The sequence below is a fragment of the Zea mays genome, chromosome 8 (assembly GCF_902167145.1).
Source record: "Zea mays cultivar B73 chromosome 8, Zm-B73-REFERENCE-NAM-5.0, whole genome shotgun sequence".
In the NCBI taxonomy this organism is placed as follows: Eukaryota; Viridiplantae; Streptophyta; class Magnoliopsida; order Poales; family Poaceae; genus Zea; species Zea mays.
The window spans coordinates 82123427-82195515 of record NC_050103.1 but is presented as its reverse complement, the minus strand read 5'-3'; the positions used below and the strand labels follow the sequence as shown (position 1 = coordinate 82195515).

General features: G+C 49.3%; 1 protein-coding gene and 1 pseudogene across 2 annotated transcripts; both read right to left on the bottom strand.

Moving 5' to 3' along the window:
- Positions 1–23689: 23689 nt before the first annotated feature.
- LOC103635459 (protein NSP-INTERACTING KINASE 3) lies at positions 23690–34280 on the bottom strand. Of its 2 annotated transcripts, none has more exons than XM_023300921.1 (11): positions 33972–34280; positions 33712–33844; positions 33540–33611; positions 33172–33315; positions 32946–33020; positions 32740–32799; positions 32534–32613; positions 32268–32408; positions 25453–25794; positions 24686–25077; positions 23690–24265 (listed from the first exon to the last, which is right to left on the bottom strand). In XM_023300921.1, the coding sequence occupies exons 1-11, from the start codon at positions 34093–34095 to the stop codon at positions 23939–23941; spliced, it is 1890 nt and encodes a 629-aa protein (XP_023156689.1). In that variant the 5' UTR covers positions 34096–34280; the 3' UTR covers positions 23690–23938. The 2 variants fall into 2 exon arrangements, with proteins under 2 accessions (XP_023156689.1, XP_008656130.1); XM_008657908.4 differs by having other exon boundaries at positions 25453–25800; positions 33972–34279.
- A 3036-nt stretch (positions 34281–37316) lies between these two features.
- Positions 37317–37484, bottom strand: LOC111590068 (uncharacterized; annotated as a pseudogene).
- Positions 37485–72089: the final 34605 nt, after the last annotated feature.

Genomic DNA, 72089 nt, shown 5'->3' with positions numbered 1-72089 from the left:
AAAGTACCTGCGGGTGATCTGCCGGACCCGGTCCCCTGTCGACGGGGTCCGAGGGCTCGATGCCTCCCTCTGATGGGATTCCGTTACAAGATCGCTCCCGCTGGTCTCGGAAATGTCCTAGGGTACCTCGGGAGCGCAGCCCGAGCCTTGGTTATGTATCGAACGTACCCATGGTCATCCCTCGCTCTATGTCTGAGGCGGCTGTGAACCCTTCGAGGGCCAGCCTTCGAACCCCTGATCAGTAGAGGGCGCGGAGCCCGAGTAGCCTGAGGCGGTCGTTGAACCCTTCCGAGGGGCCGGCCTTCGAACCTCTGACCAGTAGTGGGTGTGGAGCCCACGCGCTCTGAGGCGGCTGTTGAACCCTTCGTGGGGCCAGCCTTCGAACCTCTGATCAGTAGGAAGGCTCGGAGCCTGGTTCCTTCACAAAGAAGGATCCTTTTCGGGGTAGCCCCCTTTCCCGGTCCCTGTTGTAAGAGAGAGAAAGAGGAAAAGGAAAAGGATACGAAATTGAACGACGCGGCGTACCTTTTTTGACGTGGTCATTATGGCGAAGGCGAAACGTCGCTTGCTTCCCCCGCCAGAGGCGCCGCCTTTCCCGCCGCGGAGTTAATGCGACGGGGCGTGCGGTTCGCTGGGCGGCCGTTGCGCGTGCGTGAGCCGTTCGAGGAATGGAACACGGGCGCGTCGTCTTCACACCGTGAGAGAGGGTTCTCTCGCTGCCCCCGGATGGGACGTAAGCTTGGCTGACGACGTGACCGCTGCTCCTGCCCGCCTGCCACCGCCATTACTGCCGGCCCATTTTTGGCCGCATTGACCGTCACGCCAGGCTGGCGCTACTGGGTCGTGCGTAGGGTTGCCTCGAGTCGCGGTACTGGTTCCGCAGTCGAGGAGGCGTGGCAGTGGCGCGAGTGGCGGTGCAGTTGCTCGCACGTAGCATCCGGCGCGCCAGTTGCATGACGCGTGGGCCTGGGCCTCCATGCTGGGCGCGCTGGAAGTCGGAGAGGTGCGCCCACTTGGCGCGGTTGCATGCCGCCTGCATGGCTGCCCGCCCTCTCACTCGCTGGTCTGGGCAAAAGTGGAGGGCCGCTTGTAACCGCTGGGCGGTTGCATGCACCTCGCGCGACGGTTTGGCTTCTTCTGCTCTGGGCCGGCTTGCATGACGTGTGGGACCCAGCCCCCATGCCGTAGGGGGAGGACCTTGGAGCGTGTTGAAGAAGACTCAGCCCACGACGGTTGGGGACGCGAGTAGGGAGAGTCGCCTTTAAAAGGAGGACGACCCCCTTGAAAGGCGACCATGTCTTCGTGCTCCCTTATGCATCGTGTCTTTCCACCTTCCGAGCCCCGGATGGGGGATGTCCGCGGTCCTTCCGCCTTGCCGTTGGAGGAACGCAACTCCGTAGGAGTTGGTACCTTTCAGCCATCGTTTGGCTTCAAGGATTTTCATCATGCAGCCCGGCTGCACCCCTCCGCCGGTGGTCACCCAAGACGGTGACCTCCAGTTTGATGGCGGGGGAAAGCAAACCGGGCTGCGGCCTCTGCCCCTCCCTCAGCCTCAAGGATTTTCATCACCAGTGCTGGGGAGGGGAGTGTGCCGAGTTGGGGTCGGCCCCCGCGTGGGCGGTGGCCCGCTCCTTCCCTCAGTGATCGGGGGAAGGGCGGTTGTTGTCCGTGGCGCTGGCAGTTGCCGCGTGCCTGGCTCTCGGACCCGAGTGGCTTCGGAGCCGCTCTCGGCGCCGGCTTCCGCCACGGTAGCTGGAAGAGGTTCTTCTGCCGACGAGATAGCCGGGGCTGCCTACGGACCGACCTCCAACTCTATGGCCTTCTGCCCGTCTTTGCCTCACGAGTTTGGGCATGGGCGGGGGCCTCGTGGCAGCAGCATCCGCCCTGAGGTCATTGCTGCCGCTGTTCAGCCCCCCGGAGCAGAAGTCGTCGTCGTCGCTGCTGGAGCGGGTGATGGTGTGCCGTTCGTCGGTCTTCTGTTGCTCCGCAGGCCCCCCCCCCCATCGAGTGGGGTTGTTCGTACCTGCGGAGGTGGAACCGGAGTTCCGTTTGTAATGGCACTTTGAATGCCAGTGTTTTTGTTCATTGTGGCTGTCGAGGCCTGAACATGTATGTATTTTTCCTCATTTTCGAGCACTAAGACTCGCCTGTTGGTTGTCTGAACCGCTTCACCAAGCGTGAGTTGCCCCGTGCAAAGGTGACGAGTGAGGTATCCATATCCCGGAGGCGTAGGAGTCCCTCGGCTCAGTCGGCCTTGCTGCCCGAGGCTTCTCTTGCTTAGTTAAAGGAAACCCCTTGGCCGCTCTTCGATGAGCCGAGGCCAGGGGTAGCGGTGTCAACATGGATAGAGGCGGAGTTGGCTCGAAAAGAAGACTTGGTCGGCCGGAGCCTGGCCGGGTCGTCTGTTAGCGGGACCGACGCCGGAATTGATCTGCCGAGGCCTCAGGCCGGGCTGATGTCCTCAGAGGACAGCTGGCCGAGGCCTCGGGGTGACCAGCCGAGCCGCCTGCTCGAGCCAGATTCTTGGAGGAGACCCGGGCGGCGATGGCCCGGGTGTGATGATGAAGTCGTCCTTCAGAGTGGAGATGCTCGGACCGCGTCGCCGTCCGAGGCTAGGTTGGACCTCGCCGAAGGTGTTGTTGACGCCGAGGGTGCTGCGGCTCCCTTCAACTGTCCAGATCCGAGCCTGCAGGATCGGATTATCTTGTAGCGTGTGTTTTCTGCGGCCGCCGAGGCCCAAACACACCCTCGCCGTGTTGTAAAGCTACGCTTCTTTTCCTCTTGTTTCGAGTATCTGGACTTTTTGTCGGTAACAGAATTGTCTGTGCGAGCGAGAGTTGCTTTTCACGGAAGGTGATGAGTGAGGTGTCCGTATCCCGGAGGCGTAGGAATCCCTCGGCTCGGTCGGCCTTGCCGCTTACGCGCGCTCTTGCCCATCCATGGGGTTCTGTCACCGACGCAGTCGAGAAGGCCCGAAGAACCGCTTCGGAAGAGGAGCTTTCGAACGTGAAGACTTGTTCGGTCCGCGGAATCACTTATCCGAGCGTGAGTTACTTATCGCAGAAGGTGATGAGTGAGGTATCCGTATCCCGGAGGCGTAGGAGTCCCTCGGCTCGGTCAGCCTTGGCTGCTTACATGTACTCCGTCGTTTTCAGGATCCACTTTCGAAGTAGTCGAAAAGCACGAAAGACATTCTGGCAGAAAGGATCTTTTTTCGAGGAAAAAATTCAGCGCAGAGGGGGTTCCCCCCTTTTAGCCCCCGAGGGAGGGTCGGGCTTTGCCGAGGCAAGGCTGACCCTTCCTTGATGACTAAACTTTGCATGGGAGCGAGGTATATGAACAACTTGAAAACATCTTAAGGGTGGAAGCGACGTAGCTGTTGGATGTTCCAAGCGTTGCTGTAGACCTCGCCTTGACTGTTGGCCAGCTTGTACGTTCCGGGCTTCAGAACTTTGGCGATGACGAACGACCCTTCCCAGGGAGGCGTGAGCTTGTGCCGCCCTCGGGCGTCTTGTCGCAGCCGAAGCACCAGGTCGCCCACCTGGAGGTCTCGGGACCGGACCCCTCGGGCGTGGTAGCGTCGCAGGGACTGCTGGTACAGTGCCGAGTGTAGTAAGGCCTTGTCCCGAGCGTCTTCCAACTGGTCCAGCGAGTCTTCTCGATTTGCTTGGTTGCTTTGGTCAGCATAGGCCCTCGTCCTCGGGGAACCGTATTCTAAGTCTGTGGGCAAGATGGCCTCGGCCCCATAGACTAGAAAGAACGGCGTGAAGCCCGTGGCTCGGCTCGGCGTTGTCCTCAGGTTCCAGACCACCGAGGGGAGTACCTTCATCCATCGCTTGCCGAACTTGTTGAGGTCGTTGTAGATCCGAGGCTTGAGTCCTTGTAGAATCATGCCGTTGGCACGCTCTACTTGCCCATTCGTCATGGGGTGAGCCACGGCGGCCCAGTCCACCCGGATATGGTGATCCTCGCAGAAGTCCAGGAACTTTCTGTCGGTGAACTGGGTGCCGTTGTCGGTGATGATGGAGTTCGGGACCCTGAAACGGTGGATGATGTTGGTGAAGAACGCCACCGCCTGCTCGGACCTGATGCTGTTTAGGGGTCGGACCTCGATCCACTTGGAGAATTTGTCGATGGCGACCAACAGGTGCGTGTAGCCCTCGGGTGCCTTCTGCAAGGGGCCGATGAGGTCCAGACCCCACATGACAAAAGGCCAAGTGATGGGTATGGTCTGCAGAGCCTGAGCGGGCAGGTGGGTCTGCTTTGCGTAGAACTGACACCCTTCGCAGGTGCGGACAATTCTAGTGGCGTCGGCCACCGCCGTCGGCCAGTAGAAACCTTGTCGGAAGGCGTTTCCAACAAGGGCTCGAGGTGCTGCGTGATGGCCGCAAGCCCCCGAGTGTATCTCTTGTAGGAGTTCCTGACCTTTAGCGATGGAAATGCATCGCTGGAGGATGCCCGAGGGGCTACGGTGGTAGAGCTCCTTCTCATCTCCCAGCAAGACGAACGACTTGGCACGTCGCGCCAACCGCCGAGCCTCGGCTCGGTCGAGGGGTAGCTCTCCTCGGTGGAGATATTTCAGGCACGGGGTCTGCCAGTCTTGATTAAGCGTGACCCCTCTTCGCTCCTCCTCGACGCGCAGTGCCTCACCCTCGGGTGCCGAGGGTGCCTCGGGCCGAGCTGAGGGTGCCTCGGGCCGTGCCGAGGATGCCTCAGACTGAGCCGAGGGTACCTCGGGCTGGGCCGAGGGTGCATGGGGCTCGGTCGTGTCGTCGATCTTGATGGAGGGTTGATGCAGGTCTCGGGAGAAGACGTCCGGGGGAACCGTTGTTCGCCCCGAGGCTATTTTAGCCAGCTCATCCGCAGTCTCGTTGTAGCGCCGGGCGATGTGGTTGAGCTCGAGCCCGTAGAACTTGTCTTCCAGGCGCCGAACCTCATCGCAGTAGGCCTCCATCTTCGGGTCGCAGCAGTGGGAGTTCTTCATGACTTGGTCGATGACGAGCTGCGAGTCACCGCGAGCGTCGAGGCGTCGGACCCCTAGCTCGATGGCGATCCGCAACCCGTTGACCAGAGCCTCGTCCTCAGCCACATTGTTGGACGCCGGGAAATGGAGGCGTAGCACGTAACGTAGGTGCTTCCCGAGGGGTGAGATGAAGAGTAGGCCTGTGCCGGCTCCTGGCTTCATCAGCGACCCGTCGAAGAACATGGTCCAGAGCTCCAGTTGGATCGGAGCTGTTGGGAGCTGGGTGTCGACCCATTCAGCCACGAAGTCCGCCAAGACCTGGGACTTGATGGCCTTCCGAGGGGCGAACGAGATTGTTTCGCCCATGATTTCCACCGCCCACTTTGTGATCCTACCCGAGGCCTCTCGGCACTGGATGATCTCCCCCAGGGGGAAGGATGACACCACAGTTACCGGATGAGACTCGAAGTAGTGTCGCAGCTTCCGCCGCGTCAGGATCACCGCATACAGCAGCTTCTGAACTTGTGGGTAGCGGATCTTGTTTTCGGACAGTACCTCGCTGATGAAGTAGATTGGCCTCTGAACGGGCAATGCATGCCCCTCTTCTTGCCTCTCGACCACAATCGCGGCGCTAACCACCTGAGTGGTCGTGGCGACGTAGATCAAGAGGGCTTCTCCGGCAGCTGGGGGCACCAAGATAGGCGCATTCGTGAGGAGCGCCTTCAGGTTCCCGAGGGCTTCCTCGGCCTCAGGGGTCCAAGTGAAGCACTCGGTGTTGGGGCGAAGGCAAAGACGCCACCCTTCGCTCGAGGCCTTCGCTGCAGTCGTTGGTCCGACAGAGATAAAACGGGCAGGGACACCCTTCGCTCGACACGACATCAGACGAAGGCCTGCGACGAGGTCATCCCACCGTGCGGCCTCGTCCAGCTCGGAGGCCCACGTGCGATCCGGCCCATTGTAACGGGCCCTGCGTGGCCGCTGCGTGTTACGAGCCTAATTTGTAAAGGCATTCCTGTAATTACAGTCTGTAACCCTGCTTTATGGGAATATTCATGGGATAACCTAGGTGTCTGAGGGCACATGCGTCCTTAACACAAGACGCTGGGTGCTCAGATACCTATAAATACCCCCGCACAGCGCCCGTGAGAGGCCAGATTAACAGAGCTATTGCCATCTCGCGCGAGAACCCTGTTAACGTCCCTGTTCACCCTTGTTGGATCCCCTTGCAACTGAGAGCAAGTACCAACATTTGGCGCCCATCGTTCGTGCTACGAGAAAACCACTCGCGATGGCACCCAAGAAAGCTAACTCGAAAGCTGACGAGGCTGCGAAGGCAGCACTGCTCGCCGCAAGAAAGGGCAAGGCCCTCGCCCTCACCCAATCCACCCACCAAGAGGCCACTGAAGACGACGTTCTCCGCACCTGCGAAGACGACACTCTCCGCACCTGCGGCCCTGAAGGACAATCACAGCCACCCCCAGGCTTCGCCCCACCGGAGGGCGCGGACCTCACCGAGGACGGTGAAGTCCTCGGCGTCTCAGCGGAAGAACAGCTACAGCTGCGCGCCCTATGCCTCAAGAACCGCAATCTCTAGAGGCAGAAAGAGATACTGGAGGCCAAGCGCCAGCGCGTGTCCGCACTAGCCAAAGTGCGGCAAATGATACGCGACGAAGAGCAGAAGGCCCAGGACCTCGAGCGGGAGATCGCGCTGATGCAGCGCGAAGGCCACCTCGGCCTGCAGCACGGGCCACCACAACTGGAAGACACGCGCGAAGGCCACCTCGGCCTGCAGCATGGGCCACCCCTCCAGCAGCGCGCACAACCGGAAGACCCGCGTTTCCCCTAGCGCGACCACACCTTCCCGCACGCCGCGCCATTCCAAGGGGTCAACTACCTCGACGAGCGAAGTCCCCTGGCGCCACACCTGCAAGTGATGCCTTGGCCCGCTAACTTCCGGGCAGGGACCTATCCCAAGTACAACGGCAGCACCGACCCAACACAATACATAATGAGTTATCAGGTCGCCGTTGCATCTTCCGGAGGGGACGACGCCACAATGGCCAAGTCTTTCATCATCGCCCTCGAAGGCCCAGCTCTCACCTGGTTCACCAGGTTGCCTCCGCTGTCCATTGATTCCTAGAGAAGCCTCCGGGACAAGTTCCTGCTCAACTTCCAAGGGTACCGCCCAGACACCGATGCCTTGGTCGAACTCTCGCTCTGCAAGCAGCTGGAAAAGGAGACCCTGCGGGAGTATTACCGCAAATTTTTAACACTCAAGTCACAGCTGCCCTCAGTCGATGACCAGATCGCTATCCACTACGCTATCAGTGGCCTTCGCGCCGGCGTCCTCTATAGCCATTGCATCAGAGATCCGCCAAAGAACCTCCAGGAATTATATCAGCTGTTTGAAAAATACGCCAAATCCGAAGAGCTCCACCAGCGCAAGGTCGAGTCCCAACGGAAGCCAAAAGATGCTCCACAGTCCAGCCGCACGTGGACGAGGACTCCGCAGCCAGACTCCGGTCGAGACGGCCGCAATCAACAGCAAGTGCACAACATCGCCAACCAGCACCCCGCTGCCGACGCCCCTCGTCGCCAGGAATATCCCCCCAGGGCCGCGGAAATGGAACTCGCGGTAGGGGTCGGGGGCATGCGCAGCCGCCGCGCCGATTCTACTGCCTCTTCCATGGCGAAGACTGCGCCCACCAAACCAAAGACTGCCCAGAAACGAAGGCCACCAGAGACAGGATGGCACGGGCGCAACCAGCCGACAACCCCAGAGTTGTCGCACACACTTACCAGCAACCCCCTCCACCATATATCCACGCCCCCGCCCCGCATCCACCGCACCACGCTTACCAACACCATCAGGAAGTACAAATCGTACCTCCCCCACCCCCACCACCACACCAGCAACATCAAAACATCCCCCACGCTCCAAAGCAGGAAGACTTCGCCGATCAGCCATATCGCGGAGTCATTCACATGATAACTGGGGGGTCCAGCACTGACTTCGACACAAAGCGGCAGAAGCGGGACCACTACCACAGCATCAACCACGTCGCCGTCACTGGCCCAGTCGTGCAGACAAAGTGGTCCCACATACCGCTAACCTTCGACGCACGAGACGTCGACCTGCGCAGCGCCCCCCACTGCGACGCCATGGTTATCAATTGCAGCGTGGCAGGCTGGGACCTGCACAAAGTCCTAGTCGACAATGGCAGTCAGGCGGACATCATCTTCCTCCATGCCTTCGATCACATGGGCATAAGCCATAGCCTGCTCAAGCCTTCGGACAACCCGTTGTATGGCTTCGGCGGCAAGGGCACCTTTCCTGTCGGCAAAATAGAGCTGCCTCTCTCCTTCGGTGTAGCACCAATGCCCGAAGTGAGCAAGTAACCTTTGATATTGTGGATATGGTATATCCATACAATGCCATCATGGGCCGGGGCTCCATCAATAAGTTCGAAGCAGCCATTCACGGACTGTACCTATGTATGAAGATACCAGGTCCGTTAGGCGTCATTACGGTCTACGGCAATCAACAGACTGCGCGCAACATAGAGCGGGACTTCGTACCCGGTCAGAGAAACGTGCACTGCCTCACGGCCCAGCGCGAGATCCCCACGCCCGCCAGCCCAACCGATAAACAGCACGACAAGGCACAACTGCAGAGCAACGACGAGACCAAGACTGTCCCCCTCGACCAGGCTACGCCCAAGCAGACAGTCACTATCAGCAAAGACCTCACTTCGCATGAAGAGGAGAAGCTCCTCTGCTGCCTGTCCAAGAACAAAGATGTCTTCGCCTGGTCAGCCCTCGACCTGGTCGGGGTCAGCCAATCCATAATCGAGCACAACTTGGGAATCGACCCTTCGGTGAGGCCGAAAAAACAGCGGCTTCGCAAGATGTCCGACGAGAAGACAGAAGCCGCCAAGGCAGAAGTGCACCGCCTCCTGGAAGCCAAATTCATCGAGCCGGTGGCTTACCCCACATGGCTCTCCAACGTTGTGATGGTGCAGAAAAAGAGCGAGAAGTGGCGAATGTGCATCGACTTCACCAGTCTCAATAAGGCCTGCCCAAAGGACAACTTCCCGCTGCCGCGGATCGACAAAATAGTCGATAGCGCGGCCGGATGCGAAGTCATGTCACTCCTCGACTGCTTCTCCGATTACCACCAGATATACATGAAGGAGGAAGACAAGGCTAGCACCAGCTTTATAACACCCTTCGGCACATATTGCTTCATCAGAATGCCGGAGGGACTCAAGAACGCTGGGTCCACCTTCTCCAGGCTTGCCAAGACAGTGCTCGACGGGCAAGTTGGCAGAAATATATTCACATATGTGGACGACATCGTCGTCGCCAGCAAGAGCAAGGCGGACCATCTCACTGACCTCGCCGAGACATTCGCGAACATGCGAGACGCACGACTCCGTCTAAACCCGGAAAAGTGCGTCTTCGGCGTTCGCCAAGGCAAAATATTGGGCTACCTGGTATCACACCGCAGCATCGAAGCCAACCCAACCAAAATTCAAGCCATCATAAACATGACGCCCCCACAGTCCGCCAGAGACGTCCAGCGCTTGACGGGGAGATTGGCCGCCCTCAACAGATTCATCTCCAGATCCGCTGAGCGAAGTCTCCCTTTCCTCAAAACTCTCCGTGGCGCAAAAGACTTCGCTTGGGGACCAGAGCAGGCAGCGGCCTTCGCCTCACTAAAACAGTACCTGTCGGAGTTGGCAGTCCTCACAAGCCCCGAATCTTCACTACCTCTGTTGCTCTATGTTGCGGCTTCGCCACATGCGGTCAGCGCGGCACTGGTGCAGGAGCAGACAGTTGAGGGCGTGATCAGGCAGTGCCCAATTTATTACGTCTCCGAAGTACTGACGCCGTCCAAATGTAACATGACAGAGCTGGAGAAGATTGCCTACACAGTCGTTATGTCTTCGCGCAAATTGCGCAATTATTTTGAAGCATTCAAGGTCCGGGTCACCTCAGATAGGGGACTCGGCGAATTATTCAGAAACCCGGAAGCATCGGTGAGGATTGCCAAGTGGGCGGCCGAACTCTCCGGCTACCACATCAATTTCAAGCCCAGGACAGCCATCAAGTCACAAGTCCTAGCAGACTTCGTCGTCGACTGGACTGGGCCAATAACACAGCCGGACCCGTCCGCAGAGAAGGTTTGGACGATCCACTGTGACGGCGCATGGTGCCATGCGGGGGCAGGCGCCGCGGCAGTCATCACCTCGCCAACCGGAGTCAAACACAAATATGCGGCTCGCCTCATCTTCGCTCTGGAATCCGACAGATGCACAAATAACATAGCAGAATACGAAGCAGTCATCCTCGGTCTCCGCAAGCTGAGGGCCCTTGGGGTCACCACCTGCATCATCAGAACAGACTCCAAGGTAGTTGCCGGCCAGGTCGAGAAAGACTATGCAACAAAGGACCTCGCACTCATGCAATACCTCGCGGCCATCCGAAGTCTCGAGAGACAATTCAAGGGATTCACTTTGCAGCATGTGGACCGGGCCAAGAATGAAGAAGCCGACGCATTGGCCAAGGCTGCCGCCAGAGGCGAGTCCCTGCCCTCCGACGTGTTCTACCATGTCATCGGCACACCAGCCGTCCGGAGCCCCGAAGGGCTCCAAATAACCAATGACAGCGAGGGCCACCGCATAGTCAACCTTATCATAACCGAAGACTGGCGGGCACCAATAACTCTGTTCCTACAGGGGTATTATCACCCAACCGACATCAACGAGGCCAAGCGCCTCAAACATCGAAGCTGGGACTTCGCACTGATTGAGGGCCAACTCTACAAGAAGGGGGTCAGTCAGCCAATGCTCAAATGCGTCACCGAAGCCGAAGGTGTCCAGATCCTACGCGAAGTCCACAGTGGTACCTACGGCTCTCACGCAGGGCCAAGGGCCCTAGCTGCTAAGGTGATCCGCCAAGGTTTCTACTGGCCCGCAATGATCTGCGTCGCAAATCGGGTCACAAGGTCCTGCGAAGCCTGCCAGAAGTTTTCCCCTCGATCAGGCAGCCCTTCGCAATTTACAAAGCTGATCGCCCACACATGGCCTCTTCAGCGCTGGGGCCTAGACATCGTCGGGCCCCTACCCACGGCTCAGGGGAACCTTAAGTTCGCCTTCGTCGCTGTCGAATACTTCACCAAATGGATCGAGGCAAGGGCTGTCTCCACAATAACATCAAAGACTGCCCAAAAATTCTTTTGGCAAAACATTGTTTGCCGCTTCGGAGTACCGTCCGAATTAACAGTCGACAACGGCAAGCAGTTTGATAGCCAAGACTTCAAAGATTTTTGCTTCTCCATCGGCACCAAGCTTGCCTTTGCCTCAGTCTATCACCCGCAGTCCAACGGAGTTGTGGAACGCGCCAATGGAAAAATCTTCACAGCTGTCAAAAAGATGCTCCTCGACGAAAAGAAGGGCAAGTGGGCCGATTTGTTACCCAAGGCGGTCTGGGCACTAAACACGACTGAGTGCAGGGCGACCGGGTTCACTCCTTTCCGCCTTCTATACGGATCGGAGGCAATGACCCCACAAGAAATAAAACACGGGTCCCCGCGAACAGTTCCTTCAGCAGTCCCCGACGTGGACGAGCCCACTTCAAAGGATCTCATCGATGGGGACCGAGTCTTCGCCCTGCAAGCTCTAAACAAATACCAAGCCCAGACAAAAGCATGGCGCGACCATGCAGTCATCCCAAGGGAATTCAACGAAGGGGACCTCGTACTCGTCCGAACAACTCGGACAGAGTCCAGGGGCAAGCTAGAGCCCAGGTGGGAGGGCCCCTTCATAGTCAAGACGAAAGCTTCCCCCAGCGCTTACAGGCTCACAACGCCAAGCGGCGAAGACCCGGAGCACTCCTGGAACATTGACAACCTCCGCAAATTTTTTGTTTGACTCATCAGGGCTGATTCGCCCTTGTAATTCGCAAAAACAATTTTATTCTGGCCCGCACTCTTTTCCTCCCAGGGGGTGAGGTTTTTAACGAGGCGGAGCCATGTAATATACAAGTGAAAAATCCCCCGCAAAAACATGCGTCGAAAAAAAGACCGCGACGACGGTCTTCGACATTCGACCAATACGAAGTCACCGCGAGGCTCAGCGCTAGCCACCCTCGCGTGCGCCAACTCCGTGCAGAAGTCGCCTTAAGGGTGCAGCCGGATTAGCACAACAAGTGCGAAAAATCGAAGTCTACCGCAAAGACTTACCGTGCAGAAGTCGCCTAAGGGTGCAGCCGGATTAGCACAACAAGTGCGAAAAAACGAAGTCTATCGCAAAGACTTACCGTGCAGAAGTCGCCTAAGGGTGCAGCCGGATTAGCACAACAAGTGCGAAAAATCGAAGTCTATCGCGAAGACTTACCGTGCAGAAGTCGCCTAAGGGTGCAGCCGGATTAGCACAAGTGCGAAAAATCGAAGTCTACCGCGAAGACTTACCGTGCAGAAGTCGCCTAAGGGTGCAGCCGGATTAGCACAGCAAGTGCGAAAAACCGAAGTCTACCGCGAAAACTTACCGTGCAAAAGTCGCCTAAGGGTGCAGCCGGATTAACACAGCAAGTGCGAAAAACCAAAGTCCACTGCAAAGACCATCCGCGCATAAGTTGCCCGAGGGCACAGCCGGACGAAGCGTAACAAAAGCAAAAACGACCACACCAAACCGTCCGCGCCAAGACCGACTATATACGCGCCAGTCCAGCATAACAAATACACCTGACCAAGCACGTAACGCCTTCGCGAGCATAGCCAAATGTGCGAGGGCACACAACTTCATCATACAAGCCTTTACACATGTACAAGCGAGGGCATCACACTCTACATCGGCTCAATCTTCGGAATAATTCCCATCTCCCTATAGTTAAATAACATTATCCTAAGCTCCTCACCCGCAAAAAGACTTCGCAATTCCCCTTCACCTGTACTCGCGGCGGTAGGCAAGGACAACAGTTCCTGCCGACCAGCCCTACTCACACGAAGCCGACCGCCCTCCGCCCCGCTCACCCTACGCTTCGCAACCGCCCTTCGCCGCCTGTGCCCAGTACTTGGACCAGGCACATCTTCTGTGTCCGCAACGTGTGGTGAAGCCTCCGCCGCTGCCACATCCAAGGCCGCAAAGTAGTCCAAGTCCTCCTCTGACGACTCCTCAGTCCACTCAACCGAGCTCCCAGAGTCAGCAAAATCAGAAAACTCAGATGCAGACCCATCATATTTATTACCACCATCCACGGTCGAAGCCGCCAAAAAATTAGTAGTGGCGGTTGCGTGCGCAGGCCCAAAATCTTGAACCTGCGCAGCAACCAAAATTCAGCAACATATCCAAAATTCCCTAACTATCCACACCCACTACGCCACCTGCGAAGACCCAGCCGTCGCGGGAGCCTCCGCCGTTGCCTCCGCTGTCGCCTCCGCCGCCACCGTCGCAGGATCTTCAGCCCTAGGCGCAGCGGCTGCGGGGGCATCAGGAGCGCCTTCGGCGGTCTCTGGGGGCAGGTCTCCGCCGGCCGCAGCAGCTGCGGGGGCATCCGGAGCGCCTTCCGCAGTCTCCGGGGGCGGCTCCAGGGCGGCCCCGGACACGGCCTCCGCCGGGATCGGCTCCGGGTCAGGCAGCGTGCTGTTCAACGCCTCGAAGTCAGCCACCCTCTCGCCACGCGCCGCCTAAGACACAGCACACAAATTCAGCAAACCCACACATAGCCCACATCCAGCAAACGTCAAACAAAAGCCAAACGTTACCTGAGCCCTCGCCGTCTCGGCCCGCTCCCTGACCACCTCGCGACCGTGCGGACCCCACATCCGGTCGTAAATGGCTCCGGCGGATTCCTTCACTATGGGGTCCTCAACCTTGTAGATATCTCGCTCAAAATCTTCATCAGCTTGGTCGAAGACCTCAAAGTGTCGGCACCCTTCGCGAGAGAGCGCGTTCATCGCCCCCTCGCAGGTAACCAGGGAGGCATACGACATAAACCCCTCCACGATATGCCTGCAACTCCTCCTGTACCCACTCCAGACAGCGAAGTCCGGGCTCTCGGTCCGGCACTTCGAAGTCACCGGTCCGCGCGCCCAGCTCATGGTATGAATCCATAAGCTATTTGCGCGTCCGCTCAGCCTCCGCGCGCGTCGCAGCCTCGGCCCTCTCCACACGGCTCTCCAGGGCGCTGAGCCGCTCCTGCAACTGCTCGGCGCGCTCCCTGGCAAGATTGCCCTCCGCCCGCGCCAGATTGGCCTCCGCCTACGCAGCCTGCGCCTTGGCGAGGGCCTCGTTGGCCTCCCTCCTCTCCCCCGCCATTTGGCGCCGGAGGTCAGTCTTCTCCCCCTCCAGTGCGGCCACCTTGTCCGCCAGCTTGCGGCACTTACTGTCGGCGGCCGATTTTTCCCGGACGGCGTCAGCATGTTGCGTCAGAAGTCTCTCGACTTCGGCAGACACAACTGCCGTGAGGGCCCCCGACGCCGTGCGGTCTGCGAAGTCAGTCGCCTGCAAAACACACGTAAGACCGCGGCCCCAACAAAGCCGGCAAAAAAACCCGAAGTCTAGCTCAACGGACCTGACTTAGCGCCTCCTTCATCTCCTTCAGCCGGCGGGACACAGCGCCCGCCTCGTCCCTGACAGCCGCGAGTGCCGGCATTTCGCCTCCGGCACTAAGAGCACCGCCCTTCGCCTTCGGCACTACGGCAGCCGCCGTGGTCGCCGCGGCAGGCGCAACAATAACAAGTTGGCCTTCGTCCGACCCTGCGACGTATCAACGAATTAAAAAAACGAGCCAACAGCTTACCACCAAGATAGTCGTCACACTAATGTCAGTGGCGAAGTCGGCGACGGCCTTGCCCGGCGACGGCAACCCTCGGGCCGCCTTCGCGACCTCCCGCACCCTGCTGGACGCCGGCAAAGCCTTCGCGGGCCTGGAACCACCGGCGCCAGCCGCAGCCTCCGGCGTCTTGCTGGATGCAGGAATGGCCGACTTCGCCGCCAGCGGCGGCTTGCCTCCACCGGGGGCAGCAGCCTTCGCAGCCCCTCGCTGCCTCTTCGGCCTGGCTTCATGAAGCCTGACAACCGCCTGGCGCTTCTGTGCAGCTCCCTGGCGATCCTTGTCCATCACTGCCGACACAACAGCAGCAATATTCCGCCCGTAAGGAAACACTTTCCATTCACGAACCATGCGGGATGTAAAAAAGTCTTCGCCGGCCGCACGGGGGATAGGAACATTCCTAGGCCACCAACCCCCGGTAACCCTCAGCATCCGCGCCGAAGACTCCCGGAGCTCGGGCGAAGACATCCTTCCCCTCGGGGCCGCGCATGTCCTCATCAACTCTCTAGCAAAACCGTCGGAAACCCCAAGTCCTCCCATAACAGTACCTAGTTTCCTCTTCTTAGAGGATGAGGCGGCCGCCGACGCAGGGTCGTCTCCGGACTCTACCACCGGCTTCTTCCCGCGGCGGTCCACATCATCTTGGCCCGGATAGCTGTCATACGACAGTCGATTCAATTCAAAAACCCTGTTCAAACGGTCATTCGACCCGCGGATATCCCAGCTACGCTGGCTCTCTGTCCTCGGCACGTACCGACCAACGATCCGCACCGCCCCATCCTCCACCTCACGCACAAAGGCGGCCGGATCGCGGCTTTGCAGATCCAGCGCGAAGGCAGGACTTCACACCAGCTTCCCACCATGGGAAGGCATCTGGCGAGGGCACACTTCGCCCAACGCCCAGCCATGAGCCAAGGGCCATACCCCGTACGCCACAAATTCTTCAACCAAATCGCGCCCACTGCTCAGGCCGGCGGCGCACCGAAGGGCCCCTTCGTCCGCATCCTCCTCTGCCACCTCAAAGGGCGGGTATGCTGAGTAAAAATGCGAGCACATCTCGGACACGGGGAGCCCCTCATGGTCTTCGACGGTACCCTCCGCGACGTAAAACCAAAACTCATTCCAGTTGCCCCACTTGTTGCGGGCGCAAGGAACCAACTCGACTACCTGCATCGTGGTCTTTGCCGGTCTTCGGCGTAAACGTACAGGACCCAAACTGGGCAACTTCATCTCCAATCATCCTCTTCTGCCAGTGCAGGCAATAGTACTTCGCAAAGACTCCGACTGATGGCTGTCCGCCATACGAAGTCGTCGCCCAAACATACTTCGACAGAGCCACCACGGCGTTCGGAGTCAGCTGATGGATCTGAACGTTGAATCTGCGCAGCACTTCTCCAACAAATCGGTGCGCAGGCAGGCGGAGACCGGCGGCGAAGAACGCCTCGAACACAACCAACTCTCCTTCCGGCTCGGGAACTTCCTCCATCCTCGGGACGCGAGCAACTCCGCCGCCAAAGTAACCCAGCCGCTGCATATCTTGCACGCGGACCGACGACATCCGCGACACACCAAAATCCACCGTATCGCCGGCGCGCAACTCCTCCACCACCAAAGTACTCGGCGTCTCCTCAGACGAGGCGTCGGCCGGCGGCGAGGCGTCGGCCGGCGGCGTAGCGGCAGCAGAAGAAGAAGAGGACGACATCGCTACGTACCGTCGGCGGCGGCGGGCGGTTTGCTTCACTCGAGCCAGATCTCCTGCGAACAAGAGCAAGGAGGGCAGACGAGCAGCAAGGCGGTGGAAAAGGCGGCTAGGGTTTTCACGGAGCGCGGAAAGTGGAGTTCAAAAAGCGCCGACCCCCGCCCCCTTTTATACACAGGGCGCGGCGCTTCGGGAAACCCGCAGTCCAACAGTACGGGGTCAATCAACGGTCATGTCAAAAACCCCCGCGGAACCACTTCGAGCGAGGGCAGCGTCTCCGCCATCTAGCGACGTCTTCGGCACCAGATGACTTTGTCGAACTGGTCCCTCGGAGGGCAAATGTTGGGGCGAAGGCAAAGACGCCACCCTTCGCTGCAGTCGTTGGTCCGACGGAGATAAAACGGGCAGGGACACCCTTCGCTCGACACGACATCAGACGAAGGCCTGCGACGAGGTCATCCCACCGTGCAGCCTCGTCCAGCTCGGAGGCCCACGTGCGATCCGGCCCATTGTAACGGGCCCTGCGTGGCCGCTGTGTGTTACGGGCCTAATTTGTAAAGGCATTCCTGTAATTACAGTCTGTAACCCTGCTTTATGGGAATATTCTGGGGATAACCTAGGTGTCTGAGGGCACATGCGTCCTTAAGACAAGATGCTGGGCGCTCAGATACCTATAAATACCCCCGCACAGCGCCCGTGAGAGGCCAGATTAACAGAGCTATTGCCATCTCGCGCGAGAACCCTGTTAACGTCCCTGTTCACCCTTGTTGGATCCCCTTGCAACTGAGAGCAAGTACCAACACTCGGCCTTCCTTAAGAGGCGGTACATAGGCAGACCTCTTTCGCCGAGGCGTGAGATGAAGCGGCTCAGAGCCGCGAGACATCCCATGACCCTCTGTACGCCCTTCAAGTCCTTGATGGGTCCCATGCTGGTGATGGCTGCGATCTTCTTCGGGTTGGCTTCGATGCCTCGCTCGGAGACGATGAACCCCAAGAGCATGCCTCGGGGTACCCCGAAGACACACTTCTCGGGATTGAGCTTCACGCCTTTCGCCTTGAGACATCGGAATGTCACTTCAAGGTCGGAAAGGAGGTCGGAGGCTCTCCTCGTCTTGACTACGATGTCATCGACGTAGGCCTCGACCGTCCGGCCAATGTGTTCGCCGAACACATGGTTCATGCACCGCTGGTACGTCGCACCCACATTCCTCAAGCCGAACGGCATGGTGACATAGCAGTACATGCCGAAGGGTGTGATGAAAGAAGTCGCGAGCTGGTCGGACTCTTTCATCCTGATTTGGTGATACCCTGAGTAGGCATCGAGGAAAGACAGGGTTTCGCACCCAGTAGTGGAATCCACGATTTGATCGATGCGAGGCAGAGGGTAGGGAACCTTCGGACATGCTTTGTTTAGACCAGTGTAGTCTACACACATCCGCCATTTCCCTCCTTTCTTTCTCACAAGCACAGGATTGGCAAGCCATTTGGGATGGAATACCTCTTTGATGAACCCTGCCGCCATTAGCTTGTGGATCTCCTCGCCTATGGCTCTGCGCTTCTCTTCGTCGAATTGGCGCAGAGGCTGCTTGACGGGTCGGGCTCCGGCTCGGATGTCCAGCGAGTGCTCGGCGACATCCCTCGGTATGCCGGGCATGTCCAAGAGACTCCACGCGAAGACGTCGGCATTCGCGCGGAGAAAGTCGACGAGCACTGCTTCCTATTTGGGATCGAGCTCGGAGCCGATCCGGATTTGCTTGGAGGCGTCGCTGCTGGGGTCGAGGGGGACGGACTTAACCGTCTCCGCTGGCTCGAAGTTGCCGGCATGACGCTTCACGTCTGGCACCTCCTCAGAGAGGCTCTCCAGGTCGGCGATGTGGGCCTCGGACTCGGCGAGGGCCTCGGCGTCCTCCACGCACTTCACGTCGCATTCAAACACGTGTTTGTATGTGGGGCCGACGGTGATGACCCCGTTGGGGCCCGGCATCTTGAGCTTGAGGTAGGTGTAGTTGGGGACGGCCATGAACTTCGCGTAGCATGGCCTTCCTAGTACCGCGTGGTAGGTTCCTCGGAACCCGACCACCTCGAACGTCAGGGTCTCCCTTCGGAAGTTGGAGGGTGTTTCGAAGCAGACGGGAAGGTCAAGTTGTCCGAGGGGCTGAACGCGCTTCCCGGGGATGATCCCGTGGAAAGGCGCAGCGCCTGCCCGGACCGAGGATAGATCGACACGCAGGAGCCCGAGGGTCTCGGCGTAGATGATGTTGAGGCTGCTGCCTCCGTCCATGAGGACCTTGGTGAGCCTGACGTCGCCGATGACGGGGTCGACGACGAGCGGGTATTTTCCCGGGCTCGGCACGTGGTCGGGGTGGTCGGCTTGGTCGAAGGTGATGGGCTTGTCGGACCAGTCTAGGTAGACTGGCGCCGCCACCTTCACCGAACAGACCTCCCGACGCTCTTGCTTGCGGTGCCGAGCCAAGGCGTTCGCCGCTTGCCCACCGTATATCATGAAGCAGTCCGGACCTCGGGGAACTCTCCTGCCTGGTGATCTTCCTTCTTGTCTTCGTCGCGGGCCCTGCCACCCTCCGTGGGTGGCCCGGCCCTGTGGAAGTGGCGCCGAAGCATGACGCACTCCTCAAGGGTGTGCTTGACGGGCCCCTGGTGATAGGGGCACGGCTCCTTGAGCATCTTGTTGAAGAGGTTGGCACCTCCGGGGGGTTTCCGAGGGTTCTTGTACTCGGCGGCGGCGACAAGGTCCGCGTCGGCGGCGTCGCGTTTCGCTTACGACTTCTTCTTGCCCTTCTTGGCGCCGCGCTGAGTTGACGCCTCGGGGGCGTTTTCCGGTGGGCGGCCCTGGGGCTGCTTGTCCTTCTGGAAGATAGCCTCGACCGCCTCCTGGCCAGAGGCGAACTTGGTGGCGATGTCCATCAGCTCGCTCGCCCTGGTGGGGGTCTTGCGACCCAGCTTGCTCACCAGGTCGCGGCAGGTGGTGCCGGCGAGGAACGCACCGATGACATCCGAGTCAGTGATGTTGGCCTGTTGGGCAGCTCGGTGCGCTGCTTCGAGAATCGCCGGATGTAGTCCCGGAGAGACTCTCCCGGCTGCTGTCGGCAGCTTCGGAGGTCCTAGGAATTCCCAGGGCGCACGTACGTGCCCTGGAAATTGCCGGCGAAGGCTTGGACCAGGTCGTCCTAGTTGGAGATCTGCCCCGGAGGCAGGTGCTCCAACCAGGCGCGAGCGGTGTCGGAGAGGAACAGGGGGAGGTTGCAGATGATGAGGTTGTCATCGTCCGTTCCACCCAGTTGGCAGGCCAGCCGGTAGTCCGCGAGCCACAGTTCCGGTCTCGTCTCCCCCGAGTACTTTGTGATAGTAGTCGGGGGTCGGAACCGGGTCGGGAACGGCGCCCGTCGTATGGCCCGGCTGAAGGCCTGTGGACCGGGTGGTTCGGGCGAGGGACTCCGATCCTCCCCGCTATCGTAGCGTCCTCCACGCCTGGGGTGGTAGCCTCGGCGCACCCTCTCGTTGAGGTGGGCCCGACGGTCGCGGTGATGGTGCTCGTTGCCGAGGCGTCCCAGGGCCGCAGGCGCTGTGTTGCGCGTGCGCCCGGTGTAGACCGAGGCTTCCCGCATGAATCGGGAAGTCGCGGCATGATGTTCCGAGGGGTACCCCTGCCTTCGGGATGCAGAGCTCTCGGCCCGTCGGACCGCGGCGCCTTCCAGGAGATTCTTGAGCTCTCCCTGGATTCGCCGCCCCTCGGTGGTTGATGGCTCTGGCATCGCACGGAGAAGCATTGCTGCTGCAGCTAGGTTCTGGCCGACCCCACTGGATGCGGGTGGCGGCCTGACCCTGACATCGTCGGCGATGCGGTGCTGGAAGCCCTGGGGTAGATGACGCATTTCTCCGGCCGAAGGTTGGCCCGCCCATGCCTGCCCGACGTCCTGGCGGATTGGCTCAAGCGCTCCTGCTCCCTCGTCGAGCCTGGCCTGCACCCCGCGGATTTGCTCGAGCTGTGGGTCATGGCCCCCCGCCTGAACGGGGACCACAGCTAGCTCCCGTGGGATGTCAACGCGAGGCACCAGCCTAGGGAGATCACCGTCCTCCGGCATGCCGAGATGGTTGCCTTCGGAGGGACCCCCTAGATCGACGTGGAAACATTCGCGGCTTGGGCCGCAGTCCTCGTCGCCGAGGCTGCGGCTACCGTCGGAACAGTCGGAAAGGCAGTAGTTGCATGCGGTCATGAAGTCCCGCATGGCATTGGGGTAGCCAAGTCCAGAGAAATCCCAACAGAAGTCGGGCTCGTCATCTTCCTCGGACCCCAAGGGCCCGTAGGTCGAGACGTCCGTCAGCCGGTCCCAGGGTGACCGCACACGAAACCCCAGAGGGTTTGGACTCGCCTCTACGAGAGCGTCCGCCAAAGCGAAGCCGCTTGGCGGGTCGAGGCTGGATCCGAAAGGCGTGAGATGGGAATCGGTCGGTACCTCTTGGTCGACGGGCGGTGATGAAGTCACGTCGGGGACTGACTGCACCGTCGTCTCAGGTACGAGGGTGACGTCCAGCAAGCCTTTCGCGAGCGTGCTGGCGTCGTCCGCTTGCTCGGGATTGGCGTGTCGCGGGGAGACGACGCTCGTCTTCGTCTCAAACGCGAGGTCGATGCCCGACGCGCCCCCCGTTGGGGCGCTGGCGCCGTCGACTCGCTCGACAGCCGATGAGGCGCTGCCTACTGCTTGGCCTTGGTTGCCCCGCCTCCTCCTCCGTCGGCGGGGGAGAGGACGGGGTGAGCTCGAATGTTGTTCTTCCACCACGCGGGGAAGACGTCGTCGATTCTGCCGCCGGCGGGCGGGCTATCGGCCGCTAGTGTCGATGTCGCACGACGGTGGAAGGAGTATCATGTCGTAGCTGCCGTCGAGGGACATGAACTCAAGACTCCCGAAACGGAGCACCGTCCCGGGCCGGAGAGGTTGCTGGAGACTGCCCATCTGGAGCTTGACGGGAAGCTGTTCGTCAACACGCAGCAGGCCCCTACCTAGCGCGCCAACTGTCGGCGTTTCGAGACCGGGGGGTCCCTGGGCCGACGAGTGAAATGTCGCTGCGTGCCCCAGCCTAGATGGGTCGGCGCGAGGCCGAGCGCGAAGGGGAGAGAAAGGTGGCCGGAGATGGGCGTGAGAGAGGTGGAAATCCCGCGGCCTTCGTGTTCGTCCCGCGCCCAGGTCGGGTGCGCTTGCAGTAGGGGGTTACAAGCGTCCACGCGGGTGAGGGAGCGAGCGGCCTTATGCGAGCGCCTGTCTCGTCCTCGTCCCCGCGCGGCCAACCCTCTGTAAGAGGGCCCTGGTCCTTCCTTTTATAGGCGTAAGGAGAGGATCCAGGTGTACAATGGGGGGTGTAGCGAAGTGCTACGTGTCTAGCGGAGGAGAGCTAGCGCCCTAAGTACATGCCGTCGTGGCAGCCGGAGAGGTTTTAGCACCCGGTTCGTGTGGAGTCGTGGCCGTCGGAGGAGCGCTGGAGCCTGGCGGAAGGACAGCTGTCGAAGCTGTCGAGTCCTTGCTGACGTCCTCGCGCTTCCGTAAGGGGGCTGAGAGCCGCCGTCGTCAGGGAGCGTGCGGGGAGCCATCATTGCCTATCTGGCGGAGCGAGCCAGATGGGACGCCGGTCTCGTTTCCCGCAGCCTGAGTCAGCTTGGGGTAGGGTAATGATGGCGCCTCCCGTCGATGTGGCCGGTCTGCGCCCTAGGTTGGGCGATGTGGAGGCTCCTCCGAAGTCGAGGTCGAGTCTGTCTTCCGTGGCCGAGGTCGAGTCCGAGCCCCTGGGTCGGGCGAGGCGGAGACCGTCGGCTGAGGCCAGGGCGGAGTCCGAGCCCTGGGGTCGGGTGAAGCGGAGTTTGTCGTCTTCCGGGGCTGAGCCCAAGTCCGAGCCCTGGGTCGGGCGGAGCGGAGTTCGCCGTCTTCCGGGGCTTAGCCCGAGTCCGAGCCCTGGGTCGGGCGGAGCGGAGTTCGCCGTCTTCTGGGGCTTAGCCCGAGTCCGAGCCCTGGGTCGGGCGGAGCGGAGTTCGCCGTCTTCCGGGGCTTAGCCCGAGTCCGAGCCCTGGGTCGAGCGGAGCGGGGTTCGTCGTCTTCCGGGGCTTAGCCCGAGTCCGAGCCCTGGGTCGGGCGGAGCGGAGTTCGCCGTCTTCCGGGGCTGAGCCCGAGTCCGAGCCCTGGGTCGGGCGAAGCGGAGCTTCCTATGGTGCCTGCGGCCAGGCCTAACTGCCTGTCAGCCTTACTCTGTCAAGTGGCACTGCAGTCGGAGCGGCGCAGGCGGCGCTGTCTTTCTGTCAGGCCGGTCAGCGGAGCGGCGAAGTGACGGCGGTCACTTCGGCTCTGTCAACTGAAGGGCGCGCGTCAGGATAAAGGTGTCAGGCCACCTTTGCATTAAATGCTCCTGCGATTTGGTCGGTCGGCGCGGCGATTTGGTCAGGGTTGCTTCTTGGCGAAGACAGGGCCTCGGGCGAGCCGGAAGTATGTTCGTCGCTGGAGGGGGGGCCTCGGGCGAGACGGAGATCTTCCGGGGTCGGTTGCCCTTGTCCGAGGCTAGGCTCGGGCGAGGCGTGATCGAGTCCCTCGAATGGACCGATCCCTGACTTAATCGCACCCATCAGGCCTTTGCAGCTTTATGCTGACGGGGGTTACCAGCTGAGAATTAGGAGACTTGAGGGTACCCCTAATTATGGTCCCCGACACTTTTATTCCTTTACTTTCGTGCCCTAGGAGTAGCAGTAACATAGTCTTCCTCATCCATCTTTATCTCTCATTGACTCTACGTCGTCTGGAGACGTCTTGTGTGGCTTGCCGACCCCAAGACAACCCTAGAATCTCACTTCCCTAACGAGGTCCCTCCCGGGGGCGAAATCTAGGTGCTGTTGGCGAACACTGTCACCCCTCCACATACATGGACCGTCCGGCTCGACGCAGCGAAGACTCGCTCCTGCCACAGGGTCACGGACCATCCGGCCATGGGCCATAGACCATCCGCACCACCGCCGGTACACCTTTGAATGATTGGCGCCCAGATCGACGCCAACACCACTCAACTATAGAGAGACTACTTTAAACCTATGCTATATCACCACTATACCAAGCATGCACTTTTTTAGATACACTTTTAATGAAAACTAATATAATAATGAAAGAGTAGTAATAAAGTCTCAGACGCAGAACACAGGATTCTACTAGTTAATTTTTTTATCTACATATATAATCCAGTTCATTTCATTATTACTAACTTTTGTCCAGCAAGGCCGCCTTGCCATAAACAGGTCTTCTCAGAAAAGCCACATACATAAAGAGACATTATAGACATGGCACGGTACTCAACTGAAAGTCTGAAGCATCCCTACGCTTCCTTTGTCTTCCCAAGTTGTTAGTCCCAAAATGATCTTTACATATATATACACATGACAAGCTGTAGTCAGATCACCTTGGCCCTGAGAGTTCAACGGCTTGAAGCTCGATTGAATTGCACTCGTCTACGTCATAATTTATACCAATGCACACAAATTCTGATGACGAGTCGGGGTTTGGTTCCTCAATATCTTTCATGGCCTGCCATTTTTCTGCAACCCCATCTCCTCCTTCCAGCATCTTAACAATTTCAGACATCCTGGGGCGGTGGCAAGATCTGTACATTGTGCAGAGCAAAGCAATCTGAACCATCTCCTCCAATTCAGCACTGTCGTAGTTGCTTCCTAGCTTCCGGTCCACAAACATGCTTAGCTTATTTTGTTCCAGAAGTTCTTTGGCCTGAAACATGAAGGCACAACTGTGTGGGAAGGGAAGTTCATGCTATTTGAATGAATGAACAAAAGAAACACAATTGGCAAAAACAAAGCCCTTTTGAAAAGAAAAAAAAAACAAATGCAAAACTTCTGGGAGAAATATATTATGGTTACATTAGTATATAGACATGGCCTGCGTTTAAAAACTGCTCAATGTTATTAGAAGGAAAAAATGGCAGGAAATTAAATGTGGCGATGGCTGCTGGTTACTGCTCCAGACTAAGGTCCAGATGTACTCTTTAACCATTTATCTTCACATTCCTTTAACATGGGTGTCCAAATATTAACATACTGAAATTTTCCTATGCAAGTGACCTAAAGGAAAACAACTCTTTCCTTAAAAAAATAGTCCAGTAAAAAAAACTAGATTTGAAACAGTACTTACCAATTCAATAATTCCTCCCTTATCAAATTCATTCTCATGAAGCTCCAGCGTTGATCGACCAGTGACTAACTCAATCAACAGAAGACCAAAGCAAAAGACATCAGTCTTCTCCGAAGCGTGGCCAGACAGATAATACTCGGGTGGTATGCGCCCAATTGTTCCGCGCACTGATGTGACAACATGGGACATCCAATGATCTACAAGTTTTGCCAATCCAAAATCTGCAACAACTGCTTCAAGATATTCATCAAGGAGGACATTGGAGGCCTTGATGTCACGATGGATTATCTTAGGATCACATTGTTCATGCAAATAGAGCAGTCCCTGTGACGCACCAAGGGCTATCCTCTTTCTCTTTGCCCAGTCTAAGGCTGGTTCTCCATCAACGCATTCTGGCAATGTAAAGGAAGGAGAAAATCAGGTGAATTTGCTTCAAAAAGGGAAACCTCAGAATACGATGCCTGCAATGCTTTGAACTAAACAACTTAAAGGAGAGCCTACACTACTATGTCGTATTCATCTTATTGTTTTAACTAATGCTGTTTCTAAGAACAATATATATTGGTCAGAGTTGTTCCTGAGACCAAGTGAATCTATATCCTAAATTACAAAGTAAAAGTGGATAGGATCAAAAGGGATTGCCGAGAACTTCACATGATTACTGAAAAAAATTGTGGCTTGTTCATTTTTTTACCCTTATGGGATTCTCAATATGAAGGTGCAACTGTGCGTGTATGGGATAGAACAGCATGAAGTACAATACTAACCTTTTAATTTAGAAGCAACCGTTCCATTCGGCATGTAGGGATACACAAGAAGCCTTTCATTATTTGCAACGCAAAACCCATTAAGATGAAGGAGATTACGATGGACAGCCAAGCTTATCACTTCAACTTCTGTGTGGAATTGATCATCCCCAACAACTGAATCATGATCCTTAAGTCTTTTAACAGCAACAGTTGTTCCATCAGGCAAATCACCCTTGTATACTATACCATATCCTCCCTCTCCCAAAATATTTCTTTGGCTGAAGTTATTGGTAGCCATTCTCATCTCCTGAAAACTGTACTGCTTCAGATGGCCAAGACAACCTTCTGGGTCATGATGAACTGAAACTATGAACATGTACAAATCATCAGGTATAAGAATGCATGGCGGAGATAATTGGATAGCATTACACATACAGGATAATTAATATATGTTCTGAAAAGTTAATAGATATGGGCGCAACAACAAAGTTAAATTGAAAACCACAACCATGGATCTTCCAAAAAAAGCATAACCATGAACTGCACCATTAGATGTCTAGAAAAAACATGAATTTTGCATCATTATAGGAAAGAACTCATATCAGAAAATGAAATGAACAATGTAGACAAAATCCTAATAGTGAGGAGATATGATCGAGAACACTTCTTTCCACACTAATATATTCACGGGGCAATTCTTTATATGACAATAATTTTGCTCAGTATCCTATTTGTCATCGCAAATATCCTGATCCCTTCTATGCCATCCGGACACAATTTCTTATTCTTCCTACCATTGCCTGTGGCATAAAAGGGATTGGGACCTGCAATTTTCTTACCCCTCTATTTCACTAGTGATGACATGGAAGATTAAAAAATTGTATCCTAGTGACATAGAAGGGATTGAAACATTTGCGATGGCAAATAAAGTACTGGGCAAAATTGCCACTATATAGAATTTTCTCTATATTCAAAGCCTTTGTGCTCCTTTGTTGTGATAACAACCTTGTTACCATCTTCTCCCTAGCCTTCTCTGTGTCCTTTCAAGCCCGTATGGCCAACCACCATCACCACCAAGGCCCCTCCAACCCACCTTCTATTAAACATAGCTCGATATTTTGAATCACCAGTAGCCACTCCTTTTAAATGAACCTCACTTGCCTGTGGCCGGAGACAACATCACCACTGCAAAGCTAGAAGCACGCACCACATAGGGCTAGGGAACATGTATAGATATAAATCTAGAAAAGATATAAAATCAAATGAAATATTGACTTATTTAAAATCTCCTAAAATTTATAAAATTACTTTTGTAATTTTTCTGTTATGAAACTTAGGTGATATAATATCATACTTAAAAGTATCATAGACAAAAATATTTGTTCGATTAACAAGTTGTTCATATTCCACGAATTCCAATCTTGAGACTAGGTCGCTTTTACGACCACAAAGACCTGTATTCGCCCTTATCTTGGCCAAAGTTTGCAAATGTCTACTTGTGGGTAAGGAGCATAGTCTTAGTGTATCCATAGGCAAGCAAGACAATGACTAAGAGGCCCACTAGTATTTTAATTATATATAGGTTTTCTCTCTCAAACACATTCTTACTTTAACTACCTCAAGTCTATCTCGTTGAAGTCAAGAATCTAAATTCTTTTAATGAAACTACATTGCAAAAGAAGTACTACATTTTAAGTTTGGGACTCAAAAACATATTTAAAGCTATTTTAAATGTGGCAATGAATTAAAAACAGTATAGATATAGGAAATCGCAAAGGTATCTAGTTCGCACCAAGCACCGTAGTTCACCCTTTCATCCATAATAAGCATGTTTCATAGGAGTCTGCCTCACTCACCTTTGTCGTTGCAGTAGTCCCAATTCCAAGAACCTAACTCATGTTCTCATTGAATAGAGATACCAAATTTCTCGGTCATCTTTTTTATGTAGTTAATATTCTCCATAGTTATAATCATATATTAAAAAAGTCGCCTAAGTTGTGATTCTAGAAATTTAACTCTATGAACAAAGATTAAGGTACAACATATAGAGTTTAGTGAAGGGAAAAGGTTCTATAAAACAAGAAGAGAATCCTAAATGACACCATTTTTATTGAATGGCGGTGCTAGGTTGTGCATCGCATACTGAGCATTTTTGGAAATGGGTTTAACTCCTTGGCAATTTTGGTGGCTTGATGTATCTAGAATCATAGAAATGGTTGTTTGTTCGAGGGAGACTCACCTAGTTTTGGTAGCATCATGAGAAATGTAGTAAAGAAGGCTAATTTTTGGTGTATGGTTGGACCCAAAGGGCTCGATAGCCTATGGCCATAGGGTTCACTCCAAGATGTTGGTTGTATGCTAATCTGAGTGGCAAGTCTTCATATGTTTTTTTCGCACCATTAGGGGTTGTAAGAGTCTCCTATACTCTTTTCCCTTTTCTTCTCAATATAATGATGTGTAGTCCTCCTATGCGTTCGAGAGAAAAAGAAGAGAATCCTAAACATTTTGGATTATGGTACTTCATTGCTATGCTAACAAGTTAGTGGCCATGCTAGTTTTGGGCCACCTATTATTCTTCACATCAAAACAAGCTTGACCTCCTTACATTGTAAATGTGTCAATAGTCTAATCGTTATAGCATCCTTAATAACACTTTAGATATGGGTTCAACTCACTATAGCACAAATTTAAACACCGAACATTGGTTGTGATCTTAAGTTAGATGCGCAACACCGGAGTTGCTTATGCGAGATTCACATGGCCACAAGCATGTATCCTAGGTATTCGATGTCACACCCAGCAGTCGGTCGCTAGGGTTTTTCTCGATGTTCATGCGAGAAGCTACTTATTAGTACCACATGAGCGATCTTTATTCTACACGTAGATTTTTATATAGCATCTTCTTAAAACACATTGGTAAACTATTATGATCACAATTAGACTTCTTACCCTTGTTTGTAATCTGTGAAATAAGGCAATATTCCTCATACAATCTACTTGGCAACATACGATTATTGATCTATGGAAGTATACTTCCATGTATAGCATGTTTGTTGTACGTAGTTTTTAAATCCAAACACATGTAATCTACTACTATAACTTCTAATTATTATCACTTAAAATGACTTTATTATTATTATCCTAAACCTGAATTCTTTTATGGTATCAAGCTAAAACACTAATCCTATGTTTCCACCTCTTGTGTCCTTCCTCACATTGGTTGACCCACCACTACACTTGCCACTACATCACCGTCATTATATAGCCTATGGATCCACCAAATCTAGCTTCCATACTCTTGACTAATGTGTGCTAGCACATTCCTTTCAACATTACCTAGCATCTCCTAGGGCATGTTTGGTGTGTCCCCCACAATAGCTCCATGTGCGGCTCTTTGTACTAGAGTGGGCAAAGCCGCACCAAACAAGATTGTGTGTAGGAGCACTTCTGTCTTATACGTGTGGAGCTAGAGGTGTTTCAATGTCTAGAATTGGAGTGCCAAAAACTAGATCAGTCTATAAGGCTCTGACTTTGGTGGTGGAGCACCTTGCACAAAACTATACCATATGTGTTCCTAGTTACTCTTGATGGCATGAGCTCTTCAAGATCCTAATCCAAATTTGATTAATACGAAGCACACTAAGGGAATCACACCCTTTGCAGACCATCATACATAACATAGTGGAGATCAATTTATTTGGTGCACTTGAGAGCTATATGGATCCTCCTTTGAAGCACACGTTGCTACCTTCATGACCCCATGATGTCGCATAATGCATGATGATATATGCCACCACCATGTTTACTTAAGGTGTGATCATTCGTTCTCTTGAAAAAAGGATAGCCTCGAGTTATCTAAGCCCGCCATTGTCGCTACTCGAGTCATTAGAAATAAACATCCTCAAGTCTCCCTCCCTTGTTGGATCTAATTCAAGTGGATCAGGCATCGGATCTCGACCATGCTGAAAGGCAAGGTCTCTAGTGGCTCCAATATAAGCATCATACACAAGTTCTCCAAAAACCCTAACCACTATATCTTACCACCCTTCAATCTTTGGAATTCATCATTCATATGTGGTTAATAGCCACATATCTCCCTTAGCTCTAGTCCCCTTGGAATTATTTGTTGTGTCCTTATTGAAGCCATATTTTTACCATGCTAGATGATGACGACATCCGACACATCATCCCTCATCATCGCATCTTCCATAATGACTCCATCCCTAATCCAAGTGGATGAACACCATGGCCCTAGAGGGCAGTGCCTCGACACCATGGTACATCTACTATAACGCACTTTAATACAAACCTCAAAACCCATCAAGTTATGGTATTTAGTGGGCTATTCGATTGCGTGATTCGGCATATTGACAAAATAGATGGGTTGCAAATTTCAATCATCTAAAAAATATATTGCAATGAATTAACGATTTCAGAAACTAAGTGAGTTTGCACTCCCACATCTTATGGATGGGACATCAATTGACATAGAACCTCATGGACCCAAGGGGTGTGATCATTGATAAGACTTCAAAGGATCAATAGGCTCGAGCCAGTGGAAAGGGTTGCAAAACCTGAGCACCAGGAAAATGTAAGTTTTTTTTGAAAATGTACAGCAGGGGAAGCCTCTACTGTGGTAGATATTTATTAATATAAAGAAGAAAGTGGACAAAGAGCATTAGCAGTCGCTCCCAAGACATAAACCATAAGTAAACTAACTAAAGCACAGGGAAAAGAACTATCTGCTATCTATAGGAATTTACAAGTGAGGAGAAAAGAGTTGATTTCTCTTTAGAAAAGCGGTTAGCTTGCAGAAGAGCTTCGACGCAGAATTCTTTTTTCCAGCCAAGGAAAGATGGCCATCCCCTGTCAAAGATAACATTGTTTCTTGCTTCCAGATTTGCCAAGTTGCTATGATAAAGACCTCCATAAAGAATGGTGAACCGTGCAAGTCCCTGGCTTGTTGAAAGGTTGCAAAGAAGTCAATCTGGTAGTTCCACTGAATATTCAGATGTCTCCAACAGTCTTGGCTGAAAGGGCAATTGAAGAACAAATGGAAGGCAGTTTCTTCTCTTTGAAGTTGACAAATAGCACAACTGTAATTGTCGCCTTGAACCTTAAAGTTCTTTCTCTTTAGGATGTTTCTGGTGTTCAGCCTGTCCATCAACAGCAGCAAGGTGAAAACTTTAAGCTTGTTTGAACATCTGGACTCCCATATCCAGAGAAAGGGTTTTGGAGGATTAACATTTTTGAAAGTGTAGTGGTAAAGTTTAGTTGACGAGTAGGTGCTATTCCCCCAAATATAACTCCAAGAGTCTTTCTCTTCTGGTTCAATCACTAATTCTCGAATTTGCTGCACTTCATCCAGAAGTTGTTGTAGCTCGGTGTTTGCTTGCTCAGTAAGGGGTAAGTGGAAATTGTTTGTCAAGTTCTCCTGAGTCAAAAAAAAGCAACTAAAATGCTTTGATTTTTTGCGAAGGTGAAAATCCTTGGATACTTATTTCTGCGGATGTTGTCATTCCATAAATCATGCCAAAATAGAACTGTTTTACCATCTCCAACCTTATAATTGGATATTCCTATGAAGAGATCACAAAGTTTAAGGATGTCTCTCCACCAAAACGAGCCCATGAACTTGGATGCATGAGGGGTCTTGCCGTCAGAGTAGTAGGTATTCCAAACCAGGTTAACCCAAGGGATTTGTTTCTTGTTGTAGAGCTTGTCAAGAAATTTCATTCGGAGATACGAGTTCTAGCTTCTTAGGTTGATGACCCCCTAGACCACCTTTTTTCTTCGGTCATGTGCATTTATTCCAAAATGTAAGTTTTTTATTTGGCTTATGGAGCATACCAGGTGTTGTACGGTTGACAGACTTGTAAAACATGGGCTTTCACATTCAATGTGATGTGCATTGTGTGACCATAAACATGACAATATTAATCGTCTTTTGGTTGTTTGTGTTTTTGCCAAGCAATTCTAGTTCGAGCTTCTCAAAGCTAGAGGGTTGCATGAGTTTTGTCCATAGCGGGATGGTCTCACAATTGAATCTTGGTGGAGGAGCAACAACTCTCGAGTGCCTGGTCTGATGAAAAAGGTTACAACGCTTTGGTGATCATGGGTGCCTGGGTTGTTTGGAAGCATATGATCAATTGTGTTTTTGATGGGTGTAGCCTTAGCTTAGTTGTTGCCCTCCGGGTGGCCAGGGAAGAGGCATTGTATTGATCCTTAGCAAGAGCAAAAGCCTTGTCATGCTTCTAGGTAGGTGAGTTGTTTGTGTAAGACGGCTCTAGGTCGTTCTCTTCTCTATAGCCAGTGATCAACTTGCAATGTAATCCTAGGTGGGGTGTGTGGCTCCCCTTTTCTTTCTCTTCTTAATATATTGATGTGCAGCTCTCGTGTGTATTCGAGAAAAAAGACTGAGGGGGTGTTAGTACAATCTTTATGAAAATCAAAGCCATAAAAATAAAAAGGAAGACAACAACAAAAATTCCACAATTAATATATATATATATATATATATATATATATATATATGGACTCCAATATAATTTCCCATATCTACTGAATGATATTGTTGTGAAATGTATATGTGTATAAACAGTCCATACAGCAATGTAACATTTTAATTTCTAAACAAATTTCTTATGTAATGGCAAACATGTTAATAAGAAGATAGAGCTGGACGATCCCAGCATATGTAACATTAGGATCCTCATCTGCAATGGGAGACGTGAACCTGTCAAACCCTTTTCCAGATTAATGTTCCCAAACTAAAGTTCAATAGATCATAAAACGTATATAGCATTTAAAAAAAAAACTTATACATATATTACCATCTGCAACTGCAAAGACTCGCTCACGCTGACGCCTTTTCCAAAACAGCACAGCTCCAGTCACCACGGCAACCAGTGAACAACCAATTGCTATGCACACTAGCAGCATAAAAATGCTTTTACTCATGAATTGTAAATCCTCTGGAGGTAAAAAAAAAAAATTTGTGGTGAGCACACATACGCACAAAAAAAATTATGGTCGCTTTAATTAGTTAACTTTCACTAATATGAAATTCGAAAGTGTCCAGAATTGGACACTGAACAACCTTCTTTAACATCCTTTGGAGCCACGGGCGCAGCAATTGACTCTGAGCCGATATCACTTAGGAATGGGTTACCTTCGAAACTATATAGATATATATTCAGGCATGATGGATTAAGGAAATGAGAAAGGAGGAAAACCATATATAAATAGCTCATGTTGCCCCAGTTGATACACAGGGATCGAAAATATGAACTTTACATCACTTACAAGACATTCCACGTTCGAAAAGCCGGCCGGTGACCACTCAGGTTGTTGAAGGAAACATCCCTGTAGGTTATAGATAACATGTATTATTTCTTAGGAATGAGGAACAAGTAAACCACACAGTGACACTTAAGATAAAGATAAAACAAAATTGTGTCAAAAGAAATTAAGATAAAGATAAAAATTAATAAGATTGTCAAAAGAATTACAGGTTGAAGATCATGAGAGCATCCGTGGCTAGTGATTCAGGTATAGGTCCAGATAAGCTGTTATTGTTCAATCTCCTGGAGGAAAGAGACAAGGGGGGCAGATAACATAAAGATCGTGTGCTGGAATCAATCTTCAGATGTAGAGATATATGTACGGAAATGAGATATAGATATGTCTGGATATAATGTTGGCAATCAGGAATATTAATTAATTTACTAGTCTTACAGGTACTGAAGGTTGGCCAGATTGCCCAGCGTACTTGGGATGCTTCCACTGAAATGATTGTTCGACAGGTCAAGCACTTCAAGCAGCTTCATCCTTCCTATGGTGTCAGGGATAGGACCAGAGATAGCATTCTGGTGTAACAACCTGCCAAAAATTTGAAAACAAAATCGCCCTTTTTCCTTATATTACAAATATATAGTCACAGCTCACAACAGCAAGTATATATAGTAGGAAGCAGTGCATGGCTGCATGCAACGAACTGAATGCGTTAAAACAATATAATCACCACAGCCTGGGAATCTCACAAGATCGATCTGTTAATTCCGGACAGGACTAGCAGCATAGAAATTCTGGATCTTTTGACTTACAGATAACGCAGCGACCTGATTTTTCCGATCGCCGGCGACAGTGTGCCGGAGAGGTTCTTGTTCGTCATAGACCTGAGCAGCGCGTACAAACGCAGAGAACCGTGAAAATCATGGCAGAACAGAAATATAATAAACTCCCCATATACATATGCAAAGGATGAGGAGAACATACAACTCCTGAATCTGTCCCTCATGGCAGGTGACCATGTTCCAGTGGCACGGGTCGTTGCCGAACTTGAGGTCCCAGTCCCAGAGAGCGTTGCCGGGATCATGCAGCGCCGCCTTGACGGCCACCAGCGCCTTGGCTGCAAACCATGCATAAACAAGACCACGGCGTTGATGGAAGGGAACGCAGCGCAGCAGCAAAGAACCAAGAGGATCTGATTTCCTCTGGTAGAAGAAAGCTACGAATTCAGACGGGCCAGCATGTACCTTGTTTGCCTAACTTCCCAGCCGCCGCCGGGGCCGGGCACAGGACAGCCGCCGCGGCGACCATGACGCCGACCACAGCCACCACCAGCATCCTTGTCGCGTCCGGAGCCCCACGCCCGCCCATGGCGCCGCGGTACGGCTAGCTACCTCTCTCTCGGCAACGACGCACCACCGCGCACAGGGTTCCGACTTCGGAAAGAAACTGCTGCTGCTGCGGCCACGGGACTGTGAGTAGTGAGACAGTGAGAGTCGGATCGAGGCAATGTACGAAAGCGGGGAGCACACCGGCCTGCCCTCGGTGGTCGATGCTGGAGACGCGGTGACGCCACAGCGTATGCTGGCGTTGCGTGCATGCCGCGCGGCCGGCCGGCCGGACGGACGGGTGCCTGCATACTGCTTGTCCGTAGCGAACCGCCCGTCCCTTGCTGGTTGGCTTCCGTTACCGGTGTCCGGGGGGCTGCGCGTTGCGTTGATGCTAAGCAGGGGCAGCGGCGACGAGGGTAGCGCGCGCCGCTCGTGACGAACGGGGGCCGGAGATGTGCTCACCGGCAGTAAACGCCGGGGCCATGCAGCGCCTTGACGGTTCACGAGGGAGGAACTCACAAAGGAATCTTTCAGATTTTAGCAGTGATTTGGTAACTAGCTTACCGAATGGTTGTGTTCATGACCATGTGTTATTACATACTCACTTTGTGCTAAATTAAAATTCGTTTTAGGTAACTAAGAAATTTATATAATACCTAATGTACGTATTTTATATATGTTTTTAAATTTATCATCATTTATTTAAATATATACATAAAACCAAGTGCTAAAACAACTGCTACCTCTATTTTTAAATATTTGTCGTCCGCTCTTTTATTTTTAAACTAAATCACGATAAATAAAAAAACAGAGATAATACTATTTTAATTAGGATGGAAGATGCGGAGGTAAAATTACATTTTTTTCATTGCTACATTAGACTCAGCCGGCTTGCTTTCCCCCCCCCCCCCCCCCCAAAAATTGCCACATGTATGCCGTTTTCACCCGTTGTTACTTAAAATTCGTTTTAGGGCCCGTTCGTTTGTCCAAGAACCAAGCATGATTTGTTACAGCTCATCAAAATTTATATAAATTAATAAAGTAATCTGGCTATGAATCATTGCAGAGTTCTAATCCATGAAAACTGAACAGGGCCTTAGGATTTTGTGGATTCCTACAATATTTGATATATGCATTTTATATATATGTCTAGATTTATTATCATCTAATTGAATATAGTCATAAAAAAGATTTAAAACGAATATTAATTTAGGACTGAGAGGATATATACGTATATAGGATTATATTTATTGTAGTACGACTAGTAATCTGGATTTGTAGGTCCCATACTCGATTATACGAATGCCATAAATGTTACCCGTGCAAGCACAGGTGAAAGTATGAAACTTTATCCATTAGGTAATTATCGTGAACGTGTATATGTTTGCTTCACCTATATTTTATTTCACCCGCTGCCATGCTTACTGGGACCATGATACGTGGCCGAGTGAGACGCAAGGCATGCATGACATAATGAAAAAAATGTAGGGTAATATATAATAAATAATATAAACTAGTGCTAATGAATTTTTTATTTCTAGAACCTTATACTAAGTTTCTTTAATGCCTGGAATAAATTTGAAGGACACTTTTGGGAGTAAATGGTAATAGAGGGGATCACTAGTAGAGCTTTAAGCCTATGATATGCATAAATTTTGACTGGCAGTTTGAGTTATCGCGCGACGGTAAAAATAAACAGGTGGGCCCAATACTAGAACCACCAGTGGAAACATATTTCTACTGGCGGGTTTTTTAACACAACTGCCAATAGAAACCATCCATTTTCACAGGCGGTTGTGCAATGGAACCACCAGTGATAATATCCATTTCCATTGGCGGTTGTGCAATGAAACCACCAGTGATAATATTGTTTTTACTTGTGGTTCCATTACACCAACCGTCAGTGAAAATGAATGGTTTCTACTAGCGGTTGTGTTAAGAAAACCGCTAGTGGAAATAAGTTTTCACTGGCGGTTCCTTAATCCAACCGCCTATGACCTTTGTAGTATAAATACTCATTCGTCCTCCCCGATAGGAGCTGTAGCTCGCAGCCAAGTTCCACTGGAGGAGATTTTGGAGGTCTAGATTTCACAAAATACATGAGGTGAGGTTTTGATCTTCATTTTTTGGAAGAAGGTTGCTAAGAAAGGTTGGTTTATGTTTCTCTTGACATTTTTTTCATTCTTGCTTAATTTTAGCCAAATTTTGGATCTTGGATTTCACCATGTGTTAGAGATAAAGTAGTTAGGTTGCCTAATCCAACCCCATGTGACCTTTGTTGTATAAATACCCATTCATCCTTCCTGATAGGAACTATTGCAGCCCAACTTCCATTGGAAGCAATTTTGGAGAGCTAGATTTCACAAAATACAAGGGGAAGGTTTTGACCTTTATTTTTTAGAAGAATGTTGTTAAGAAAGGTTGGTTTATGTTTCTGTTACCAAATTTTGTTTATCCATGATACATTTAGTTGTTAGAAAATGTTGGTTTATGTTTATGGTATTTCCACTGGTGATTCCAAAATAACTGCCAGTGGAAATCTCATTTTCCACTGGCCCCTAGCAATGGCGGCACTGAAAAACACCAGTGCAAATAGCTTTAGAACCGCCACTATATAGCTTTTGTGTACTAGTGGATTGAAGGAGCTAAAACCCTTAACTATTCAATTCTAAATAGTAATTGAATTTTAGTTCCTCTAGTCCTCTTGTTAAGTTAAGGAAGGGAGAGAAAATTATACTGAAAAAACAAATGCGAATCAGTGTGACATGTTACTAAAACTGTTTTAATAATTCGAATTTGTTACGTGAAAACAAAGCTGAAGAAAGAGTGTTCTATCCTTGAGGTATCACACGTCCGTTTATCTCACAATTCATTAATTCTCTTCTTCGAATGATGGTGAATAAATATAGCACAACGATAGAGTATCATTAGTCAGTTGTCCCGTGCATTGCCACGATTTTCATACATCATACGAGTTGTCTTTGGTTTTAATAAAAAACAAAAAAATGTATGCTCTATTGGTTAGGTGGTTGTAAGTCTAAAACCAAGAACCAAGATTCAAACCTCTGTTTTATACATAATTTTATTTTATTTTTGCATTACGTGGGAAAGGGAATGGGTGACGAGAGAAGACCGTCTGAAACTGATGCTTTATATAGTAGAGATCTAGATACGGTGGAACTCATCGTCTTATTAATGTAAGGCTCTTTTTATTTTGGCTTACACATTAACCACAACCGAATGGGAATGGATAAGATGCTTATTGGATTGACCGGCATTATGATAGTGCATTGTGACGATACACAATCATATTTGGTACTTATAAAAAATAAATATAATATCAAAGTGAACATATGATCCACATATGAGATATTAAACTGATAAGAACAAAATTACACATTATCATAGCCAAAAGGTCAAGAAAGGAATGAGTTGAAAAGGAATCTGACCACTTTTTTATAGCTTGCTTGGTCGCTCGTCCTCCTTTAACTAGTGAGATGGTATTATGCAAGGGAATTATGATGTGTGTGGCTTCCTGTCATATTTGACTTAGGTGGTTTTCACAACCTATATATGTGGTGTAACAACATGTTGAGCACCAAAATTGACTGGCCAGACAGTCCACGGTCTGGACTGTCTGTGGTGGCGGCGTAGACGGTCTGTGCGTGTGTAGAATCAATTAGGGTTACTCCTTTCTTACGAGATTTATTAACAAACTCCACGGGATTAACTCAAAAACTGGCTTGTTATTGATCTAGACCTGCCCCTTATATAAACGAAGTGGTACGGCCGATTGACGCCACCACAATCGATCAATCAAACCTATGTATCATATTTACCTTATTTGCATTGTTCTTTCCATTCCTTTGGAGTAGGAGTAATCTAGCCCTAGTATTAGTCTTCCTTGACCTATTTCTTCACCTCTTTTTGGCCCGACGTCGTCTAGAGGCGTCTTAGGTGGCATGTCGACCCCAAAAAACCCATGTATCTCTCCTCCCCAACGGGGTCCCTCTCGGGAGGCGAGATTTGGGTTCTTTCCAGAGAATAAGACCCTTTGCGCACATGTGGACCGTCCGAGCCCCAAGCGAAGATCGTTAGGCAAGTGAGCAGGGAGAAGTCGCTCCTACAGCGAGGTCGTGCACCATCCGGCCTAGGGCCACAGACCGTCCGACGCTACCGTAGAGAGCACCGCCAGGCGGTTCACACCTAGTGTTTGGTGCTAGATCGACGTCAACACACTTTTTAGCCACTCTGCTGGGGACGAAGGTGTCAAGATGTACTAAAATCGGGGGCCCAAATGGCTGGTTCCAAAGATCGTCACATTGTTATCTCTGACACTAACATCATCAAGCCAACTCTAGAGGAACTCTCGGCTGATGATCAGTAGTGCTTTAATGACCGCATGAGGCACGATGAGGAAGAAGTGATGTGACAACTCTCTGAACGGCGCGAGAAGGCGAAGTAAGAGTACCTATCATACTTCACGGTGGATCGCCACCAGAAGATCATCCATTGGGAGATTGATATGTAATCTCTCTTACCTTCGCCTCATGCTCCCATTGTAAGTGTTCCAGATCCATCTTTAAGGCTTTTATAGAATAATGTGGGATTAGTTAATGAAAGGGAATTAGGCTTACACCTAGTCCCTAATTAATTTTGGTGGTTGAATTGCCCAACACAAACAATTGGACTAACTAGTTTGCTCTAGTGTATAAGTTATACAGGTGTCAAAGGTTCACAACAAGCCAATTAAAAAGACCAAAGTTGGGTTCAAAATAGAGAGCTAAAGGCATCCCGAAAGGCTCTCTGGTCTGGTGCACCGGACTGTCCGGTGGCGCACCGGACAGTGTCCGGTGCACCAGGGGACTTCGCGCTGAACTCCTCAGCCTCGGGAATTTTCCAGAAGCCGGCGCGCTATAATTCACCGGACTGTCCGGTGTACACCAGACAGTGTCCGGTGCTCCAAGAAGACGCGACTTTGGAACTTGGCAGCCTCGGGAAATCACAACGGCTGCTCCGCTATAATTCACCGGACATGTCCGGTGTACACCGGACTGTCCGGTGCAACTACGGGGCAACGGCTACTTCGCGCCAACGGTCGCCTGCAACAGCAATTAATGCGCGCCAGAGCGCGCAGGCGTCAGGCACGCCCATACTGGCGCACCTGACACTCTACAGTACATGTCCGGTGCACCACCGGACATCCAGGCGGGCCCAGAAGTCAAACTCCAACGGTCGAATCCCAACGGCTTTGGTGACGTGGATGGCGCACCGGACTGTCCGGTGCACCATACGACAGTCAGCCCCACCAAACGACTAGTTTGGTGGTTGGGGCTATAAATACCCCCAACCACCCACCATTCATTGCATCCAAGTTTTCCAGCTTCCAACCACTATACAAGAGCTAGCATTCATTACAAAGCACACCAAAAGAGATCAAATCCTCTCCCAACTCCACACAAAGCTTTAGTGACTAGAGAGAGTGATTTGTAGTGTTCATTTGAGCTCTTGCGCTTGGATCGCTTCTTTTCTTTGGCATTCTTTCTTGTGATCAAACACTCACTTGTAATTGAGGCAAGAGACACCAATTGTGTGGTGGTCCTTGCGGGAAGATTGATTCCCAAGTGATTTGAGAAGAGAAGCTCACTCGGTCCAAGGGACCGTTTGAGAGAGGGAAAGGGTTGAAAGAGACCCGGTCTTTGTGACCACCTCAACGGGGAGTAGGTTTGCAAGAACCGAACCTCGGTAAAACAAATCCTTGTGTCACACTCCTTATTTGCTCGAGATTTGTTTTGCACCCTCTCTCTCGCGGACTCGTTTTTATTTCTAACGCTAACCCGACTTGTAGTTGTGTTTATATTTGTAAATTTTAGTTTCGCCCTATTCACCCCCTCTAGGCGACTATCAGTTAAAATAATAAATAAATGAATCTATTAAAGAATGGGCACGTTCATATGAAAATTTTATTACCCCTAGTTTTCCCTCGCATGAACCTAATATAGAGCCACCCGCACCTAACACATCGGCTGCAAATGAGTCATCTTGAACTCAACCATTGTATAGTATACCGATGAAACGTTCGTAGCGCCACCACAGTAGCCGCCGTCTAGCATGTGACCGGCTCTGAACATAGTCAAACTGCCCGAGGGTCATCTCGGACCGTCCGGCTACATCATGGACCATCCAACATATTTTGTTGGATCGTCCGACCATACACAGGCTCGCGTGGAGATGACTCAGGTGGCGCCATATACGAAGGAACCATCCAAGTATACCCTTGGAACATTTGGCTCGGCTGCGGACCGTCCGACCCCTTAAGTCAGACTGTCTGGGTACATGTACACAGAACTAGGGGCTACACAATATGCACAGTTTCCACACCCATCGCAGCAGCACTACACTACCCCACCAACAACATATTATAACCATGCCATGTCACCTTATGTGCCTAGGGATGAATATCCTTCGACCACCAAAGAGCCCGAGAGATATAGGGCAGGAGGGGGTGGCATTAATAGGACACCTAACACACATTTTGAACATCCCTGGGAGGAAAGCTGACAAAATAATGTCCGACAACCTAAAGTTTTCACCCCAAACATAATGGATGGTCATCAGACGTGGTGGAAAAAGTTAGGGATGAGGTAGCCGGGTTGATCAGAGACAAGCTCGATGTTAGTGTGTCAGGCACATGGCAGTCATATTGGAAACCTTATAATCATCGATTTGACGCTGTGCCATATCCGCAAGGGACCAGGATACCGAATTTCTCTAAATTTTCCGGTGAAGTCAGGAAAAGCACGCATGAGCACATAAGTCAGTTCTTAGCACACTTAGGAGAATTGACTGATAGGGAAGCCTAACGTGTTCATTTATTCTCGTTGTCCCTTACTGGTACCACATTCATATGGTACACAACCTTGCCGCCTAACTCTATCAACCCTAAACCCTAAACCCTAAAGAGCAACACAACAAGTGTCGCATGTTCATCAAATGATGACATGGTACTTTCCACCAGCCTATTCATCGTCGACATATTTTCCTTTTCAAGCCTAGGTAGTGCAGCGATGAACCCATATTACATATATCACACCTTTGCTTATTTGGGCTAGGGGCACCACAATTTTGTATTTATTGTTCCATTGATCAAGTAGTCATGGAAGAGAAAATGCAATCCTAAATGACCTTTATGCATCAGAGCTCTATTACATGATTACCCTATTAGATTCAAAAGGCTAGTGACATGCATCAGGCTTACTTATTACATAGGGAACAAAATAACTTGTGAGATTTGTTGTTTCTCGAAGGGTGCTGATAGTGCATATGCTTTTGGTTCATCAACCTCCACAAAAAGGTGAGGGGCAGGTGTTCAGCACAAAAATTGACTGGCTAGACGGTCTGGCCCTTAGGTCGGACGGTCCGAGGTGGAGGCGCGGATGGTCCACGTGTGTGCAGAATTAGTTAGGGTTACTAGTTTCTTGCGGGATTTGTTAACAAACTCTGTGAGATTAACTTGGAAACCGATTTATAATGTGTCTAGACCGCCCCTTATATAAACGAAGGGGTACAACCAATTGACACCCCCACAATCGATCCCATCAAAACTATTTATCATATTTACCTTATTTGCATTGTTCTTTCCATTTCTTAGGAGTATGGAGTAATCTAGCCTTAGTCTAGCCCTAGTATTAGTCTTCCTCAACCTATTTCTTCACCTCTTTTTGGCCCAGCGTCGTCTAGAGGCGTCTTTGGTGGCCTACCGACCCCAAGACAACCCTTGGATATCTCCTCCCCAACAATTTCTTCCTATGAGGCGAGATTCGGGTTCTTCGCGGAGAACACAAGCCGACCGCCTCATATGAAATGAAACGATGATTCAACCCCAAGCGTGTGAAACTATAGAAGTACGCACTGAGACAAAAGGCACCGCGCGACCCTTCATTAGCCCCTGAAGGGAGACACTCTCCCCTCAGGGTCTTGGAGGCTACTGTGGGGAAATGATCCCCTGTCCCTTGGACTTGCCGATCAGTGAGCACATAGAGGAAAGAGCCCCTGATCGCTGGGGCCCGTTAGTCAGTCAGAAGAGGCAGGTGGGCCAACCCTGGAAGGACCCACCCCCGGTCGAGCCCCGTGGCACCAAGCCCAAGGCTGGGGATGGCAGAGCCTGACAAGGGAGGACGGACATGTCGAAAGGGAACCACTCAAGTGGATCCCGCGCGCGGCCCCGGACTGACCTGCCATAAATGACTGGCCACATTAACCATGCCTGGCACTAAGCCACAGTGTGGACGCCGGTCCGCTTCCCACTCATGACCTATGGACCCTCGGACCGTGTAGCACTCAAGACCTACGAGCCTCCAAACTGCGACACATTAATAGCCCACGCGCCCTCAGCCTGCGGCGCACTTATGGCATATTGAACTAGGCCTGAGTGTGCATACTGAAAGGGAATTAGGCTTACACCTATTTCCTAAATGATTTTGGTGGTTGAATTGCCGAACACAAATTATTGGACTAACTAGTTTGCTCTAGTCTATAAGTTCTACAGGTGCCAAAGGTTCACAATAAGCCAATAAAAGACAAAGAAAAGGGTTCAACAAAGTGAGCAAGGGACAACCGAAGTGTGCCCTGGTCTGGCGCATCGGACTGTCCGGTGCACCAGGGAACTCCAAGCTGAACTCATCACCTTCGGGAATTCTCAGAGGCGCTTCGCTATAATTCACCGGACTGTCCGGTGCACCACCGGACAGTGTCCGGTGCCCCAAGGAAGAGCGGCTCTGAACTCGCCAGCTTCGGGAATCCGCTCCGCTATAATTCACCGGACATGTCCGGTGCACACCGGACTGTCCGGTGAGCCAGCGGAGCAACGGCTACTTCGTGCGCAACGGTCGACTGCAACGCATTAAATGCGCGCCTGCACACGCAGAGGACAGAGCACGCACGGGTGGCACACCGGACAGTCTACAGGACTTGTCCGGTGCGCCACCGGACAGCCAGGCGGGCCCACAAGTCAGAGCTCCAACAGGTCGGAACCCAACGGCCTGGTGACGTGGCTGGCGCACCGGACACTGTCCGGTGGCGCACCGGACTGTCCGGTGCGCCATGCGACAACAGCCTCCACCAAACGGCTAGTTTGGTGGTTGGGGCTATAAATACCCCAACCACCCCCACATTCAAGTCATCCAAGTTTTCCACTTTCCAACTACTTACAAGAGCTCTAGTATTCAATTCTAGACACACTCAAGTGATCAAATCCTCTCACAATTCCACACAAGGCTTTAGTGATTAGTGAGAGAGATTTGTTGTGTTCTTTTGAGCTCTTGCGCTTGGATTGCTTCCTTCTTTCATTCTTTCTTGTGATCATCTCATTTGTAAGCAAGGCAAGAGACACCAATTGTGTGGTGGTCCTTGCGGGAAGTTTAATTCCCAATTGATTTGAGAAGAGAAGCTCACTCGGTCCGAGGGACCGTTTGAGAGAGGGAAAGGGTTGAAAGAGACCCGGTCTTTGTGACCACCTCAACGGGGAGTAGGTTTGCAAGAACCGAACCTCGGTAAAACAAATCCGCGTGTCACACTCTTTATTCGCTTTCGATTTGTTTGGCACCCTCTCTCTCTCACACTCGATTATATTTCTAACGCTAACCCGGCTTGTAGTTGTGATTTAGTTTGTAAATTTCAGATTTGCCCTATTCACCCCCCTCTAGGCGACTTTCAATTGGTATTGGAGCCCGGTGCTTCATTAGAGCCTAACCGCTCGAAGTGATGTCGGGAGATCACGCCAAGAGGGAAATGGAGACCGGCGACAAGCCCACTACAAGCCACGGAAAGGCTTCATCGGAAGAGTCCCGCAACAAGGGGAAGGGGAAGGAGAAAAAAATCCTCTTCCCACAAGTCGCATCGGAGTGGCGACAAGAAAAAGAAGATGAGGAAGGTGGTCTACTACGAGACTGATACTTCATCACCTTTCACCTCCGGCTCTGACGCGCCATCCATTACTTCTAAGCGCCATCAGCGCAAGAAGTTTAGTAAGATCCCCCTACGCTACCCTCGCATTCCTAAACATACACCTTTACTTTCTGTCCCATCAGGCAAACCACCAACTTTTGATGGTGAAGATTATGCTAGGTGGAGTGATTTAATGCGATTTCATCTAACCTCACTCCACAAAAGTATATGGGATGTTGTTGAGTTTGGTGTACAGGTACCGTCCGTAGGGGATGAAGATTATGATGAGGATGAAGTGGCCCAAATCCAACACTTCAACTCCCAAGCCTCAACTATACTCCTCGCCTCTCTAAGTCGAGAGGAGTATAATAAGGTGCAAGGGTTGAAAGGTGCTAAGGAAATTTGGGACACGCTAAAGACCACGCACGAAGGAGATGAGGTGACCAAGATCACCAAGCGGGAAACGATCGAGGGGGAGCTCGGTCGCTTCCGACTTCGCCAAGGGGAGGAGCCACAAGACATGTACAACCGGCTCAAAACCTTGGTGAACCAAGTGCGCAACCTCGGGAGCAAAAAATAGGATGACCACGAAATGGTTAAGGTTATTCTAAGATCACTTGTTTTCCTTAACCCTACTCAAGTTCAATTAATTCGTGGGAATTCTAGATATACACTAATGACTCCCGAGGAAGTAATCAGGAATTTTGTGAGCTTTGAATTGATGATCAAAGGGTCAAAGAAGATCAACGAGCTTGACGGCCCCTCCACGTCCGAAGCACAACCGGTCGCATTCAAGGCGACAGAAGAAAAGAAGGAGGAATCTACTCTAAGTCGAACACCCATCGACGCCTCCAAGCTCGACAACGAGGAGATGGCGCTCATCATCAAGGGCTTCCGTCAAATCCTCAAGCAAAGAAGGGGGAAAGATTACAAGCCCCGCTCCAAGAAAGTTTGCTACAAGTGTGGTAAGCCCAGTCACTTTATAGCAAAATGTCCTATTTCTAGTGACAGTGACAGGGGCGACGACAAGAAGGGGAGAAGAAAGGAGAAGAAGAAGTACTACAAGAAGAAGGGCGGTGATGCCCATGTTTGCCGAGAATGGGACTCCGACGAGAGCTCCACTGACTCCTCCTCCGACGAGGACGCTGCCAACATCGCCGTCACCAAGGGACTTCTCTTCCCCAACGACGACCACAAGTGCCTCATGGCAAAGGACGGCAAAAGGAAGAAGGTAAAATCAAGATCCTCCACTAAATATGAAACCTCTAGTGATGAGGATAATGCTAGCAATGAGGAGGATAACCTATGCATTCTTTTTGCCAACCTAAACATGCAACAAAAAGAAAAGTTAAATGAATTGATTAGTGCTATTCATGAAAAGGATGATCTCTTGGACACCCAAGAGGACTTCCTTATTAAATAAAATAAGAAGCATGTTAAGGTTAAAAATGCTTATTCTCTAGAAGTAGAGAAATGTGAAAAACTAACTAGTGAGCTAAGCACTTGCCATGAGATTATTAACAACCTTAGAAATGAGAATGCCAATTTAATTGCTAAGGTTGATTCAAATACTTGTGATGTTTTAATTCCCAATCTTAGAAATGATAATGTTGATTTGCTTGCTAAGATTGAAGAATTAAACATTTCTCTTGCTAGCCTTAGGATTGAGAATGAAAAATTGCTTACTAAGGCTAAAGAACTAGATGTTTGCAATGTTACTGAAAGGGAATTAGGCTTACACCTAGTCCCTAATTAATTTTGGTGGTTGAATTGCCCAACACAAATAACTGGACTAACTAGTTTGCCCAAGTATATAGATTATACAGGTGTAAAAGGTTCACACTCAGCCAATAAAAAGACCAAGTTTTGGATTCAACAAAGGAGCAAAGTGGCAACCGAAGGCCCTCTGGTCTGGGAGCACCGGACTGTCCGGTGTACACCGGACAGTGTCCGGTGCACCACCGAACATGTCCGGTGCACCAGAGGACTCCAACGCAAACTCGCCACCTTCGGGAATTTCCAGAGGCGACTCCGCTATAATTCACCGGACTGTCCGGTGTACACCGGACAGTGTCCGGTGCGCCAAGGAAGGTCAGCCTCAGGAACTCGCCAGCTTCGGGAAATCAGCAACGGCTAGTCCGCTAAAATTCACCGGACTGTCCGGTGTGCACCGGACTGTCCGGTGCGACCCCGGAGCAACGGCTACTCGGCGCCAACGGCTACCTGCAGCGCATTTAATGCGCGCTCTGCGCGCGCAGAAGGCAGGCGCGCCGATTCCGGCGCACCGGACAATGAACAGGAGTTGTCCGGTGTGCACCGGACACCCAGGCGGGCCCACAAGTCAGAAGCTTCAACGGTCAGAATCCAACGGCAGTGATGACGTGGCGGGGGCACCGGACATGTCCGGTGTGCACCGGACTGTCCGGTGCGCCATCGAGCAGACAGCCTCCCAACGGCCACATTTGGTGGTTGGGGCTATAAATACCCCAACCGCCCCACCATTCATTGCATCCAAGTTTTCCACTTCTCAACCACTTACAAGAGCTAGGCATTCAATTCTAGACACACCAAAGAGATCAAATCCTCTCCAATTCCACAAAAGGCTTTAGTGATTAGAGAGAGAGATTTGCCGTGTTCTTTTGAGCTCTTGCGCTTGGATTGCTTCTTTTCTTTCTCACTTGCTCTTGTGATCAACACTCAATTGTAATCAAGGCAAGAGGCACCAATTGTGTGGTGGCCCTTGCGGGGAAGTTTTATTCCCGGCTTTGATTTGAGAAGAGAAGCTCACTCGGTCCGAGGGACCATTTGAGAGAGGGAAGGGTTGAAAGAGACCCGGCCTTTGTGGCCTCCTCAACGGGGAGTAGGTTTGAGAGAACCGAACCTCGGTAAAACAAATCCGCATGTCTCACTTCACTATTCGCTTGCGATTTGTTTTGTGCCCTCTCTTGCGGACTTGATTATATTTCTAACGCTAACCCGGCTTGTAGTTGTGATTATCTTTGAAAATTTCAGTTTCGCCCTATTCACCCCCCCTCTAGGCGACTTTCAATTGGTATCAGAACCAGGTTCTTCATTAGAGCCTAACCGCTCGAAGTGATGTCGGGAGATCACGCCAAGAAGGAGATGGAGACCGGCGAAAAGCCCACTACAAGCCACGGGAGCACTTCATCGGAAGAGTCCCGCACCAAGAGGAAGGAGAAGAAGAAGATCTCCTCCAACAAAGGGAAGGAGAAGAAATCTTCTTCTCACCACAAAGAGAAGAAGGAAAAATCTTCTTCCCACAAGCCGCGTCGGAGTGGGGACAAGCAAAAGAGGATGAGGAAGGTAGTCTACTACGAGACCGACACTTCATCAACATCAACCTCCGACTCCGATGCACCCACCGTAACTTCTAAACGCCAAGAGCGTAAGAAGTTTAGTAAGATCCCCCTACACTATCCTCGCATTTCTAAACATGCACCTTTACTTTCCGTCCCATTAGGCAAGCCACCAACTTTTGATGGTGAAGATTATGCTAGGTGGAGTGATTTAATGCGATTTCATCTAACCTCACTCCACAAAAGTATATGGGATGTTGTTGAGTTTGGTGCACAGGTACCATCCGTAGGGGACAAGAATTATGATGAGGATGAGGTGGCCCAAATCGAGCACTTCAACTCTCAAGCGACAACAATACTCCTCGCCTCTTTAAGTAGAGAGGAGTATAACAAAGTTCAAGGGTTGAAGAGCGCCAAGGAGGTTTGGGATGTGCTCAAAACCGCGCACGAAGGAGATGAGCTCACCAAGATCACCAAGCGGGAAACGATCGAGGGGGAGCTCGGTCGGTTCCGGCTTCGCAAAGGGGAGGAGCCACAACACATGTACAACCGGCTCAAAACTTTGGTGAACCAAGTGCGCAACCTCGGGAGCGTCAAGTGGGACGACCACGAAATGGTTAAGGTTATTCTAAGATCTCTCATTTTCCTTAACCCCACTCAAGTTCAATTAATTCGTGGTAATCCTAGATATACTAAAATGACCCCCGAGGAAGTTATCGGGCATTTTGTAAGTTTTGAGTGCATGATCGAAGGCTCGAGGAAGATCAACGAGCTTGATGATCCATCTACATCCGAAGCTCAACCCGTCGCATTCAAGGCGACGGAAGAAAAGGAGGAGTCTACACCAAGTAGACAACCAATCGACCCCTCCAAGCTTGACAATGAGGAGATGGCGCTCGTCATCAAGAGCTTCCGCCAAATCCTCAAACAAAGGAGGGGGAAAGACTACAAGTCCCGCTCCAAGAAGGTTTGCTACAAATGTGGTAAGCCCGGTCATTTTATTGCTAAATGTCCTATATCAAGTGACAGTGACCGAGGCGACGACAAGAAGGGGAGAAGAAAGGAGAAAAAGAAGCACTACAAGAAGAAGGGCGGCGATGCCCATGTTTGTCGGGAGTGGGATTCCGACGAAAGCTCAAGCGACTCCTCCGACGACGAGGACGCCGCCAACATCGCCGTCACCAAGGGACTTCTCTTCCCCAACGTCGGCCACAAGTGCCTCATGGCAAAGGACGGCAAACGGAAGAAGGTTAAATCTAACTCCTCCACTAAATATGAGTCTTCTAGTGATGATAATAATAGTGATGAGGAGGATAATTTGCGTGTTCTTTTTGCCAATCTTAACATGGAGCAAAAAGAAAAATTAAATGAATTGATTAGTGCTATTCATGAAAAGGATGACCTTTTGGACTCCCAAGAGGATTGTCTAATTAAAGAAAACAAGAAACATGTTAAGGTTAAAAAGGCTTATGCTCTAGAAGTAGAAAAATGTGAAAAATTATCTAGTGAGCTAAGCACTTGCCGTGAGATAATTGACAACCTTAGGAATGAAAATGCTAGTTTAAATGCTAAGGTTGATTCTCGTGTTTGCATTGTTTCAACTTCCAATCCTAAAAATAATAATGATGATTTGCTTGCTAGGATTGAAGAATTGAATATTTCTCTTGCTAGCCTTAGAGTAGAAAATAAAAATTTAATTGCTAAGGCTAAAGATTATGATGTTTGCAAAGTTACAGTTTCCGATCTTAGAGATAAAAATGATATTCTTCATGCTAAGATTGTTGAACTTAATTCTTGCAAACCCTCTACATCTATTGTTGAGCATGTATCTATTTGTACTAGATGTAGAGATGTTGATGTTAATGCTATTCATGATCATATGGCTTTAATTAAACAACAAAATGATCATATAGCAAAACTAGATGCTAAAATTACCGAGCACAACTTAGAAAATGAGAAATTTAAATTTGCTCGTAGCATGCTTTATAATGGGAGACGCCCGGGCATCAAGGATGGCATTGGCTTCCAAAGGGGACACAATGTCAAAATTAGTGCCTCTCCTAAAAGATTGTCTAATTTTGTTAAGGGCAAGGCTCCCATGCCTCAGGATAACGAGGGTTACATTTTATACCCTGCCGGTTATCCTGAGAGCAAAATTAGGAGAATTCATTCTAGGAAGTCTCACTCTGGCCCTAATCATGCTCTTATGTATAAGGGTGAGACATCTAGCTCTAGGCAACCAACCCATGCTAAGTCGCCTAGAAAGAAAACTCCTAGTGCATCAAATGATCATGACATTTCATTTAAAACTTTTGATACTTCTTATGTGCTTACTAACAAATCCGGCAAGGTAGTTGCCAAGTTTGTTGGGGGCAAACACAAGGGTTCCAAGACTTGTGTTTGGGTACCCAAAGTTCTTGTGTCTAATGCCAAAGGACCCAAAACCGTTTGGGTACCTAAAGTCAAGAACTAAAATTGTTTTGTAGGTTTATGCATCCGGGGGCTCAAGTTGGATACTCGACAGCGGGTGCACAAACCACATGACAGGGGAGAAAAAGATGTTCTCCTCATATGAAAAAAACCAAGATCCCCAACGAGCGATCACATTCGGGGATGGAAATCAAGGTTTGGTCAAAGGATTGGGTAAAATTGCTATATCACCTGACCATACTATTTCCAATGTTTTTCTTGTTGATTCATTAGATTACAATTTGCTTTCCGTTTCTCAATTATGTCAAATGGGCTACAACTGTCTATTTACTGATGTAGGTGTCACTGTCTTTAGAAGAAGTGATGATTCAATAGCATTTAAGGGAGTGTTAGAGGGTCAGCTATACTTGGTAGATTTTGATAGAGCTGAACTCAACACTTGCTTGGTTGCTAAGACTAACTTGGGTTGGCTCTGGCACCGCCGACTAGCCCATGTTGGAATGAAGAATCTTCATAAGCTTCTAAAGGGAGAACACATTTTAGGACTAACAAATGTTCATTTTGAGAAAGACAGGATTTGTAGCGCATGCCAAGCCGGGAAGCAAGTTGGTACTCATCATCCACACAAGAACATCATGACGACCGACAGGCCACTGGAGCTCCTACACATGGATCTATTCGGCCCGATTGCTTACATAAGCATCGGCGGGAGTAAGTACTGTCTAGTTATTGTGGATGATTATTCTCGCTTCACTTGGGTATTCGTTTTACAGGAAAAATCTCAAACCCAAGAGACCTTAAAGGGATTCTTGAGACGGGCTCAAAATGAGTTCGGCTTAAGGATCAAGAAAATAAGAAGCGACAACGGGACGGAGTTCAAGAACTCTCAAATTGAAGGCTTTCTTGAGGAGGAGGGCATCAAGCATGAGTTCTCTTCTCCCTACACCCCACAACAAAATTGGTGTAGTGGAGAGAAAGAATCGAACTCTATTGGACATGGCAAGGACCATGCTTGATGAGTACAAGACCTCGGATCGGTTTTGGGCCGAGGCAGTCAACACCGCCTGCTACGCCATCAACCGGTTATATCTTCACGGAATCCTCAAGAAGACATCCTATGAACTCCTAACCGGTAAAAAGCCCAACATTTCATATTTTAGAGTTTTTGGTAGCAAATGCTTTATTCTTGTTAAAAGAGGTAGAAAATCTAAATTTGCTCCTAAGACTGAGAAGGCTTTTTACTCGGTTATGACTCAAACACAAGGGCATATAGGGTCTTTAACAAGTCCACTGGACTAGTTGAGGTCTCATGTGACGTTGTGTTTGATGAAACTAACGGCTCTCAAGTAGAGCAAGTTGATCTTGATGAGATAGGTGATGAAGAGGCTCCGTGCATCGCACTAAGGAACATGTCCATTGGGGATGTGTGTCCTAAGGAATCCGAAGAGCCTCCAAATGCACAAGATCAACCATCCTCCTCCATGCAAGCATCTCCACCAACTCAAAATGAGGAAGAGGCTCAAGTTGATGAAGAAGAAGATCAATCAAATGAGCCACCTCAAAATGACGGCAATGATCAAGGGGGAGATGCAAACGCGGAAGACAAGGAGGATGAGCAAGAACCAAGGCTGCCACACCCAAGAGTCCACCAAGCAATCCAACGAGATCACCCCGTCGACACCATCCTCGGCAACATTCATAAGGGGGTAACTACTCGATCTCGTATTGCTCATTTTTGTGAACATTACTCTTTTGTTTCCTCTATTGAGCCACACAGGGTAGAGGAAGCGCTTCAAGATTCGGATTGGGTGGTGGCAATGCAAGAGGAGCTCAACAACTTCACTAGGAATGAGGTATGGCATTTAGTTCCACGTCCTAATCAAAATGTTGTAGGAACCAAATGGGTCTTCCGCAACAAGCAAGACGAGCATGGTGTGGTGACAAGGAACAAAGCTCGACTTGTGGCCAAAGGATACTCCCAAGTCGAAGGTTTGGATTTCGGTGAAACCTATGCACCCGTAGCTAGGCTTGAGTCAATTCGCATATTATTGGCCTATGCTACTTACCATGGCTTTAAGCTTTATCAAATGGACGTAAAAAGTGCCTTCCTCAATGGACCAATCAAGGAAGAGGTCTATGTTGAGCAACCTCCCGGCTTTGAAGACAGTGAGTATCCTAATCATGTCTATAAGCTCTCTAAGGCGCTTTATGGGCTCAAGCAAGCCCCAAGAGCATGGTATGAATGCCTTAGAGATTTTCTTATTGCAAATGGATTCAAAGTCGGAAAGGCCGATCCTACACTCTTTACTAAAACTCTTGAAAATGACTTGTTTGTATGCCAAATTTATGTTGATGATATTATATTTGGGTCTACTAACGAGTCTACATGTGAAGAGTTTAGTAGGATCATGACTCAGAAATTCGAGATGTCAATGATGGGGGAGTTGAAGTATTTTCTAGGATTCCAAGTCAAACAACTCCAAGAGGGCACCTTCATCAGCCAAACGAAGTACACTCAAGACATTCTAACCAAGTTTGGGATGAAGGATGCCAAGCCCATCAAGACACCCATGGGAACCAATGGGCATCTCGACCTCGACACGGGAGGTAAGTCTGTGGATCAAAAGGTATACCGGTCGATGATTGGTTCATTACTCTATTTATGTGCATCTCGACCGGATATTATGCTTTCCGTATGCATGTGTGCAAGATTCCAAGCCGACCCTAAGGAAGCTCACCTTACGGCCGTAAAACGAATCTTGAGATATTTGGCTTATACTCCTAAGTTTGGGCTTTGGTACCCTCGGGGATCCACATTTGATTTGATTGGTTATTCGGATGCCGATTGGGCGGGGTGCAAAATCAATAGGAAGAGCACATCGGGGACTTGCCAGTTCTTGGGAAGATCCTTGGTGTCTTGGGCTTCAAAGAAGCAAAATTCGGTCGCTCTTTCCACCGCCGAAGCCGAGTATATTGCCGCAGGCCATTGTTGCGCACAATTACTTTGGATGAGGCAAACCCTGCGGGACTACGGTTACAAATTAACCAAAGTCCCTTTGCTATGTGATAATGAGAGTGCAATCAAAATGGCCGACAATCCCGTCGAGCATAGCCGCACTAAGCACATAGCCATTCGGTATCATTTTCTTAGGGATCACCAACAAAAGGGAGATATCGAGATTTCATACATTAATACTAAAGATCAATTAGCCGATATCTTTACCAAGCCTCTTGATGAACAATCTTTTAACAAACTTAGGCATGAGCTCAATATTCTTGATTCTAGGAACATCTTTTGTTAAATTGCACACATAGCTCATGTATATACCTTTGATCATGTCTTTTTCATATGCTATGACTAATGTGTCTTTCAAGTCTATTTCAAACCAAGTCATAGGTATATTGAAAGGGAATTAGAGTCTTCGGCGAAGACAAAGGCTTCCACTCCGTAACTCATCCTTCGCCATCACTCCAAGCAACTCTCCATTCCAGGGGGAGAAAAGCATGAGCATCAAACAAAAGGTCCTTGTCTTTGGGGAGAAAGTAAGAGCCCAAAGCAAAAGGACCGGACTTCATCTTTGGTATAATCTTAACTCATTTATTTATGACCAAAGGGGAAGATAGCACTTCGAGGGCTCTAATGATTCCGTTTTTGGCGATTCATGCCAAAAAGGGGGAGAAATGAGCCCAAAGCAAAAGGACCGCACCACCACCAGTTTTAAAAAAAAAAACTTAAGTGTTGAATATTTTCAATTGGTAGCCTATTGTGTTCAAAAGAGGGAGAAAGTAGTATTTCAAAAATGATATATCAAAACCCTCTTGAACACTAAGAGGAGGATCTCTTTTAGGGGGAGTTTTGTTTAGTCAAAGGAAAAGCATTTGAAACAAGGGGAGAAGAATTTCAAATCCTGAAAATGCCTTGCAAAATCTTATTCATTTACCTTTGACTGTTTGCAAATGAACTTTGAAAAGTATTTACAAAATAATTTGCAAAAACAAAACATGTGGTGCAAGCGTGGTCCAAAATGTTATATAAGAAAGAAATAATCCATGCATATCTTGTAAGTAGTTATATTGGCTCAATTCCAAGCAACCTTTACACTTACATTATGCAAACTAGTTCAATTATGCACTTCTATATTTGCTTTGGTTTGTGTTGGCATCAATCACCAAAAAAGGGGAGATTGAAAGGGAATTAGGCTTACACCTAGTCCCTAATTAATTTTGGTGGTTGAATTGCCCAACACAAATAACTGGACTAACTAGTTTGCCCAAGTATATAGATTATACAGGTGTAAAAGGTTCACACTCAGCCAATAAAAAGACCAAGTTTTGGATTCAACAAAGGAGCAAAGTGGCAACCGAAGGCCCTCTGGTCTGGGAGCACCGGACTGTCCGGTGTACACCGGACAGTGTCCGGTGCACCAGAGGACTCCAACGCAAACTCGCCACCTTCGGGAATTTCCAGAGGCGACTCCGCTATAATTCACCGGACTGTCCGGTGTACACCGGACAGTGTCCGGTGCGCCAAGGAAGGTCAGCCTCAGGAACTCGCCAGCTTCGGGAAATCAGCAACGGCTAGTCCGCTAAAATTCACCGGACTGTCCGGTGTGCACCGGACTGTCCGGTGCGACCCCGGAGCAACGGCTACTCGGCGCCAACGGCTACCTGCAGCGCATTTAATGCGCGCTCTGCGCGCGCAGAAGGCAGGCGCGCCCATTCCGGCGCACCGGACAATGAACAGGAGTTGTCCGGTGTGCACCGGACACCCAGGCGGGCCCACAAGTCAGAAGCTTCAACGGTCAGAATCCAACGGCAGTGATGACGTGGCGGGGGCACCGGACATGTCCGGTGTGCACCGGACTGTCCGGTGCGCCATCGAGCAGACAGCCTCCCAACGGCCACATTTGGTGGTTGGGGCTATAAATACCCTAACCGCCCCACCATTCATTGCATCCAAGTTTTCCACTTCTCAACCACTTACAAGAGCTAGGCATTCAATTCTAGACACACCAAAGAGATCAAATCCTCTCCAATTCCACAAAAGGCTTTAGTGATTAGAGAGAGAGATTTGCCGTGTTCTTTTGAGCTCTTGCGCTTGGATTGCTTCTTTTCTTTCTCACTTGCTCTTGTGATCAACACTCAATTGTAATCAAGGCAAGAGGCACCAATTGTGTGGTGGCCCTTGCGGGGAAGTTTTATTCCTGGCTTTGATTTGAGAAGAGAAGCTCACTCGGTCCGAGGGACCGTTTGAGAGAGGGAAGGGTTGAAAGAGACCCGGCCTTTGTGGCCTCCTCAACGGGGAGTAGGTTTGAGAGAACCGAACCTCGGTAAAACAAATCTGCATGTCTCACTTCACTATTCGCTTGCGATTTGTTTTGTGCCCTCTCTTGCGGACTTGATTATATTTCTAACGCTAACCCGGCTTGTAGTTGTGATTATCTTTGAAAATTTCAGTTTCGCCCTATTCACCCCCCCTCTAGGCGACTTTCAGTTACAATTTCCGATCTTAGAGATAAAAATGATATATTGCATGCTAAGATTGTTGAACTTAATTCTTGCAAACCCTCTACATCTACCACTGAGCATGTCACTATTTGCACTAGATGTAGAGATGTTGATATTAATGCTATACATGATCACCTTTCCATGATTAAACAACAAAATGATCATATAGCTAAATTAGATGCTAAAATTGCCGAGCATGAACTAGAAAATGAAAAATTTAAGTTTGCTCGTAGTATGCTTTATAATGGGAGACGCCCTGACATTAAGGATGGCATTGGCTTCCAACAGGGAGGCAATGTCAAACTTAATGCCCCTCCTAAGAAATTGTCCAACTTTGTTAAGGGCAAGGCTCCCATGCCTCAGGATAACGAGGGTTACATTTTGTACCCTGCCGGTTATCCTGAGAGCAAAATTAGGAGAATTCATTCTAGGAAGTCTCACTCTGGCCTTAACCATGCTTTTATGTATAAGGGTGAGACATCTAGTTCTAGGCAATCAACCCATGCAAAATTGCCTAAGAAGAAAACTCCTAAGGCGTCAAATGATTCTAACATTTCATTTAAGACTTTTGATGCCTCCTATGTTTTAACTAACAAATTCGGCAAGGTAGTTGCCAAATATGTTGGGGGCAAGCACAAGGGGTCAAAGACTTGTGTTTGGGTACCCAAAGTTCTTGTGTCTAATGCCAAAGGACCCAAAACCATTTGGGTACCTAAAGTCAAGAACTAAACTTATTTTGTAGTTTTATGTATCCGGAGGCTCAAGTTGGATCATCGATAGCGGGTGCACAAACCACATGACAGGGGAGAAGAAAATGTTCTCCTCCTACGAGAAAAACCAAGATCCCCAACGAGCTATCACATTCGGGGATGGAAACTAAGGTTTGGTCAAAGGTTTGGGTAAAATTGCTATATCACCTGACCATTCCATTTCCAATGTTTTTCTTGTAGATTCTTCAGATTACAATTTGCTTTCCGTTTCACAATTATGTCAAATGGGCTACAACTGTCTTTTTACTGATGTAGGTGTCACTGTCTTTAGAAGAAGTGATGATTCAATAGCATTTAAGGGAGTGTTAGAGGGTCAGCTATACTTGGTAGATTTTGATAGAGCTGAACTCGACACCTGCTTAATTGCTAAGACTAACATGGGTTGGCTCTGGCACCGCCGACTAGCCCATGTTGGGATGAAGAATCTTCACAAGCTTCTGAAGGGAGAACACATTCTAGGATTAACAAATCTTCATTTTGAGAAAGACAGAATTTGTAGCGCATGCCAAGCAGGGAAGCAAGTTGGGACTCATCATCCACACAAAAACATCATGACGACTGACAGGCCACTGGAACTCCTACACATGGACCTATTCGGCCCGATAGCTTATATAAGCATCGGTGGGAGTAAGTACTGTCTAGTTATTGTGGATGATTATTCTCGCTTCACTTGGGTGTTCTTTTTGCAGGAAAAATCTCATACCCAAGAGACCCTAAAGGGATTCTTGAGACGGGCTCAAAATGAGTTCGGCTTAAGGATCAAGAAAATTAGAAGCGACAACGGGATGGAGTTCAAGAACTCTCAAATTGAAGGATTTCTTGAGGAGGAGGGCATCAAGCATGAGTTCTCTTCTCCCTACACACCACAACAAAATGGTGTAGTGGAGAGAAAGAATAGAACTCTATTGGACATGGCAAGAACCATGCTTGATGAGTACAAGACTTCGGATCGGTTTTTGGCCGAGGCGGTCAACACCGCCTGCTACTCCATCAACTGGTTGTATCTACACCGAATCCTCAAGAAGACATCATACGAACTCCTAACCGGTAAAAAGCCCAATATTTCATATTTTAGAGTCTTTGGTAGCAAATGCTTTATTCTTGTTAAAATAGGTAGAAAATCTAAATTTGCTCTTAAGACTGTAGAAGGCTTTTTACTAGGATATGATTCAAACACAAGGGCATATAGAGTCTTTAACAAGTCCACTGGGCAAGTTGAAGTTTCTTGTGACGTTGTGTTTGATGAGACTAACGGCTCTCAAGTGGAGCATGTTGATCTTGATGAGATAGGTGATGAAGAGGCTCCGTGCATCGCTCTAAGGAACATGTCTATTGGGGATGTGTGTCCTAAGGAATCCGAAGAGCCTCCAAATGCACAAGATCAACCATCCTCCTCCACGCAAGCATCTCCACCAACTCAAAATGAGGATGAGGCTCAAGTTGATGAAGGAAAAGATCAAAGAGATGAGCCACCTCAAGATAATGGCAATGATCAAGGGGAAGATGCAAATGATCAAGACAAGGAGGATGAAGAAGGAAGACCGCCACACCCAAGAGTCCATCAAGCAATCCAACGAGATCACCCCGTCGACACCATCCTCGGCGACATTCATAAGGGGGTAAATACTAGATCTCGTGTTGCACATTTTTGTGAGCATTACTCTTTTGTTTCCTCTATTGAGCCACAGAGGGTAGAGGAAGCACTGCAAGATTCGGATTGGGTGGTGGCGATGCAAGAGGAACTCAACAATTTCACTAGGAACGAGGCATGACATTTGGTTCCACGTCCTAATCAAAATGTTGTAGGAACCGAGTGGGTTTTCCGCAACAAGCAAGACGAGCATGGTGTGGTGACAAGGAACAAAGCTCGACTTGTGGCCAAGGGATACTCCCAAGTCGAAGGTTTGGATTTTGGTGAAACCTATGCACCCGTAGCTAGGCTTGAGTCAATTCGTATATTATTAGCCTATGCTACTTACCATGGCTTCAAGCTTTACCAAATGGACGTGAAAAGTGCCTTCCTCAATGGACTAATCGAGGAAGAGGTCTATGTTGAGCAACCTCCCGGCTTTGAAGATAGTGAGTATCCTAACCACGTGTATAAACTCTCTAAGGCGCTTTATGGGCTCAAGCAAGCCCCAAGAGCATGGTATGAATGCCTTAGAGATTTCCTTATCACTAATGGATTCAAAGTCAGAAAAGCCGATCCTACTTTATTTACTAAAACTCTTGACAATGATTTGTTTGTATGCCAAATTTATGTTGATGATATTATATTTTGGTCTACTAACGAATCTACATGTGAAGAATTTAGTAGGATCATGACACAAAAATTCGAGATGTCTATGATGGGGGAGTTGAAGTACTTCTTGGGATTTCAAGTGAAGCAACTCCAAGAGGGCACCTTCCTAAGCCAAACGAAGTATACTCAAGATATTCTAAACAAGTTTGGAATGAAGGATGCCAAGCCCATCAAGACACCCATGGGAACAAATGGGTATCTCGACCTCGACACGGAAGGTAAATCCGTCGATCAAAAGGTATACCGGTCGATGATAGGTTCTTTACTCTATCTATGTGCATCTCGACCGGATATTATGCTTTCCGTATGCATGTGTGCAAGATTCCAAGCCGACCCTAAGGAAGCTCACCTTACGGCCGTAAAACGAATCTTGAGATATTTAGTTTATACTCCTAAGTTTGGGCTTTGGTACCCTCGGGGATCCACATTTGATTTGATTGGTTATTCGGATGCCGATTGGGCAGGGTGTAAAATTAATAGAAAGAGCACATCAAGGACTTGCCAGTTCTTAGGAAGATCCTTGGTGTCTTGGGCTTCAAAGAAGCAAAATTTCGTAGCTCTTTCTACCGCCGAAGCCGAGTACATTGCCGCAGGCCATTGTTGCGCGCAACTACTTTGGATGAGGCAAACCCTTAGGGACTATGGTTACAAATTAACCAAAGTTCCTCTTCTATGTGATAATGAGAGTGCAATCCGCATGGCGGATAATCCCGTTGAACATAGCCGCACTAAACACATAGCCATTCGGTATAATTTTCTAAGGGATCACCAACAAAAGGGGGATATCGAGATTGCATATATTAACACTAAAGATCAATTAGCCGATATCTTTACAAAGCCACTTGATGAACAAACCTTTAACAAACTTACGCATGAGCTAAATATTCTTGATTCTAGGAATTTCTTTTGATATCTTGCATACATAGCTCATAAATATACCTTTGATCATGTCTCTTTCATATGCTATGACTAATGTGTTTTCAAGTATATTTCAAACCAAGTCATAGGTATATTGAAAGGAAATTGGAGTCTTCGGCGAAGACAAAGGCTTCGACTCCGTAACTCATCCTTCGCCGTCGCTCCGGGCAACTCTCCATCTTTGGTATAATCTTCACTCATGTTTTATTTGCCAAAGGGGAGAAAATAGTTCGCAAGAGCTCTAATGATTCCGTTTTTGGCAATTCATGCCAAAGGGGGAGAAAGTATGAGCCCAAAGCAAAAGGACCGCACCACCACCAATTTCAAAATTTTAGTCTTTCAATTTGGTTTTAAAGTATTTTCAAATTGGTATCTTATTTGTGATATAATTTCAAGTTGGTATACCCTCTTCAAAATTAACATCAAAACTCTCTTGAACACTAAGAGGAGGATTTCATTAAGGGGGAGTTTTGTTTAGTCAAAGGAAAAGCATTTGAAAAAGGGGGAGAAAATCTCAAATCTTGAAAATGCTTCTCAAAATCTTATTCATTTACCTTTGACTATATTGCAAAAGGACTTTGAAAAGGATTTACAAAAAGAATTTGCAAAAACAAAACAAGTGGTGCAAGCGTGGTCCAAAATGTTAAAAACAAAGGAACAATCCATGCATATCCTATGAGTATTTATATTGGCTCAATTCTAAGTAACCTTTGCACTTACAATTATGCAAACTAGTTCAATTATGCACTTCTATATTTGCTTTGGTTTGTGTTGGCATCAATCACCAAAAAGGGGGATATTGAAAGGGAATTAGGCTTACACCTATTTCCTAAATGATTTTGGTGGTTGAATTGCCCAACACAAATTATTGGACTAACTAGTTTGCTCTAGTCTATAAGTTCTACAGGTGCCAAAGGTTCACAATAAGCCAATAAAAAGACAAAGAAAAGGGTTCAACAAAGTGAGCAAGGGACAACCAAAGTGTGCCCTGGTCTGGCGCATCGGACTGTCCGATGTGCCACCGGACAGTGTCCGGTGCACCAGGGAACTCCAAGCTGAACTCATCACCTTCGGGAATTCTCAGAGGCGCTTCGCTATAATTCACCGAACTGTCCGGTGCACCACCGGACAGTGTTCGGTGCCCCAAGGAAGAGCGGCTCTGAACTCGCCAGCTTCGGGAATCCGCTCCGCTATAATTCACCGGACATGTCCAGTGCACACCGGACTGTCCGGTGAGCCAGTGGAGCAACGGCTACTTCGCGCGCAACGGTCGAATGCAACGCATTAAATGCGCGCCTGCGTGCACAGAGGACAGAGCACGCGCGAGTGGCACACCGGACAGTCTACAGGACTTGTCCGGTGCGCCACCGGACAGCCAGGCGGGCCCACAAGTCAGAGCTCCAACGGTCGGAACCCAACAGCCTGGTGACGTGGCTGGCGCACTGGACTGTCCGGTGCGCCATGCGACAGCAGCCTCCACCAAACGGCTAGTTTGGTGGTTGGGGCTATAAATACCCCAACCACCCCCACATTCCAGTCATCCAAGTTTTCCACTTTCCAACTACTTACAAGGGCTCTAGCATTCAATTCTAGACACACTCAAGTGATCAAATCCTCTCCCAATTCCACACAAGGCTTTAGTGATTAGTGAGAGAGATTTGTTGTGTTCTTTTGAGTTCTTGTGCTTGGATTGCTTCCTTCTTTCATTCTTTCTTGCGATCATCTCATTTGTAAGCAAGGCAAGAGACACCAATTGTGTGGTGGTCCTTGCGGGAAGTTTGATTCCCAATTAATTTGAGAAGAGAAGCTCACTCGGTCCGAGGGACCGTTTGAGAGAGGGAAAGGGTTGAAAGAGACCCGGTCTTTGTGACCACCTCAACGGGGAGTAGGTTTGCAAGAACCGAACCTCGGTAAAACAAATCCGCGTGTCACACTCTTTATTCGCTTGCGATTTGTTTTGCACCCTCTCTCTCGGACTCGATTATATTTCTAACGCTAACCCGGCTTGTAGTTGTGATTTAGTTTGTAAATTTCAGATTCGCTCTATTCACCCCCCTCTAGGCGACTTTCACATACCTCCCGTAGGGCAATACACGATGAACCGTGCCGACCCCCAGGCTTTGGAGGATAGGGGTCAGCATAGCCCGAATGATGGCACCTAGGACCATCGTTGCCCCACATCATCCACCATGATAAATACGCAACAGCTAGGCAGACCTAGGCCCCATGAGTACGCATGGCCACACTGGGGGTAAACTGCTGGTTTTACTTTTGCCTTACCACTCCTTCCTAAAGAAGCCACCGCTGACTGACCCTCTCCCAGCCTATAAAAGTGAGAGGGCCGCCTTAGGGCAGGGGATGGACTAATTTAGGAACAAAAGGAAGGATTGAGGGACGACCGAACGCCATCAGATGGAGACAAGCCCACAAGGACGAACAGAAGGAGGAGCACCAACAAGGACCTCACTTTACCCACGAGTCGTGATCCCTTCCCAGCCTAGGTTGTACAGATCTGATCTTCACTACCGAGGTGAATGGCCAGGGATTCACTATGTAGCCTTTACAAAGGTTCCCAGAGGTCATAGCCACCCGTTAGGTTTCTCCAGTATGATAAACATAGTACCTCTCTCCACAGGAAGGGTGACTAACAAAAGCAACACGAAAGAACATCGACACCCAGTTTCGGCAGAGCAAGTACTGTGCCCGGACCCATTGATAGCACGACGGAGAAGCTGACTACACCTAGAGTTCCTCTAATTAATCAGATAATGGCATCCCATACCACCCTCATGGTTGTACTATTTTCTCTAGTGGCCATCCAACGAACAGGTCCTTACGGAGAGGTACTCGGGAAACAACCCGAGTCCCATAAAGTAATACAAGTTCATCATCATAATCAAGATATCATCATCGTATCATAAATATTCTCATCATGTTCATTGATTAAAGTAAAGCAATAGCATGATACTAATCATAGCAGCCAATTCCTAAAGGATAACCAAGGACAGGAAAAATAGAACACTAGTCAATCCTTATGTTGATCATGGTATGCAAGACAATGAATTATAAAGTAAGTAGAACATAATGGGTCAGAGGACACTTGCCTTCACCAGGTTGCTGCTTAGGGAATTCTCCTGCAACACACTCGGGAACCACATACTACTCGTTGTCTAGGCAAAGCAATCATTTATTCAACACTCTTGGGGAATAACAAAAGAACAGTACACCAAACATATGCAACAGAGTAAACATAGGTTCAATAGAAAGGTAAAGACACACAGGTGCATTATAGGTTTGGAGTAGGTCACTATGCCAAGTGGTCTATTCTCTAGTTAAGTCTATCTTAGCCAATTACTTACTTAGATAAAGTTATTTCAGGGATGGGACCATACATTAAATGGGGTTGGGTCTACAAAGTTAGGCACTTGAACATTCATTTACCTTTATTTTATTTCCAATAAAGTTTCTATAACCTTACCCTACCCTAGAGACCAACCATAAAATTGAGACATGGAAACAATGGATGAACATAATTTAAATAGATAGGAAGTAATATCATGAACATTTTGCAATTTGAACCACCCAATTTGGAGTTTTTATGAAAAAAATATAAGGTTTACAAGTTTTGGGGACTAAACTATAATTAACAATAGATCCCAGGGGCTAGCGCGTGCTTTTTCCTAGACTCAGGCTACAAGCGCGCAATTCCAAAGAAGGTCAGGGACCCTTGCGTAAAAATGCACGAGCACTGATGCGACCGGGACACGTGGGAGCTGGCCACTGGCCGAAACCAGCCACACGGAGGACCACACAGCCGCGGGCGCAGAGGATCCCACGGGATCTGGGGTGGCCTAGAGGCGATCCCACACGGACGTGCTTGTGTGGCCGAGCACGTGTGGCTGCTTCGACGCACGACATGTGGCCGGGGCGTGGCGCGCGTGGCACTGACGCGTGGGACTAGGGGCTCGTCGATCAGTGGCTATGCGATGCAGAAGCAAAGGGTGGGGAGGGGTGAGGCTACGGGGTAGGCCCCGGCTGTCAGGGTTGTCTTTAACCTTGAGCCGGTCGCGCTCGGTGACGAGAGGAGCCCTCCCTGGGCGCGCGGTTAACGGCCAGGGCGACATAGCCGCTCGGCATCACGGTCACAACGAAGGGAGGAAAAAAGAGGGGGAAAAGAGGGGGTGGACGGCTCACATTGGGTTACTCCAGCGCCCTCGGTGGTGTAGAGCTCCGGCGGCGCTAGGTGGTCGGCGACGCAGATGACGACAACGGCCAAAGCGATGGCGGCGGCGTGAAGCAGTTGGCAGGGGTGGTCAAACATGGGGAGAGGAGGAAGGGGGCTTTATGCTCTTAGGTTTCGTCCATGGCGAGTGGGCGACGTGGGGGAAGAGGAGGATGACAGGTGGGGCCGGGCGCGACGTGCCCGCGGGGTTTACGGTGAGGTAGGGATGACAGGTAGGCCGGGGGCGCTCGGCGAGCGCGCCCGCGCGCAGAGAACTCGGCTCGGCCAGTTGCGGTGGCGAGGGAGAATGACAGGTGGGGTCGAGGGCGAGCCGCTGACGAGCGGGCCCGGGCGAGAGGGGGGCTACTGGATGGGCCGCGACCGGGAACTAGGCCACGGGGCGGGGGGGAAGGCATGGCCGAGCGGGCTAGGCCGCAAGTGGGGCGCCGGGTGGGCCAAGACCGAGAGACAAAAAGGGGAGGGTTTTCCTTTTCTATTTCTTTCCTCTTTTCTTTCTATTTTTTTCTCTTTTGAACTCAAATACAAATATGCCTCGAATTCAAATTTGAACTCCACAAACATATGCATCAAACAAAATAAATAGAATTTAGGGTTTAGCATGATGAAACCATTCATATCACCTTAGGGTTTAATCTACTAGAGTATTAATACACCTCCAAATAAATAACTAAACTTCTACTGAAAGGAAGGGAAAAAGGAAAGTTTTAGAGAGAAGAAAAGAGGTAACACCTGAATTTGGTAGATATTAGAGAAGAAATCTTATACCCCAAATTCAGTGTGTTACAATTTGTGCTTTGGAACTAGGTGAACACGGGTGAGCTTTGTAAGGGGCAAAAAATGAACTTAGAAATAAAATTTGATTTTTCTTTTGAGCTCCCTACTTAAGTAACCTTTTTGGGGCTTTTGTGGAACCTTTTTGGGGTAACTTTCTTACTATTTCTTGTAGATATTTTTATGTGCTACAATTTTCCCAAATGGCCCAAGTCATAATAATGTCATTTACATAGCCTTCTTACTTAATTTCTTTTGGTGCTCTATTTGCTTAAGGTGGGTGGATTTAGGGTTTAAGCACTTCTCCCCCTTTTTATGTGCATGATATGGTTAAGGTAGGTATTCTAAGATGAGTAACACTTAATTAGGACCTTGGTTCTCAAGTTTTGTGTCTTTTGCTCAAACTAAACCACATGTGACAATGGGTCAAGGGTGTGGGTGTTGAGTAGAAACCCTAAGTAACACTTGGGGTGTTACACCAAGATGCCTCTAGTCGATGTAGAGCCGAAGAGAGATGAAGATTTGAGATACAAGGAGGCTAAACTAGGGCTAAACTTGAGCTACTCCTAATGCATAAGGTGAAAACGATAAGTACAGTTGATTGTATCGATTGTGGGGGGTTCAATCGGCCGTAGCCCTTCATCTATATAAAAGGGGAAGGTCTGGACCCATTACAAGTTGGTTCTCGAGTTAATTCCATAGGTTTAGCTAATAAATCCCGCAAGAAATCTGGAATCCTAACTGACTCTGCGCATGCGCGGACGGTCCGCGCCTCCATGGCGGACAGTCCGGACTGCGGACCATCCGGCCCTAGAGCTGGACCGTCATATGCCCCCTGCCTTTTGGTGGAGGTCGATGAACCAAAAGCATATGCACTGCCAGCATCCTTTGGGAAACAATAGATGTCATAAGTCATTTTGTTCCCGAAGTAAGAACTAAGCCTGATGCAAGCCACCAGCTTTTCAAACCAATAGGATGATCATTCAATGGAACTCTAATGCATAAAGGCCGTTTTGGATTGCATCTTTCTCGGCTATGACCATCTGATCAACAGATCAAAAGGTATAAAATGGAGGTGCCCCCAGCCTGAATAGACAAAGGGACTATGCATGTACCATGGGTTCATCGTCATACCATTCCATATTTGAAAGGGAAATGTGCCCTTGGGCCATTTCTATATTGTTTTGGTGATTAAGTGCCCAACACATATTCTCTAAGTGTTAAATTGTGCCAAAGATTGAAGAAGTGCAAATCATGTAACAAGGTACGCTTCTAGACTTAGTACATTGATTTGGGTACTAATGTATTGTGTCTAAGTGCTAGAAACAGGAGAAAATAGATTGGGAAAGAGTTGGCTGTGTACAGCCAACTGCTGCTCGGTCTAGGTGCACCAGACAGTGTCCGGTGCGCCAGACGAGTCCAAGGTGAACCGGCCGCTCTCGGGACTCGACGACGGCGTACGGCTATAATTCACCGGACTGTCCGGTGGTGCACCGGACTATCCGGTGAGCCAACGGCCGCCAGCGCAACGGTCGGCCGCGCAATCCGCGGGCGACGCGTGGCCCGCGCCAACGGTCGGCTAGGGGCACCGGACTGTCCGGTGTGCACCGGACAGTGTCCGGTGCGCCAACCAGCCCGGAGTTGCAACGGTCGGCTGCGCCAAATTAGGAAGGAGATCTGCACTGGACATACTATAGTGATTGTCTGATGGTGCACCGGACTATCCGGTGTGCCACCCGACAGAAGGCAAGAATTGCCTTCCTTGTTGGTCTCCAACGGCTCCTAGCTGCCTTGGGGCTATAAAAGGGACCCCTAGGCGCTTGGAGGAAAAAACCCAAGCAGTCACCAAGCAATTCTAAGTCTCCACACTCCGTCTCCACGCACTTGATCGATCGTGTTAGTGATTTGAGCTCCGTTCTAGCTGTGAACTCTCTGTGCTTCATTTGAGCTCAAGTCTTGGCTTGTGTGCGTGTGTGTGCTGCGGATTTTTGTGTGTTGCTCCCAACCTTACTCTTGTGTTTTCATTGTGATCTTTTGTTGTAAGGGCGAGAGGCTCCAACTTGTGGAGATTCCTCACAAACAGGAAAAGATATAAGCAAGAAAAGTCGTGGTATTCAAGTTGATCTTTGGATCACTTGAAAGGGGTTGAGTGCAACCCTCGTCCATTGGGACGCCACAACGTGGAGGTAGGCAAGTGTTATACATGGCCGAACCACGGGATAAATCACTGTGTCTCTTGTGTTGTCTTTCTTTGTGACTATTGTGATTCGCAAGAGCTCACTCTATAGCCACTTGGTTCTTTTGAGCACTAACATCTTTATAACCAAGTTTTGTGGCTATTAGTTGTTCAATTGGTATCGGAGCCGTTCTCTTCACGTAAGGGACTAATCGCCCGAAGAGATGGATCCTAAGGGAAAGGGGATGGTGGTCAACGACAAGGAAAAGGAGTCCTTCTTCAATGAGCCTAGAGATGACAAGCCCACTAACTCTGGCTCGAGTCACAAAAAGAAGGACGGGAAGAAGAAGAGGCGCATCAAGAAGATCACGTACTACGACAACGACGAATCTTCTTCTTCACCAAGAAACGACGACGACGAGAAAAAGATACCAGTTAATTCAAATTATTCATTTGATTATTCTCGTATTCCTTTTAACTCCAATGCTCATTTGCTTTCAATTCCTCTTGGTAAACCTCCACACTTTGATGGAGAGGACTACTCTTTTTGGAGTCACAAAATGTGTAGTCATCTATTCTCTCTCCATCCTAGTATTTGGGAGATAGTGGAAAATGGAATGCAATTTGATAGTACGGATAACCCTGTGTTTATTAACAAGCAAATCCATAAAAATGCACAAGCTACCACTGTTTTGCTAGCATCTTTGTGCAGGGATGAGTACAACAAGGTGAGCGGCTTGGACAACGCCAAGCAGATCTAGGACACCCTCAAAATATCACATGAGGGAAACGACGCCACCATGATCACCAAAATGGAGTTGGTGGAAGGCGAGCTAGGAAGGTTCGCTATGATCAGGGGAGAGGAGCCAACACAGACGTACAACAGGCTCAAGACCCTGGTCAACAAGATTATGAGCTATGGGAGCACGAGATGGACGGACCACGACGTCGTCCGACTTATGCTCAGGTCTTTTACCGTTATCGACCCTCATCTTGTGAACCTCATCCGTGAAAATCCCAGGTACACAAAGATGATGCCCGAGGAGATACTCGGAAAGTTTGTGAGCGGGCGCATGATGGTAAAAGAAGCCCGATATGTAGACGACGCGCTTAATGGCCCATTACCTGTCTACGAGCCTCAACCCGTTGCTCTCAAAGCAACAAGTAGTAGGGAGGCGCTACCAAGCAAGGTGGCACAAGTTGAGGCGGTCGAGCTAAACGAAGATGAGATGGCTCTCATCATCAAGCGCTTCAAGACCGCGCTAAAAGGACGCAAGGAGTATCCCAACAAGAGCAAAGCAAAGGGAAAGCGCTCCTGCTTCAAATGTGGTAACAGGTAATTTTATTGCTCAATGTCCCGATAATGAAAATGACCAGGGGGAAGAAAGAAATGGGAAGAAGGAGAAGAAGAAAAGCTATAGGAAGGCTAAAGGCGAGACACATCTTGGCAAGGAATGGGACTCGGACTGCTCGTCATCCGACTCCGATGATGAAGGACTGGCAGCCTCGGCCTTCAACAAATCTTCTCTCTTCCCCAACGAACGCCACACTTGCCTCATGGCAAAGGAGAAAAAGGTAAGCGTTCGAGAAACTCCTAAGTATACTACTTCAAGAGATGATGATTCCAGTGATGATGAAGTAGATTATTCTAGCTTATTCAAAGGCTTAGATAGAGCAAAGGTAGAAAAGATCAATGAATTGATTGATGCTTTAAATGAAAAAGATAGACTACTAGAGAGGCAAGAGGACATTTTGTATGAGGAACATGAAAAATTTGTTAGTGTTCAAAAGTCTCTTTCCTTAGAAATTAAGAGGAATGAATTACTATCTTCTGAGTTATCTACTTGCAATGAATCTATCTCTAGTTTAAAGACTTTGAATGATGATTTAAGTGCTAAGCTAGAAGTAGCAAATAGATCAAGTTCATGTGTTGAACATGTTGTTATTTGCAATAGATGCAAGGATTTTGATATCAATGCTTGTGATGAACATCATCCTTCTATTGCTAAATTAAATGTTGAGGTGGCAAGTCTTAATGCTCAACTTAATACTTGCAAGGTTGATTTTGATAAACTAAAATTTGCTAGGGATGCCTACACTATTGGTAGACACCCCTCAATTAAGGATGGACTTGGCTTTCGAAAGGAAGCCAAGAACTTAACAAGCCAAAGGGCTCCCATTTCCAACAAGGAGAAAGGGAAGGCCCCTATGGCTAGTAGCGTTCAAAAGAATCATGCTTTCATGTATAATAGGAAAATTGTTAGTCATAATAGGAGATATGATTATGATGCTTATGATTCACATGCTATGTTCGCTTCAAGTTCTAATAGTAGGCCTAGGAGAAATTTCGTGTCTCATGCTCCTAGGAAAATGTGTAATAAACCTACTACTGTCTTTCATGCTTGCAACACTAAGTTTTGTGCTTTCATGTAAAAATGAAAAAGTGGTTGCTAAAAAATTGGGACCCAAATTCAAATGAGACAAAGCTTGCATTTGGGTACCAAAAGCTATTGTAACTAACCTTGTAGGACCCAACAAGAGTTGGGTACCTAAAACCCAAGCATAAATTGTCTTGCAGGTCTATGCATCCGGGGGCTCAAGCTGGATTATCGACAGCGGATGCACAAACCACATGACGGGGGAGAAGAAGATGTTCACCTCCTATGTCAAGAACAAGGATTCCTAGGATATGATTATCTTTGGAGATGGGAACCAAGGCAAAGTCAAAGGCTTGGGCAAGATAGCCATCACAAATGAGCACTCTATTTCTAATGTATTTTTAGTAGAGTCACTAGGCTATAATCTCCTGTCTGTTAGTCAATTGTGCCACATGGGCTACAATTGTTTGTTTACAAATGTTGATGTATATGTCTTTAGAAGGAGTGATGGTTCATTAGCGTTTAAGGGTGTACTAGATGGCAAACTCTACTTAGTTGATTTTTCGAAAGAGGAGGCCGATCTAGATGCATGCTTAATCGCTAAGACTAGTATGGGCTGGCTGTGGCATCACCGTCTAGCACATGTTGGGATGAAGAACCTTCACAAACTTCTAAAGGGAGAGCATGTGTTAGGACTAACCAATGTCTGCTTCGAAAAAGATAGACCTTGTGCAGCTTGTCAAGCAGGGAAACAGGTGGGAAGCACTCATCACAACAAGAATGTGATGACTACATCAAGAATATTAGAGCTTCTCCATATGGACCTCTTCGGACCCGTCGCTTACCTTAGCATTGGAGGAAGTAAGTATGGTCTTGTTCTTGTTGATGATTTTCCCGCTTCACTTGGGTGTTCTTTTGCAGGATAAATCAGAAACCCAAGGGACCCTTAAGCGCTTTCTAAGGCTGGCTCAAAACGAATTTGAGTTCAAGAATCTGCAGGTGGAGGAGTACCTTGAGGAGGAAGGCATCAAGCACGAGTTCTCCGCTCCCTACATACCACAGCAAAATGGTGTGGTAGAGAGGAAGAATAGGACGCTTATCGACATGGCAAGGATGATGCTTGGAGAGTTCAAGACGCCTGAGCGGTTTTGGTCGGAAGCTGTGAACACAGCTTGCCACGCCATAAACCGACTCTACCTTCATCGCCTCCTCAAGAAGACCTCGTATGAACTTCTTACCGGTAACAAACCCAACGTCTCATACTTTCGTGTATTTGGGAGCAAATGTTACATTCTAGTGAAGAAAGTTAGAAATTCTAAATTTGCTCCCAAAGCTGTAGAAGGGTTTCTACTAGGTTATGACTCAAATACAAAGGCGTATAGAGTCTTCAACAAATCATCGGGTTTGCTTGAAGTTTCTAGCGATGTTGTATTTGATGAAACTAATAGCTCTCCAAGAGAGCAAGTTGATCTTGATGATATAGATGAAGATGATGTTCCGAAGGCCGCAATACGCACCATGGCGATTGGAGATGTGCGACCACAGGAACAACAAGAGCAAGATCAACCTTCTTCCTCAATGATGGTGCATTCCCCAACTCAAGATGATGAACAGGTTCATCAAGAAGAGGCATGTGATCAAGGGGGAGCACAAGAAGAACCAGCTATGGAGGAAGAAGCACCACCAGCCCCTCCAACTCAAGTCCGAGCAACGATCCAACAGAATCACCCCGTTGACCAGATTCTGGGTGACATAAGCAAGGGAGTAACTACTTGCTCAAGATTAGCTAACTTTTGTGAGCATTACTCGTTTGTCTCTTCTATTGAGCCTTTCAGGGTAGAAGAGGCCTTGCAAGATCCTGACTGGGTGTTGGCCATGCAGGAAGAGCTCAACAACTTCAAACAAAATGAAGTTTGGAGCCTGGTGCCATGTCCAAAGCAAAACGTTGTGGGTGTTCCGCAACAAGCAAGACGAGCACAGGGTGGTGACAAGAAACAAGGCTCGACTTGTGGCAAAAGGTTATGCCCAAGTCGTAGGTTTGGATTTTGAGGAGACTTTTGCTCCTGTGGCTAGGCTAGAGTCCATTAGAATATTGTTAGCCTATGCCGCTCACCACTCTTTCAGGTTGTTTCAAATGGATGTGAAGAGCGCTTTCCTCAACGGGCCAATCAAGGAGGAGGTGTACGTGGAACAACCCCCTGGCTTTGAGGATGATAGGTATCCCGACCACATTTTTAAGCTCTCTAAGGCGCTCTATGGACTTAAGCAAGCCCCAAGAGCATGGTATGAATGCCTTAGAGATTTCTTAATTGTTAATGCTTTCAAGGTTGGGAAAGCTGATCCCACTCTTTTCACTAAGACTTATGACAGTGACCTTTTTGTGTGCCAAATTTATGTCGATGACATAATATTTGGCTCTACTAATCAAAAGTCTTGTGAGGAGTTTAGAAGGGTGATGACATAGAAATTTGAGATGTCAATGATGGGCGAGTTGAACTACTTCCTTTGGTTCCAAGTGAAGCAACTCAAGGACGACACCTTCATCTCCCAAACGAAGTACACTCAAGATCTTCTCAAGCGGTTTGGGATGAAGGACGCCAAGCCCGCGAAGACACCGATGGGAACCGACGGACATGTCGACCTCAACAAAGGAGGTAAGTCCGTTGATCAAAAGGCATACCGGTCTATGATAGGTTCCTTGCTTTATTTATGTGCTAGTAGACCGGATATTATGCTAAGTGTATGCATGTGTGCTAGATTTCAATCCGACCCAAGGGAATGTCACCTTGTGGCCTTTAAGCGGATTCTTAGATATTTAGTTGCTACGCCTTGCTTCAGGATCTGGTATCCAAAGGGGTCTACTTTTGACTTGATTGGATATTCAGACTCCGATTATGCTGGATGCAAGGTTGATAGGAAGAGTACATCAGGGACGTGCCAATTCCTAGGAAGGTCCCTGGTGTCTTGGAGTTCTAAGAAACAAACCTCCGTTGCCCTATCCACCGCTGAGGCCGAGTACGTTGCCACAGGACAGTGTTGCGCGCAACTACTTTGGATGAGGCAAACCCTCCGGGACTTTGGCTACAATCTGAGCAAAGTCCCACTCCTATGTGACAATGAGAGTGCAATCCGCATGGCGGATAATCCTGTTGAACACAGCCGCACTAAGCACATAGACATCCGTCATCACTTTTTGAGAGACCACCAGCAAAAGGGAGATATCGAAGTGTTCTATATTAGCACCGAGAACCAGCTAGCCGATATCTTTACCAAGCC

Coding starts and splice junctions, on each gene's coding strand:
- LOC103635459 (XM_008657908.4), bottom strand. CDS start 34,095: ATGGGCGGGCGTGGGGCTCCGGACGCGACAAGGATGCTGGTGGTGGCT. Junction 32,800..32,945: donor GCTCTCATGATCTTCAACCT/GTAATTCTTTTG, acceptor TATAACCTACAG/GGATGTTTCCTTCAACAACC. Junction 24,266..24,685: donor AGGGAGGAATTATTGAATTG/GTAAGTACTGTT, acceptor TTCATGTTTCAG/GCCAAAGAACTTCTGGAACA.